Consider the following 72,089-nt stretch of genomic DNA (forward strand, 5'->3'; position numbering starts at 1 on the left):
GATCCTTTGAATGAAATATAAAAATTCAATGAAAGATGTACAAAGGATTTGGTTATGGGATTCACCAAGAGTGACACTTTGTTTGTCATGTAGACCAAGCAACAAGTTGGGTGCACCAACATCACCATTTCTACATTTGGCACTGGGGTCAAACGAGAAGAGTGGACATAGACACGGGTCTAGACAACACTCCCCTTTCCCGTGGTCTCCACCCAAACTAAATGATATACTCTCTGCAATAGCATATATATCATCCAAAGCAAATAAAGAGTAAAGAAAGGTATCACTCAAGTCGACTTCTACTAAGGTGTCCTCGTGTGTGTACTCACTACTAGTTTCCCAATCATCACCATGAGTAATCTTAACAATAAATTCACAAAAAGTAGAAGGAGAAGTAGTTTCCAAGACCACACATTCCTTACCCTTAATAGTACTTTCATCTTCTAAGAAGAGATTTCCATCTTTTGGAGAAATATTATCACGCCATAGTGGGTTAGCATATAGGCTATAGCTTTCAAGGCAAGCTACCATTAGGTTTATTAAGAGTGTTTATATTATTTTCAAACAAGGCATATACCTAAGGAGAGCATGATCTATTTCACGGGCAGATTCAAAACAAACACGTTCATCACTCTCTAAAAGATCAATATCAAGTTTCAAAGAAATTTCAAGTACAAGATTATCCCAAGAATAGCTCTTGGGTTCACTCTTATTTTGTTGACCAATATTTTCAAATACTTCACTCACATGAGTTCTAGTAAGCACATCACACATAACCTCAAATGGCGGGCAAGTTTCACACATAAGTTGATCAACACCAATTACACAGGAAGATGTACTTTCGTTCAACATATTGGCTTCAACACTAGGTGGACATAAATTGCTCTTACAAAAAAAGTCAATTTCGTCATCAATAGGATCAACTAGTGTATCCACACTCACAACATGTACATCATCAACAAGAGGAAAAGAATCATTAGACTCACAAGTAAGTAAGCTACAACTCATACTCAATGGGCTATTAGCCACACAATTATCATTCACACGCACCAAAGTGTAAGAGTTAGCTATTTTACCTTGACGTTCTTGAGTAGACTCTCATTTGCCTTGTTGTGAAGGTCCTCCACAAGCTTGGGCAGCAAATCAGCATCTCTCTCCTTCGTTTTCCATGTCAGTACCTACACAAATGTCCTTAGAAATATAAGGATAAACAATGTTAGCTCAGTTTGGTGGCAATCCCCTCACTTCGCTCCACACAACCTCTCTTTTTCCACTCTCGGATTACCACCTTGCACACCCTTACTCCTCTCAATATTTTTTCTCTCATCATCATTCGGATTGGAGTAGGTGAGAACTTCTCGTTGTGGCTCAGGCAGAATGTACATCACAAGGCGATTTCCCCATCAGTCTCTTACAATATTAGGATAATTTTGCATATTTAAAACTTTATGTTGTGCAAACCAATCGGAACCCAAGCTCACATGACTGTAGGTTAAGGGAAAAACATCGCATCGCACCTCCTCATGGTAATCAAATTGGGAGAAGACAACCCTCACCCTCTCGGTAACCTTAAACTCGTCCAAGAAGTATGGAACAAGTAAAGGCTCTCAAAACAACCCCAAGTAGTCAACCATAAATGGAAGGATGTAGTTTCTATAGTACCTATAATTTAACACAACGAGGCATCCCGGTATCCCACAAATGGTCACCTTTCAGGAATGTACACTCCTCCTCGGATCAACATTGTAAGGCACATAATTACCCGTCGGTTTTAAAGGTGCATATTCTCTTCTTCTCGTGGGACAACCTCTACTATATTTAAGATAACCATTCACACCATGTCGATCTTGATAAGAAGTACTATAAGGTGAAGAAAATGAATTTTCACACTCCTCACGTATACTCCCATCATAGCTCTCATAAGCTTTACGAATGAAAGGGTTATACCTAACACCAAATCTAGGTTCGGAGTAGGAAGTGTAAGACTTCTCACATGCCCAACATCATCATCAGAACCATCATGAGGTCCTACATCATCTCCAAACCATAAGCACTAGGTACTTCATTCCCCTCATTTTTCCCCTAAAACTGTGTCCCTTAAATCTGCCCAAGTTTTGATCATGGCTATTTTCATAGCCTCTGAAATCTCCCTCAACTTCGTAGCCATAAAACTCCTAACTACAATCATAGTCTCTAATGCTGTAGTCACAATAATCCCGGACTATCGAAGACATGTTCCCCTTATATCACCTTTGTACCTACACAATGAACAAATAAGATTAGTAGTAAAAGCTTCTCACCAACACTCGCATACACTCACCTTTGTGATTCTCACAATTGGAGCGGCGAATATTGAAAGTTGTTTATACTCTGGTAGTCAATAGGATGTCAATTCTACTTAGTGGCCGAACTATATCCTTGTTTGATCGACTCAAGATACAAAAATAAAATTTACTTACGCACTTGAAATAAAGAAGTTACTACGAGTTAAAAATGAGAAAAGCACACAATAACTCTAACACAAAGAAACGAACACAAAAACTAACTTACAATCTAGTAGAGGAGTACTAGCTAGTCGATTAGTTATTAGAGTTAACAAACGAAATAGAAATCAACAATAAGAAACTAAGAATATGAAATTTTGAGCCTAAGGTTGTTTTTTGGAGGGTGATGACGTAGCACTTGATAATGTGGCAATTTGGTGATGTGGCAATTTACAATTTGGATTGGTCAAATTTTAACTTGGAATGGTGAAAACCAGCTTTAGGAGGTAAACAACAAGACTTGAAGCCTCTTTTTCAATTTAAAAAAGGTTTGACTTCCTTTCACCTTTTTGGAAAGACACCTTTTTGAAAAATTGTTGGCTCTTTCCTCTTTTGTTAGTCTTGGAATAAGCTCTTACTCTCTTTTGGTAAATAAGACTTTTGAAAGACCTTTTGTCCCCTTTCCTTTTGGATGTCTTGGAATTGTGTCTTTCAAGAAAAACATAAAATTGCACTCCTTTCTTCACCCTTTTAGATCAAACCACCCCATTTTGAATGTTCTTGCTCAACAATACATGAAGAACAACAAGAATAACAAGAACATTTAAGAATGGAAACCAATCCAAGTGAGCTCCAAATTGAATGATTTTTATTTATTTTAGCTCACGTTGAACTCCACAACAACAACAATATGTTTTCAAACCCACATCCTCAACAAAAAACATCAACAACATACTTTCAAGCCATCAATCCTCAAAAACACAGCAACCATCAAAGTTCAAGATCAACTCAAAAATGGCTCAAAATTCAGATCTTGACTCTTTTAGTGTTAGTGAAGAAGGGGCTAGAACTAGAAACAACCAAAACACATAAAAATCTCCTAAATCTAAGATACAAATTTTGACCTAGACACAAAAAATGGAACAGAATATTTCTTTTTGGATTTTTAGTTTTTCAACATATTTTTTTTTGTGATTTTTGAGTTAACAAGCCCAAGATTGATTTTGTTGGAACAAAATCAATCCTTGCTCTAGTACCAAATGATACAAAATAAGACAATGGAGGCACGAAACGCACCAAAATCAGTCCACAAGTTCAAGAACCCGAGGATCTCTTTGGTGACCAACTCTGGGATTCATAATAAGAACAAGAAAAAGATGATAACAAGGTCTTTAACACCTATTTTCCAGCCAATCAAATTAGATTAACAACACATAAAATGAAGAATAAAAAGAACAACAACTTCTGCTACAAGAACACCACAAGGCCGAGAGTAGGGAACAAGAACAACACAACAAGATTACAAGAAAGTAAATGATAGATAGTGAGACCAAGATTATTACAAGATTAAGAGCCAAGTGTATTTCAACACTAACCCCTAATGAATGTAATAATCAAAACCACACTCTTACGGTGACCACCAAGGGGATCAACTCACCTCAAGATCCATCATTTTCAAGCAAAGGTCAATATTAGCTTTTCCAAGCCCTATACTAAGATGGCTTTTCCAAGCCCTATGTAAGAACTATACTAAGGTGTTATACTCTCAAGAGAAAGGATTTGCAATGTTTCATACATTCATCATTCATAAACTAATGAGAAAAGACCTAAAAGAGACTATATATAGTTTATTATAAAAGAAAGACAAAATGACTTCAATGCCCTTAATGAGGTGAGGCGGCCATGGAGTGTCATTTATACAAGTCTAAATGACCAAAATGCCCTCAAGGCTAAGTGACCAAAATGTCCTTAATAAAGGGAACCAAAACCGTGAACCATCAAGTGTGGCCCAAACCCGAGAGTCCTCAAGTCTTTAAGGCTCCAAGCAATCTTTTACACTCAGGTTTGTTTAATGACATCCTCAAGACGACCCCTCCAAGTATGGTCTTGTTCCCTCCATGCGATCAAAGTTTGATTCTTCACGTAGTGACTTTGAATGATGTCATCGAAAGCTAAGGCGGTCATTTGACTTGTATCAGTATTCAAGAAAAATTAAAAACCAAGCTTAACAACTCGATCAATGTATATTTTGATTTGATTCTATGTAAATTTCGGGGAGAAACGAGAATATTTGATGTCATTTTACACTAAATATAATCCCTCTCTCTATACATAAAAGCAAAATTAAAAGCATCAAAAGAAATCAAGTGACAGCATAAGAATAACCTACTTGCCAGTTTTAGAACAAGATTAATAAATATTGTAATAATAGTTTTAAATTAAAAAATTAAAAATATTTGAATTTGAAAATACATTATTCTTTAAAAGAAATCATTAGCTTAAAAATAGAAACATATTGCATAAGAGATCTAAATCAACTCTTACTATTTCATAAACTTATCTCTTTCATATTATAAAATATATTAATAGTTATTTGATTTAATAATTAATGAATGATAAAAATATAATAACAATAACAATAATAATAATAATAATAATAATAATAATAATAATAATAATAATAAATAGTATAGTGATAGCAGGAGCAGTAATAGTATGTAGGAGTATTAGTAGTAATTGATGTCAAAATTTTCTCTAAATTCAAATTTATATATTATAGGATAAATATGAATTGTATTAAAAAAAAATACATTAAGTATATAATATTAAAATATCTAACCGTGTAAATTTTAAATTGTTAGATGAGATTTGAGGGTAGTTATTAATTTTAAAATTTAAAGAAGAAAATGCACTATGTTGTTGTGGAGAATTATTAAGAGTGTTTTAGTTATTAATTTTAATTTAAAAAATAAAATGCATTAGTTAAGATTGTGGAGAATTTTTAGGAACAGTTTAATGCCCCCTTTTTGGATAAGTGTGATGTCTCTAATATATAAATTTACAGTTTTTCATCTTTCTTTGATTATTTTCTCCACTTGCTGATCTTCAGGTTATTTACCTTTCTATTTTATTTTTTTACTTTTTTTAAAAAGAAAAACACTCTTTCAGTTTTGGTCGTTTGTTTGATATATATCTTGTGTTATAACAAACAAACAATGTAAAATATGTTATGGCCTCATTTCTATCATGTGTGTTCCTTATTACTTGATTAGTGTTATTTTACTTTATCGATTATTTTGTGTTAGTTTACTAGACATCAGATTTTGTTAACATGGTGTTGATAATAGGGAAACAATGGATGACTATCAACATAGAAACTAGAATAATTGTGCTATTTTTACTTTGTGTAAACGCATGTGTGTTGCTTAAAAAAATGTGTGCGCGCTGAAACATCATTCAATCTTGCATTTTCTGTCTTCCTCATTTTCCTTCCATTGTCGAGCATGTAGGATAATAATAATAATAGATTTCTATGGCTATCACATGCCATCATATTGTTGTTCCATTTCATAATTGCAGTCTAGAAATATTTCAATCACTTCTTTATTTATTTTTAGTCTATATGAATTTGTATACTAAAAGTTTTTTCAATTTTGTTCTCTGAACTGGCAATAAGAAGATTTTCTCTCATCAAGGTAATTTCAATTATCTTCTTTTCAAATTTACAGGTAAGTTACATGATCATTGGTTTCACTATATCTAGGTTTGCTGAATTTTTATTTTGTGCATGACTAAAATTTGATTAGAGAAAATAATATTTTCTCAGTAATTTTTACAAACTTTGATTTTTGTTTTACAGTGAGAAGCATTTTTTATATATCATGATTCTTAGTGATGACTTCTTCAACATGAATAATTTTAAGAATATCATGTTTTTATAGGAAATATATGTAATCCTAATCTAAGCATTCTATTATTTTTGCACTTTTAATTATAAATACATTTGCTTATACCATTACAATTAATTTGTAGACAATAAAATGATTCATTATTATCCCCATGATTAAATAACTAACTCAAATTTTGTCTAAATATACATTCAAAGTAGATTTAATTTTAAAGATGTTGTCTCAGTCAATGACTTTGGAATGGTGTTATTATATACCATCATCATATGATTATACATAGTATATAATAATAATAATAATAATAATAATAATAATAATAATAATAATAATATATTTGCAGTGTTTGTACATGGTAATAGTAGCAGTAAGTAATATATTATATATGAATACATTTGATTAAATATAAAATTAAATTTAAATAATTTTTTAAAATGGGGTTCTAGCTTCTTTCCCTCTTTATCTAAACAATTAGTATATTACTTAATGCATTGTTTATATTCTTCTTTTATAAAAAAATATTTTTGATTTATCATATTTTTATTTATATGTAGTAACTAGAAAGGATATGATTTTTTTCATCTTTATCTTCCTCTGTTAACGTAAACAAAAAGAAATAAATCTACATCCATTGATGCTATCTCTGTCTACTTTTCATGGCTCTTTGCCTCTCACCACAAATGACAACACCTTTAAGGATAAAAAGAAATTGACAATGGTTGAAATGGCAACTTCATTAACTACTAAAAAATTTATACGTAAATTGATTTTAAATTAAATATCGTTTCCATTATTTAATTTCAAACTATATATTGCTTAAAATTATTGGCTTTGTTCCAAAAACCATAAGGAATTCAGTACTGTAAGGAAATTGTTTCTTGAATATGAATTTAAAAGGAAAAAAAATCATTCTATACAAAAAAATTAACTATGTAATTGATATGCGTTATGTTTGTTATAATCGAAGCTACTAAATGAGATAAAATTGTATTTAATAGAGGTGAAAAGTATTTTAACTTGAATTTTAAATCATAACCATTTCTAGTAGATTAAATTATACTGGAATCTTCTTCTATTCTATATTTCATTTTATTATTTTTGTTATGCATGAAAAAGATTAATCAATTTTATTCATGTTGTAACAAAATTATTAATTATAAAAACAGAAGTAGGCAAATACTCAATCAGTATCTCTATTTATATTTTTTAGTAATACAAAATCACAATTTAATAAATAGTCAGTGCCTTTATTTATATTTATTAGTAATAAGAAATTATAATTTAGAATAAAATATAATAGATAAATCTCAATAATAAAAAATTATGGGCAATGAAATAAAAGTTAGCAAATAAATTAAATTTTGAAAAGTTTTTTCTTTTTAATTATAATAATTAAAATCTAACATTTTGTATATAAAGTAACTAAAAAATCTTGATAAACAACAGCTTAAATGAACACTAAAATATAAAAAGCTAATAAATTCAAATTCAACTTTTTGTATTTTGAAACAAGAGAAAAAAACTCAATAGCTTATGAAGTCTAACACAAAAAAAAATTAATTCAAAGTCATACTAATGAAAAGTAACTCAAATGCAGTAAAAGATATGTACAAATAGAGGATGGGGAAGCATACCGTTTTTGAACTAACTTAAAGAATATGATGAAGTAATTAGATAATAAATATATTATTATCCATAAATTTCAAACTAAAATGATGTGAACTATAAAATAAAAGTTTAAAAATAAAAGATATGCAATTAAATAAAATAAATATATCTATTTTATTTTTATATTAATAACAAGAGCACTTGATAATTTTATTAAGACAGTTGATAAGTAATAAAAGTCAATATTAACAATTTAATAATTTTAGATAGTGAACAATGTAATTTTTTTTAATAAACACACAATTCTTTATCGTTAGCTATATAGATTTGATTTTGTGATCGTTGCAGTGGGTCGGGGGGGTCGGGTGGGGGTGGGCATGGGGGTGGGGGATTTCAAGTAAATTTAATGATTAATTTTCTCATTAATGTGTGTGAAAACCGGCAAGCCCACGGAGCGGTGCGCTAGCTTAAGCAAAGCAGTTCGTTCAGGATGTTAAACTTTGTATTCAATCGGGCAAGCTTTCATATCTGATGATTTTGACTCTCTCTTTTAGCATTCCCACTTCAAAGATGAGGAAGATTACCCTGATTTTTTATTACTATACTTTTCTGAATTATTTATTAAAAAATTATATTTAATATGTCATAATTAATTTAATCAATTATATCAATGTGATACAATAAAAATTGATCAATTTTATTATTTCAATGAAAAAGTTCATATTTTTATTGACTAATGTTTTTAAAACATTCCGCGCATCACGCGGTATCTATACTAGTATAACTTAAACCAAGAACAAACAAAACCAAAAATATAGGAATTATCTTTTTGGGGGGAAATTGTATAATGATGGGTGTAACTAGATGTCATGTGTTGTGCTTAATATTCTTTGAGGATCTTTCCCAACTGTATTTCTTATATTCTAGAATTCTTGAAACAATGAATGCAAACTGATCTACTATATGGTTTTACATTGATTTTCTGGTCATATACTACACAGCCATTCTTGTTTGCAGTTTCTGCTATGATGTGGAACAGAAGGTCAATGAAAGGGAGGAGTGCTCCCGACCAGGATTTTTTTCATTTCCATGGCTCGAAACCAAAACCTCTAAATTAAGGTTAGATCCAATTCATCCACCACAACCTGTGAGTAAGTGGATCTACTGTTTGTTACTCATAGTTGCTTGCAACTCCTTGTTAATTGCACGTAAATTATAGGGAATGAATTTACATAAAAATCATGATCTTATTGTTGAACAAACGAACTAGAACAAATAGCAATAGTCATCACAATTGCAACCATTTGCAATTTGCAAATAACATAAAAAGGTTCATTTGAAACATTTTCATGTGTTTTCAAAATGACATTCAGCAACTTTAGCATGATGCACTAATTTTCAAAAAGGAAAAAGGAAAGAAGTAGAAGCCATAAAGAGTTTTCTTTTTCTTTCTTTTTTTTGGTTAAAAATTACACGCACATGGTGTTTACACCAAATCAATAAATACATGATACCTGTTTACATGTGATTTTTTCTCATTTATCCATGGTTAAGTAAACATGCATTTTCACTTCATTTAGTCACTTAACCATGGTAATCTGATACTCCATATAATTTAGTACAACACCCATGTGGGTGGGTAAACTTAGCAGTCTGATTTTTATCATCTTAACAGTAAAACATCAGCTATTAGACGATGCAAGATCATTAAAGGGCCAGAAGCATGTGTACAACCAAAAAGCTCCTTTATAAAAATATACAGTGATTTAAAATCTCATGTCCGTTACAGCAGGCCTAGCCCCATCAGAGTTCGAAATGGTTACATGAATTCAAATACCTTCATCCATTGATGTACTTTGTTTCGATACGGTACTTACAAGTTCAGTGTGAAATCAGTTGGGTTTTTCTATTCCATGTCTTAGGAGAAAGAATAATATTACAAATGCATCCGCAATGCAAGTTGAGTTGTGTTGCAAATGCAGCAAATCGTATACGAAGGATTGAAAAGAATCACACTTGGCAAAGATCAAACCATAAATTGTTATTGAGGAAGAACTGGAGCTGCAATCATACGGGTGTTGTATGATTCACAGTGTCGGCATTTCTGACCGATAATGTGGAAGAATACTTCAGTCGTATCATTACAGTCATTACACAGAATCCAAACCTGCAAAGTGATCAAGTTAAATGGGTTAAGCAAGTTGATCAAGAAGCAAAGATGTGCTGATTGCCAAGGATGACAAAGATTGAAACCTAAGGTAGTTCAGCATGGACTTTAACTATTTATTGTTGTAAATGAGGAATCAGTAAAAAGTATTCTGTATGGAGGAAAACATTTTCTAAAAAACGTTTTTCAATTTACTTATGTGCGGTTGGTCAAATTTTTGGAAAACGTTGAAAACAAGTTCCTTAAAAATGAGGAAAATGGCTTCCCTAGTAGAAGTAGGGAAAACAAGTTCCACAAGTGACATTCATGATTCCACATTGATTGTGTCCGCTCACCCTCTAACCCACCTCATCTTCCCCCACCCCCATAGCCCCCATCCCCACCACCCCACACCCCTAACCCACCCCCACCTTCCATACTTTATGTGTAGATTATAAATTAATGCCTTTAGGATAATATTTTTCGCTCACGTCCCAAACACAAGGAAATAAGTACGAAACACACTTATTTTCCTAGAAAACATTTTGCAAGAAACATGGTAACTAACAGATCCTTTACATTCATCATCATTTATGCTAAAAAGATTCATTAAGGTACTGCAGAGTGCAGAACCAAACACCCCATACCTGGTAAGCCCTCTGAAATAGACTACCAAAACAATTCAACATTAAAAATATGAGAAGAAAAGTGCAAGTGTACCTTCTTGTCTCTGAAATCTTCAGGCATAATTGTCTCTTCAATCTGAAACAAAAGATTTTGAAGTTGAAGCAGAATATAAGTTCAACTGGGTGTAGAAGATTCTTGAAAACTAGTTAAAAATAAAATTTAAGCAAAAGTCCAGTTAAATTTAGAAGTTTCCAGTTCCCAGTATCCTCGTTTTAAGAGAAACTGCAATGCAATGGAAATAGCATGTCAAGCTTGAGACGAAAATGTTTTAAGCTCAGTTCACAGAGTAAACAAGGTCATTGCCCTGAAGGAAACTTGGCAATAACAATAGCATGAGCAACTAACTTAGCAAGAACATAACTAATTTCAGAGGTAGCCGATCAATTGATAACCAGCACAGAATAACATCAGAAGTAACAGAACAATTGATAACAAACATTCATGAAACTGCAGTTTCACAGCAAGACAAAGAGAAAAGCGGATGTCAACTTAGATGTTCAAAAACGTCGTTCACTACAGGTTGAAAATAAAGGAAAAGATATGGCTCTTCAAGCAGTTATCAGTGTCGTTGTGATTAACCACAACCATTTTACAAGACGATCAAGTAGGTGAGGACTAGCAATCTTTCAGGAACCAAGTCCATTCACAATACTGAATTGCACTACACAATTTTCAAGTTGCATTAGTACTTACTGGAAATGAAATATCCTCTACTGTTGTCATATAGTTATGGGGAACTAGAAATCCACTTAAACACTGTTGTAGTAATATTTTCACGACTTTGACTCTTAATTATAAATGCAGATACCACATGCAAGATACTTTTCTTCTTTTTCCAATAAAGTCAATGAGAACTCCAATATAAGTTTGAGGATCACATTTTCTTCTCTCTCTTTTTTTTGTGTTTGTGGGGGGTCCTTATTCTTCTCCTCTTGGTAAAGAGAGCCTCTATTGTTGACCAATGGGAAAGCATGGGAGGAAAAAAGGAAGAATTTACGCAATTTCTTTTCTAAGAAAGAGATGCAGGGAAAGATGAAATTTAACTACAAGAACACCACATTTATTCAACAGAGACCAACCAAGGTAACTATGGATGTCACAAGACAAAATGACAAGCAAAAAGGATTACATGGAATAGCATCATCCCCATAATCATAAGTTCATCTTCAGAGATAAAAGTAGAATAACAACATTATGTACCAGCCCAAACTTTGTTAACTGAAACTAGAAAACCAAAACGGTTTTGAAGCACTACCAAAAATTTGTAAGCATGCTAAACCTGTTCTAAGGTTTGAGCCCTTTGAAGTAACACAAAATTTTGAAATATATGTAGGAAGAATAATCAAACTTCCTAAGCTTTTAAATATGCAGGAACTTTCTACAATAAGACTGCATCCTCAAGAAATTGGACCCAGATCAACCTCGTACAGTTAAAACTGCAAAAAACTAATGCTCTACGAACTATATAATTTTGATCCCATAAGAAATAACAGCAATTACTTTAGCATGCTTAAAAGGTAATCAACTGTGCACAAGTTTGTTAAGCCTGGAACTTTTACATGATAATATGCATCCTCTGGAAATTGGACTCAACCAACCTCCAAGAGTTTTATTTGCACCAGTTTGAAGAGCCTACCTCCTCATCCATTCTTCTCCAAACTCTTGACATATCTATGATTGATCTGGAACATATGGGACAGCAGCATCTGAATTCCATATAGAATAATAGTCAGAGAACATAAATTTTACCCTTTAATGTAGTGAGAACCAATACACAGCATAAATAGATAAAAGTAAGTGATTACTTGTCGCGCTTTATCATCTCGTGGTAGCACTCAGTGTGCATTGTGTGCCCACATTTCATTACTGTTGTGTCTTTAAGAGAATCAAAGAGATACTGCATGTCGAAAATTATCACAGCAATGAAAAGAATTTGTGGCAGGATCCATACCGAAGGAATAACACACTTAAGAAACAATACCTCATAACAAATGGGACAATGATGCCGCATAGAGTTCTCCACACATGAGTGGTTATTACGTAAACTAACTGAATAGCAAGAACCTGCATAATGAACAGCTTAAGGGGAAGAAACTATAACATTTTCAGCACTGAAATGACAGAGATAGAAGATGCCACAACATAATATGAATGCCTACTGGTGAGAGAATTTATACCAAAAAGAAAAGGAAGAGAAGTAAAATGCTTTAGTTTAGTTGGAATATGTTTGTCAACGAGGACAGTCCGGTCCGGGACGAACCAAGAGAATGGGGACCGTGGGTTTGGGGTGGGGGCTGCAGGGGATAGATAAGGAGAACGGGCAGGGACGGATCTTGGGTCTATGATTCAGGGGAATGGCGAGATTGATGAGGATGTCTCTAATCGTATTGGAGCAGGTTGGATGAAGTGGAGGCTCGCCTCGGGAATGTTGTGTGATAAGAAGATGCCCCTTAAGCTTAAAGGCAAATTCTACAGAGTGGCAGTCCGTCCGGCCATGCTGTATGGAATAGAGTGTTGGCCAGTCAAGAACTCCCACATTCAAAAATTGAAGGTGGCGGAAATGAGAATGTTGCGTTGGATGTGTTGACTTACAAGAGGGGATCGAGTTAGGAATGAGATTATCCGGGAGAAGGTGGGAGTGGCTTCGGTGGAGGATAAGATGCGGGAAGGAAGATTGAGATGGTTTGGGCATGTGATGAGGAGGGGCACGGATGCCCCAATTCGTAGGTGTGAGAGGCTAGCTTTGGATGGCTTCAGGAGGAGTAGAGGTAGGCCGAAGAAATACTGGAGGGAGGTGATTAGACACGACATGGAGTAGCTACAGCTTACTGAGGACATGACCCTAGATAGGAAGGTGTGGAGGTCGCGGATAAGGGTAGAAGGCTAGTGTGTAGTTAGGTGAGATCTTATATAGCCGAGTTAGTAATCTTAGGACTGTGTCCATAGGTAGGAGTCTCTAGCCAAGAGAGTTTGGGTGTGGTGGGTGTCTTTGGTCTGTGAGTGTATGTTCCTACTTGGTGGGTGTCATTTTTCTTAGTCCTTATTTCATTTAGTTCTTATTTCTCTTATTTCATATTTCGCTAATTTCTATTTTTGTTAATTTTATTCCATATTTCTGTTATGTCATCTATCCTGCTTCTTGTTTCATTACAACCTTGTTTACTGTTCTTCATCTTGAGCCGGGGGTCTATCAGAAACAGCCTCTCTACTTCTTCGGAGGTAGCGGTATGGACTGCGTACATTTTACCCTCCCCAGACCCCACTTTGTGGGAATACACTGGGTTTGTTGTTGTTGTTGTTGTTGTTGTTGTGAGACCGGCCCACCCCACGGACCCTTTAAAAAAGTGGGTCAGCTTAGTGGGTCTGGCTTCTTTTTTCAAAAAACTTAATTTAATTCTAACTGTTAAACACAAAAGAGTTGTTAGAATTATTTAAAAAAAAAAAAAACTCAAATATTTAAGCTTTAGATTTTATTAAGTATAACTTTGAACTACTCCCTCAGTTTCAATTTGTTTCTCTTACTTCTTGTTTTAGTCTGTTTCTAAAAGAATGTCTATTTCCTTTTTTGATAACACTTTATTCCAACTTTCCACATAGCATATTTAAGACGACAAGATTAAAAGGTATTTTGAGCTCAAGGATGTGATGCTACCGAACTGCCCAGAGAATTGCCGCCTAAGCAGGACATTGATCGGAGGATCGAACTTGTTCCTGGATCAATGTCACCGGCACGTCCTCCTTATCGCATGTCTTCTTTGGAATTGGCGAAATTAAGGAAGTAACTGTCTAAGTTGCTTGAGTGGTCTGATTCAGCCTTCGAAGGGTCAAATATGGCGCACCCATTCTGTTCCAGAAGAAGCAAGATTGGAACATTGTGAATGTGTGTGGACTATAGGGCACTAAATAAGGTAATTGTGAATAATAAGTACATGGGGGCTGGGGTTGAGGCTGCTGATGAAAGACATGCTGGATAGGCTTTCTAAGTATAGTTTTTTCACTAAGTTAGATTTGAGATCGGGTAATTGGTAGGTTCACATAGCCGAGGGGGATGCCCCTTAAGACCACTTGGGTAACTAGGTATGGTAGATTTCAGCTCCCTGTAATGTCGTTTGGGGCTTTGGGCTAACCAATGCCCCCCAACTACTTTCTGCAAATTAATGAATCATGTTCTTTATGAGCACCCCGATGACTTTGTAGTAGTTTACTTAGATGATATGATCATTTATAATAGAACTCTAGAAGATCATTTGATGCACTTGAAGAAGGTGATGCAATGACAAAGAATTTCAACTCTGTCAAAATGGAGAAATAGAATTTTTTAGACGAGAAATCAAGATTCTGGGTCACTTGGTTAGTTGAAAATAAAGTGAGAATGGATCCAAAGAAGGTGCAAACAATTGTTGATTCACAGGCACCAAGTGGGGTAAAAGAATTAACATCGTTTTTTGGGTTTGGCAAATTACTACCTGAAGTTCATTGCGGGCTATTCAAAAAGGGATGCTCCTTTGACTGGATTGTTGAAAAAGAATGTCAAGTGGGCTTGGTCAGATCCAAGTGACAAGATTTTCAATGCATTGAAGACCATTGAAGTACACATTGATGCATCTGATTATACAGTGAGGGCGTGCTAGTCAGGGAGGATCATCTGGAAGAGTTTGAGAGCAGAAAGTTGAATCCTGCGGAGCAATGATATTCTGCTCAAAGAGAGAAGATGCTTGCAGTACTCCATTATTACCATCAAATTTGGTGAGTATACCTACTTGGAACAAAGTTTATTGTTAGGGCAGACAATGTGGCAATACGTACTTCAAAACTCAACAGAAATTGAGTGCATAGCTAGCATGGTGGCAGGAGTTTCTTGCAGAATATGACTTTGTGTGGGTATACAAACCTAGAAAGCAAAATCAAGTTGTGGATACATTGAGTCATAAAGAGGTATTTGTTGTTGTTTATTCACTTACTAGGAATTTTTAGATACAATTAACTATACGTCGTAAATGATCTATTGTATGTCAAACTGATGGAACAAGTGAAAGAGCGGACAGTTAGACGATATTGGATTGAGAATAATCTGTAAGGGAGGAGAATCGTTGCTACTCAAGGTGTTGGATTGTGTCGAACTCTTCAAAAAAGACACATGATACTACATATGCTGGTCATCCGAGTGTTCAAAGGATGATGGGTGTTATTGTGTCAAAATTATGTTTGACCAAAAATGGAAATGACATTGAGGGTTTAGTGAAGACTTGTCTTATGTGTCAACTTGACAAGACTGAATGGAAGAAAGAAGCTGGATTGCGACAGCTCTAACCAGTTCTGGAGCATCTGTGGACTTCCGTTTCTATGGATTTCATCAATGGGTTTCCATCAATTATGGTTGTGGTAGACAGGTTCTCAAAGTATGAGATTTTATTACTGCTCCTACTATTTGTTCTTTTGAGATAGCTGCTAAATTGTTCTATAGGTATGTAGTAACAAACTTTGAGGAAGTGATGTGAGTTATCGAGATTTGAGATTCACAGGCCAATTTTGGACTGCTTTATTCAAGATGATGGGTACTTATTTGAAGTTCTCAACAGTGAATCGCCCGCAAATGAATGAACAGACCAAAAGGATAAATCATCTACTTGAAGAGTACTTACTTTATTATGTGACTGCTAATCAAGGAAACTGGTTAAGTTACTAGATAGTGCACAGACTTGTTACAATTAGCACAGGTCTTCGGCAACTGAGAAGATCCATTTGAGAAGGTGTTGGAGATGCAGCTCGACACACCACTGGTAGTCACTAAATGTATGCGTGTGACAAGCAAGAATTGTTGGCGAGGGGCAAGACAATTTGAGAAAGGCGTCAAAGCAAATGAAGAAGTTCGCTGACAAACATATGCTTGATTTGGGATTCCAGATTGCAGACAAGGTGTTGTTGAAACTAACTCCACAAATCTGGAAGAAAATTAGTAGCAAGGCAAGACACCGCGGACTGATTCCAAAGTATGACGGGCCTTTTTCAGTTGCAGAAAAGGTGGGCGGAGTAGCATATCGGCTTAATCTACTGGAAAAACTCAAAAGTGCACCCCCACTTTCCATGTAAGTTTTCTGAAACCGTTGATGCTGAGGATCCAGCAAGGGCGGCACCCAGACATGCTCGTCCTATGGTGCGGAAGCAATATGAGGGGACAATTGAGAAAACCTTGGATCACCAGACATTGGGTTATAGCAAGAAGAATAGGCGGACAGAATTTCTGATTCAATGCAAGGACAAGCATGAGCATAATACAACTTGGGAAAAAGGGGTGCAGTTGTGGCAGTTCGAAGACCAAATCAAGGCGTACTTGGATTCTGCCTCGTCGAGAGCAACCAGCTCATCTGGTTGGGGAAGTTTGTTGCCACTCGACTTGACTAATCATACATGGCACGAGCATGACAAGGGATTTACATGATGGACCCTTGGCATGACCCTATAACGGTTGTTGGCATGATGTTGGCATGAGGCAAGACAGCCCGGCAAGGGCATTTGCAGTCAAGGCATGGACTGTGACGCCATGGCATGTGCCTAGGTACCAAGTCATGATAAGACCTTCGCATTGGCGTGGCTAAGGCAAGGCAAGGCAAGGCAGTGTGTGGAAAAAGCATGTAAAGGGTTGGACAAGCTAAGCTAAGACAAGGCAAGATAGATGGACCAGGCAAGGTCAAGGGCATGCGGCGCAGACAGGCTTCCCAAAAATGGCATGAAAGCAGGAAAGGTGTGAAGGACCCAGCGAGACACTGGCCGGTTGGGACCAAAACAAGCTGGCAGTGCCTGGGTGCCTTGCACATTTGTGCAGTTGGGCGGTTCTTGACTTTTAGCCGACATTGACCTAGCTGGCAAAGGCAGTTGCCTTGTAATTCGAATTATTTTGAATCCTTTGGCAGTTTGGGATGTCAACGGCATAGGATAGGATAAGGCTCATGCGCTTGGCATGTCGCAAGGTCAAGTGGCACCATATAGGGGCACTACCAGACTTGTCACAAGGAAAACCTAGCTGGCAAAGGCAGTTGCCTTGTAATTCGAATTATTTTGAATCCTTTGGCAGTTTGGGATGTCAACGGCATAGGATAGGATAAGGCTCATGCGCTTGGCATGTCACAAGGCCAAGTGGCACCATATAGGGGCACTGCCAGACTTGTCACAAGGCAAAATGGTTGTGTTGGCTAAACTTTTGTAAGGCTGAGTTTGTGTTCTTTTTTTTTTTTTTTGTTGATAACCGTGTTGTCCGGGCAAGCTTGCACGCACCTTGACTAAATCCACGGGATACCTGCCACCTCCCACCAGCATCAGGTACCAGATAACTCTGTCCACCGAGGCTAGAACAGATGGGAAGAAAACACCTATTGTTTGTCTCTATTGGGAATTGAACCTAAGACCTCATGATGCTCATCCCAACTTCATTGAACCATTAGGCCACACCCTTGGGTGCAAGTTCGTGTGTTCTTTGTAGCATGAGTTTGAGTGTTCTTTGTAGCATGAGTTTAATACAAAGTAGGGAAGTGATTCTTGTATGTGCCTTGTGTGATATTTTTGTATGCCTTAAATATTCTACCGTGTTCTTTATAGCACGAGTTTAATACAAAGTTGGGAAGAGATTCTTGTATGTGCCGCATCTGATATTTTTGTATGCCTACAATATTCTAAGAGTTAAAGTAGACTTGAGGAAAAAAGAAGAAGACTGAGTCACAGTGCCTGACTATCCTGCGGGGTTAAACCGTAAACGAAGAAAAATTGACCCCGCAACAACTCTGCTTGCATTGACCAACCAACTAATTAACCAGTGACATGAGAAAGCAGGGAATTTCAACCACTCAAAGCACACTTAGATGGAGTTTCACCATGAGAACTCTAGGAAATACTGGGACAATACTCCGATATACCACACTCCGCAAGGGAGAAAAAGACAATAACAACAACAAAGTGTGCATGTATATAAGACTGATACCATGCATGTACAATCGTGTTTACCCAAGTTGCGTGGACTATTCAATTTCGATGCCACACCCGTGTTGGATTCTCCAAAAGTAAACTGCTTTTGGAGAATCCAACACGCAGCCACTGACATTTTTGAAGAGTCCTAGCAACATAGGTGTTTACAACTAGTATAGAGTGAGTAAATAAAATCTTTGTATAGACTTTGATAATTTACAAGTGCATAAACAATAAAGTAAAAAACAAAGATCCATGCTTGTAATTTACGAACATATTTTGTAATCAAAAAACAGGATTGAAGCATCCATACTTGGTATTCTTTAAGATTACAATCTAAGGAAAAAAGAATTTAATTATATACTGCCCATTTAATGTTAGTCGCTAGTAATTCTTTCTTCAGTCCCATAGAAGACAAGTCAATAACAGGAACGATAGGAAATACTGGGACAATACTCCGATATACCACACTCCGCAAGGGAGAAAAAGACAATAACAACAAGTGTGCATGTATATAAGACTGATACCATGCATGTACAATCGTGTTTACCCAAGTTGCGTGGACTATTCAATTTCGATGCCACACCCGTGTTGGATTCTCCAAAAGTAAACTGCTTTCGAAAAATCCAACACGCAGCCACTGACATTTTTGAAGAGTCCTAGCAACATAGGTGTTTACAACTAGTATAGAGTGAGTAAATAAAATCTTTGTATAGACTTTGATAATTTACAAGTGCATAAACAATAAAGTAAAAAACAAAGATCCATGCTTGTAATTTACGAACATATTTTGTAATCAAAAAACAGGATTGAAGCATCCATACTTGGTATTCTTTAAGATTACAATCTAAGGAAAAAAGAATTTAATTCTATACTGCCCATTTAATGTTAGTCGCTAGTAATTCTTTCTTCAGTCCCATAGAAGACAAGTCAAGAACAGGAACGAATAGAAAATATTTTAAAGGATGAGAGACCCAATAGAGTCCCACAGTACAGATTACAGAATCACCAACGCTTTCACAGTTTAGCAAATAAAGAAAAATCAAGTGACATAACAAACTTGAGAAAAAGAAAGCAGTTCCAGTGGAACTCAAAAAATAATAAGAAATTGTAATGCGCACCACACTTCTTGCAGTGAAAAAAGTTCTGACGACCACCAACTCTGCACAAAAGATAATATTCTAATTGGCATACTTCAGAAGCACCAAAATATTCAATATAAAGCTACCAGTGCAACGTGTATACTAACCTGCAGATTCCACAATCATCACAATGAAACTGCCCTTTGTCTATCTGTAACAGTGGAGTAGACAAATAAGTGCATTGATATAGTAGTTGGTAAAAGTGTCTAAACCTTAAAGAATTGCAGAAACTGAGCTCTGAGCAAGTGGTAACGAATAAATCTCATTCAGTCTAAGCACAGGATAATTACATCATCGTCATAGAATTTGCACACTTCACAGAAGTATTCTCCCATATTTACACCACAATTTGTACAAACATGAGCAACCTAAATTGAAAAAGAGAAAGACATAAGAAAATTGATTCATATATCACCAAACGAGAAACACAAATCAAATTCAAAAAAGCTACATTCAAATAAAGGGACACGTACTGGCTGCTCTGTATCGCAAACTGAACAAATGACCTGACATGCCAAAAGAAAACATACTTTGTGTAAGAATTTCCAAACCATAATATCAAAGAAGAATAAACCGCAAAATAATACCTGCTTGACATCATGTCGAACCAGTTCATGCCGATCAAAAATATTGCGCAACAAGCTCTAGTGAAATAAACACAGCGCAAAAATATGACAAACTGTCATCAGATTGTTAATAAAGCAGACAAAAGAGGGGCAGCCCGGTGCACTAAACTCCTGCTGATTCACGGGATCCTGGGAAAGGCCAGACCACAAAGGTCTATAATACGCAGTCTTACCCTGCATTTCTACAAGAGACTGAGGAGCAAAAGATTGTTTCCACAGCTCGAACCCAACAACTTTACCAGTTACACCAAGGCTCCCCCCTCAAATTCAAGATAAAAGGGATTGTCCGATTACCATTGCTTCATTGTGACAATGGCGACAATCAAAGACTTCATTGCAACAAGGTGCCCTGATCCTGCATCTTCTCCTATAGTGCACGCATCTATCACATCCCCATAAATCAATCATCTAATCATAATAAACTTAAACAACAATCTAGAGGAAAATCTATTAAATCCCAATCAGACACTAACAATGTTTCAATCTTGAAACTTACAACAGACAATCCCACGTAAACTTGAAGTTTACCCGCACCCAAGGGTGTGGCTAGTGGTCAATGAAGTGGGTAGAGAACATGAGATCTCGGGTTCAAATCCTAGTAGAGACAAAAACATACTACGCGATTCCTCCCATCTATCCTCCAGGCCACAAGCCACAGAGTTATGCTGCTGGTGGGAAGCAGCAGGTATGAATTAAATCGAGCTACGCGAAAGCTGACCCAAACACCATGGTTACCAAAAAAAAAAACATGGAAGTTCACCCACAAGCTAAATAAAGGCATTGCATAATTTACTTCACTAATCAAACAGTCAAAGAGGCACATTTACACACATTACAGCCTAAATCTGAAGGATAACATACATAATATATACATTAAAAATGCATAAATGTACATTATTTTTTCGTACCCATAACCCATTTTGCCAAAATCAAGGCGTTCATTGGAGGAGCCTTCCATTTTTTTGCAGCAAAACTAAGTAGACCCACCACCCCCCGCTAACAAAGAAAATGGTAATTAGCCGAGGGAGGAGGGCAGAGGAGACAAAGAGGGATGGGCTGAAAACCCAAAATTCAATCAAAGTGAAAATGACATCACGTAAAGTGACAAGGACCTTTATATATGCTGCCATTTAATTATTCAGACTACCCTCTTTAAGATATTGCAACAATTTACAATTTTAACCAAACAAAAAAATACTACCTCCGTCCCATTTTATGTGTTATCATTTAATTAAGCATAAAATTTAAGAAATAAGTGATAATTTTATAAAATTTTCAAAATTACCCTCTTAGTGTTTACTTTTTAGTTGACTTTTCTTAATAAGTAGAACCCACTAAAAATAAATGAGAATAATGTTATTATATAATTTTGAGACGATTAAAAAGGAAATGACACACATAAAATAAAACGGAGGGAGTATATATATACAATAGTATTAAATATTCCATATTTGGAAATAAAGAAATACTCTATCTATCGCCCTCAAATTATCTATCATGATTTATAAAAAATAATTATTTAAATTATTTATCACTTTAATAATTCAAGATAAAAATAATTACATGTTCACATTTTATTTTGTTATAACAGTAATTTTTAAAAATTACAAATATCTCAATTAATATATCGACACATAGACAAAGTAAATATATAATAAAAATAGATTACACTTTAAAATATAAATAAGAATAAAACAATTTCAATTTCTTTTGATATAGCTTAAGATTTGTGTATAAAAGTAACATGATAAATAATTTAAAATGAAAATACAACAAGACTAAAGGTGACGAATGAAGTAAATTCTATGGCTAAATTCTTACCGCAAAATGTACTGATTGAGGAACGAAGAATGAATCTCACGATTGTTGAAATACTTGTAAACCAAAAAAAAAAAAAAGAACAAGACTAAAGGTGGCGTGGGGTGGAGGAAGAGGATAAGATAGTTGGCTTGTGACCTGTGGAGCATGGGAGACAAAAAGGATAAGCGCCGTTAATTGGCGAATAGTGAAGGGTTATAACTTATAACCTTGTTATGGGCATCTACACAAAACAGTTTTGATATGCGAAGCCATTGGGCATTGACCACCAAAGGTACTTGGTTGACAGTTGACATTGGGTCAGTAAAAAATGATTTAACTTTAAAAATTAATTTCTCTTTAGATGTCTCGTATTGGGATTAAATCAAATTCAAAAGTTTTATAGTGGGGTTAAAGGAGTAAAATGTTTTTATTTAACGAAGGTGAATTCACGTTAGGAAAACTCAGATCTAAAATTTCTAGTTAATTACTCTACCATAACTTTTGTTAAAAGGGTTCATATAGGTTGATTCACCTCCGAAGTATGATCCTTCTTTGTTAAAATATACTTTCCTCTATTGGACAAGTTCGAAAAATAATAAATAAATTAAACTAACAATTATATAATTTTTTAATATAAAAGAGAATTGTAGTATTTTCTTACAGATAAATTTATAGATTTTAAATTTCATATTATCAAATTAATTGCTGAAAGAACAAGGTACAACAATTAAGGGGCGATTGGAGCAGTGGCATGGCTATTTTGGAGGGAATTGAACATAAATTCTCAATGCGAGACCTCTAGGGGTGATCAAATTGGTTAGGCAGGAAATTTTCTTAAGCGATATTTCTTGGTCGAGCTTATTGCGCGGACGTACCTGATGCGACTTACTTTTACTGTATGATTTGTGGGATTTTATCATGTGCGCATCTAAAGAATAGCGACTATTACTTTTATCATCCAAAATTTAATCTCAATTTGAGACCTTTTTGTGTAAACACCTTAACAGTCTAGTGGTGCTAACAAAATATTGGCCTAGTGATTAACAAATTAAGGTGGAAGCGCGGTAATCAAATGGTTTCCTAATAAGATGTGATTTTTTTGGTCAACCGTGTTAGATGCTATCAGTTAATATTAGTTGATGTGGCATAAATGTATATCTATAATTTATAACATATTAAAAGTGTGAATACTGTTAGAAAAATGATTTGAACTTTTTGCCCTTCATTAAAAGTCTTCGCCATAAGTAAAATCGTCTTTTCACATCATTAATTTATTATATAATTATATTTATAATATTAATTCCTAAAATATATAAAACTAAGGATTCCTAAAATATATTAAAATATAATATAATATATTATAAAATAATATAATATATGGCAATCCCCCCTTTTCACGTTATGATCCTAAAATGAAAAAAAAAGCTACCCTAAGTAATTTATTTAGTTAAAAACATAATATAGTACCTTAAATAATTTAATAACATAATTGATTGTTACTTTTCCAAAAGAAAAAATATTTTTTTTCCTTATTTAAAGAATCTTTTTCTTAGAAGAAAAGAATTTGAACTTCTATAAATTGATTATTATTTCTTTCACATCAACGTAGAAATATTATTCTCCTAATATTACAGTTTTCTTTATATCAGTTATATGTAGATTTAATTTATTACAAATTATGTTTTTATAATTTCTCTTTGTTATCGTTGTTTAAGATTTCTTTGTTTCTTGATGATATAAAGAAAATTAAATAATAAATATTTGTATTATTCTTCATCTTTCTCTATTTTCTTTTTCCTATTTTGTGTTGTAGGAATATGAATTTCAACAGTTTATAATCAGGTGTTTCATTTATATTTTCTATAAATTTTGCACTGTTAGGCTATCACTTTATGATTTTTTACGATTTATGATTAAAGAATTCTAAATCTTGATTTTGTCGTTGAAGATTTTTTTTGTTTCTTGATGATGTAAATAAAAATTAAAAAATAAATATGTGTATTATTCTTCATCTTTCTCAATTTTTCTATTGATAATAAATGTCTTTCTTTCTTTTTTTTTTTTCTATTTGTGTTGCAGGAATATGTAGCTTCTCAAAGGTTTATATTCAAATATTTTTTTCATGTATATTTTCTATAAATTTTGTATTGTTATACTATGACTTTATAATTTTCTCTATAATTAATAATTAAAGAATCCTAAAATATATGATAGTAGGAAAATAATTACTTTAGCTCAAAAAAATAAAATTATTATTTTAATAATTTATTTGTGCACAGAAAAGGGGTATTCTAATTCCATAATACGTATTGTAAAATTAATTATAGTAGAACACACAATTTTTTTTTTTAAAAAAAGTAACATAGAGAAAGTCTTAAATAGTAAAGATGACAAAAAATAAAATGGAATGAACTAAAGTTGTATTATAATTACTTTAAAATATTTAGTCGCATCAATAGTTTAGAATTAAATGTTTAGGTTTATTTGAAATAATATGTTAAATAATTTATGAAAGAAAACTAATTTTTTTTCATAGTTTGGTGTCTTTCTTTGAAGGAAAAGTTTTTGAATTTGAATTTTTATAAATTGAGAATTATTCCTTTTTGTGACAATATGATACGAAACAAAAATAGGTTAAAGTGATTTTTGAGGAAAAATGTGGTGACGAGTTATCATATTTTTCTTTAAGTATAATTTTTATCTTAAAAGTTTTATGTTATTTTTTAAAAAAGTTGTTTACTTAACTCCAACATACATACAATAATTTATTTTTTATAAAAATTTATTATTAATTAACACGAGACACACGTGCAAAACATGTATATTTGACTAGTATTTAAATATATCGCTACAATAAAAAATAAATAAATAAAGAGAATCAAATTATGGAACACAAACTCCATGCAGGAAGAATTGCACTTTTAATCCTTCATTATTGATGGTCTTTCATTTTAACTATCATATAAACCAAGCTTTACGTATATTACTAAAAACATTTTAATTATTTAAAGTGTGTATTTTTAGTCCCTTGCTTGACAAATATGTTATATAAAGATTATTTTAAGAACTATATTATCCTCAATTTAGTGCACTGTGGTGGGACCCTTCTCCAAAACATGTACATAGCAAGATCTTAGTGCATCAGGCTCTCTTTGTTATCATCCTCAAAATAAGAAGTAAAATAACCAATACAGGGTAAAATATGGATGGTTACAGTAGGAAATGTCGGGTCATACCAGATGATGATGCATCTATTTTAGTAGTAATATTTAAGAGTACTTTCACTTGTCACTTCTGTTCAGAGTAGAACAGTCACACTACTCTCTTTGAGTTCAATTGATTACAATAGTAAAATTTTATTTACATTAAGATGATATGTACACAAGAAAAAAGAAGTAATAAATATATGATCCCCACAATGAATCACCAAATTGCACAATTGAATGGGATACAGATTAAAATTAAGCCATTCCAGGGACCTATATTCACCTCCCCACAGCCAAGAAAATAATCCCAGAGAACCTCTACATCAATCGACCATCCTCGTTAGGTTCAACATTCATCCTCAAAACAGAAGCAGGAATATCTCGGGATAGAATGACATTTCCATCAACATCAACTGTACCATATGCAGCAAGATCACGTTCCACAATTCTGCAGAATCCTGGATTTTCGCCTCCTAATCTTACACCATAATACCACAGATGATTCTTAATACTGTAACCAGTCACTGACCTGGAGTATTTCGGAGAATTAGCAAACAGGCCAACAACTCTAGCAAAATTCAGCAAGTTTTCCACCAAACAAAAGACCATCACAAAAGGACTCCGGCCAGGCCGGTCTCTTCTTGGAAACTCAACATTCTTTCTTGCAGAATTATACTGTCTGGCTACGAGATATTCATATTACTGATTTTTTTTTTTTTTGTTTCCCATCCGGTGTCCAGTGCCCGCATTGGAGCCCCGACTAATCCGGATCGCGCGTTGCAGGGCCCATTAAGGTGGAGCTCCCAACAAAGTTTTCTCCGTACCCAGGGTCGAACCCTCGACCTCTAGTTAAGGGTCATATTACTGATTTAATAACCCTTTGGTAAGAGGAGAGTGAACTGAAAAATATTAACTTCTCTCTAAGCTACTACGATCTAACTGATTTGTATGACCTACTTCAGTTCAAATGGGTTGAATTGATTAATCTTCAGTTTTATGATTGGGGATTGGTAGATTATTTCAAACTGTAAAGGTAATAGGTTTATAAACAAGACCAAACACCAATAATTGAATCAAAGAATGATAAGAGTAATTAAAAAGATCATGGTGAAAGAAGAATGCTATCTACTAGATATATAGCAATTAGGTCGAACAAACTAAGAATGAGGTAATTTCTTTCTAGAATTAGCTCGTAAACCATTTGACAGTGACAGGCGTAAAAGAATTGTACTCAGAAACACCAATGAAGCTCTTACAAATGTGATTGTTCAAAAGAGAAACAACAACATTCAGTCTTATTTCGTAATTTAGTCGAATCTTTTCTATTACTACTTTGTTTCCATTTTATCACATTTGTCCAATTTATTCATTCAAGGTGAACTTTTTGTGCGTAGTGTTCCACAGAGATTGTTAAGAGTTTTATTCTTCACAATTTGTAAAATGAACCAACCCTCTGACTGAAGAATGAGAAACCTTATCGGCGTAATGACAATGATGCAGTGTATCCTGTACTAATACTAATTTGCTACTCGTATAATAATTTCTCCTCTGTTTTTTATCTGACCAGCATGAACTATGTTTAATACATACACCAATTTGCAGTTCTCTTGTAAACTGATTACAGATAAGTCCATGACAGAGAGGAGTTACCTGCTACAAGAAGGATCTTCCCCAGAATTATCACAAACCTTTTCAACTGCGTAGACAAGAAGTCCAAAACCGAGGTTATGGAGCCACACCTGCAATATCGGAAATTTCAATTACAAGAGTAAAACCAAGGATTAACCTATGACAACAACAATTGAATTGATACAACAACAACAACAAACCCAGTGTATTCCCACATAGTGGGGTCTGGGGAGGGTAAAATGTACGCAGTCCATACCACTACCTCCGAAGAAGTAGAGAGGTCATTTTCCGATAGACCACCGACTCAGGAGCCATTGAATTGATGAACGTGCAAAATAAATGATAGCTTACATTCAATTTATTCAAGCAGAAAATGAGTTTGCGAGCAACATACAACAATGTATAAAATTATATAAATAATCATTAAACGGATAGCAGGAGTTCAGGCACAAATCAACATTCTTCTGCTTGTTACACTGCTTTCTTGAATAAATACAAATGCAACTTTTGAATAGCTAAATCACTGTGCTCAAGACATTCATTACACAAAAGGTTGCTATTTTTCACAGCTACATTGCAAGCAGTTTAAAATTAGGCACAAATATTTGAGTTGTGCTTGTAGAACAGTTACCTCCGTAGGAAAATGATGATAAGTTTTTTGAGGGAAATAGTGATAGTATGGGGGCAGATGAGGAACAATATCATGTTCATGTGTGACCCGAATTGTATTTGGTACCCATTTGCTATAGTAGGACGCAAAAGCAGCATTCCCGATTCGAGGTTGTCCAAATGTCATAACTGAAACATTCCGTGAGCCATAATTTACCTGGTAAGAATATATATTAAAGTCAATAGAACCACTAGCTCTTCTTTCTGGGGGCGAAGAGGGGGAAGAGGGGGTTCCTTTTATAACTATAAGTAGAACATCTACAACTGGATCAATAGAAAATACTCCCTCCATTCAGTTTTACTCGTTACAAATAAAGATGACACACCTATTAAGAAAAACAATTAATAACATGGTCATTAAACCATAGTACCTCTATTAAATGGTGTTTACATTGTGTCTTGAAATTAATGCGGAGAAAAAACAATTAAAGGGTAAAATAGGAAAAAAGTTGTCTTTTCTAGATATGTCAAAAATGACAAGTAAAAGTAGAAATTCAATTAGAAAATTAGTGACAAGTAAAAGTGAACGGAGGGAGTATTAGTAAAAGAGAGCGAAAACACATTCTTATTAAATCATAAATTCATAATTAATGAAGCAATGTGGGAAATTGAGTCATGTAACTATTCGTCAGGTAGTGCAAAGGCAATAATGCTTACAAGGGTATTCTATAACCTGAACTATCTTATTGGAAAAGCAAGTCAAAGTATATAGATGATGGGAACTCATACAAAACAGCAGCAATATACATACTGTGAGATCCAATCCACAAAAAGCAGCCATGGCCCCTCCCATTGAATGTCCTGTCACCATAATGGGAATGTGTCCATACAGCTCTTTTGCTCTTTTAACAGCACTTAGCACTCCAGGGCGTAATGTTGTGTTGTGGTAAGCCGAATAAAATCCATGATGCACCTGTAAATAACTGACTTTAATCTTCCGGCAGAAAAGATGATTAATACACAAATCAGAAGCCTAATAGCTTTAAGTGTTGTACACTCACCATTGCATTTTCCATTCCAGGATATTCTATATCAAGTTGCTTCCAGAATAGATCAGCAATCCAATTCTGTATGCTGCATCAAAAAAGCACATGAACTTATAATCATCAATATGTTGGAGATGCATAAAACACAATGCAACTTTCCACGTGAAGCACAATCACACAGCAAAATCAAAAAGAATCTCTGAGCTACATTTCTGATTTCACAACTTATAGCCTGTCTGGCCAAGCTTCCCAAATCTGCTTATTCTGAAGAGGTGCTTCTGTCAGGAATGCTTCTCAAAAAAGTATGTTTGGAGATTAGCAGTTTCTGATTGGCTAATCAATTTGAAAAGCACTTTTTCCAATATTAGAAACTTCTGCTGCTACTCAAAAATACTTGGTTTTTCATAAAAGCATGGCCAAACACCTAAACTCTCTAAAATAAGCACTTGCCCTTTCCAGAAGCTTGGCTAAACAAGCAAATAGACATGAAAGGTCTGGTCAACTTCCCAGTCCCTCCACCTTCATTTTATTCTCCTCCATTAAAGAAAGAAAGCTGAATTACTTGAACTTCTCCTCCTCTACCTTGAACAATGACAAGACCTCTCTTCCCTATCATCTGAAGTTAATGGCATTAACTTTAAATGCCCGTCTAACCAAAAGAAAACTTCTTTTTATGTGTGCCCTTATTCTTTAGCTGGGTTCGACTGGGAAGCGGAAAGCGGTAGGGGTAGAGCTAGAAGCTGGCATACAAATTCGCCCGAACTCAGTAGCTTTAATTCATACCATGTATTTGTATTAAGAAACTTGCTAAATATGCGTGTGGGGGGGGAATGTAACAGCTCGGTGCACTAAGATTATACTTAGAACCCAGTAACTAATACCTAATGTTATCCACAATGAGAATCTTATGATCCAACATTAACTCCTGGTAATGGCTTTGAAGATCAAGAGGGAGAGGAAGAAGAGGATTGTGGATGATCGGCCAAGGATCAAATGGGTAGCTTGACTATGGCCAGTGCCTTGGAGCTGGGGGAGAAGTTGATAGTATGGGGCTTAGAGGAGTAGTGGGGATGCGGACGGTATGTAGAATAGGACTACTAGTTGCATTAGGAAAGCGGCTAAAGAGGTGTTGGGATCTTGAGAGGCCGTTTTGGTGGGCATCGAGGTGACTGATGGTGGAATGGAGAATTTCAAGGGAAGGTGGAGGCAAAGAAGGTGGCATATGCAAAGTTGGTGGAAAGTAAGGACAATGAAGAGAAACAGATGAATAGGGAAAGGTATAGGATGGCGAGGAAGGAGTCTAAGTAATCAATTACGGGATCAAAAATGGCATCTTTGAACACTTGTATGCATTGTTATCAAAGGCGCGCTTAAGCCCTAAAGTGAGGCTCAAAACGTGTTGAGCGCTTCGCCTCGCTTTATGTGCGCTTCACTGTCATCATCAAGTTTCGAAGGCATACTTTTCCTTGCCAATGAGTCTCTTCTGAAGAGAGACACTAAACAATTGATATTTCAATTTATCGTAATTGTTATTCAATTTCTTTGTTCACATATTTGTCGTTCATGCTTATAATTATTAGTCTTGGACTAAACATAAATATTTGTACTTATTCTCCCTTTGCGCCTTTTTTCATTAAAGCATATACTTTTATTGCGCTTTGCACTTAAGCCCCGACAAGCCTTAGAGCTTTCTTGCGCTTTTCGCTTTTGATAGCACTGCTTGTATGCAAAATTAGAGGACAAGGGCAGGAATAAGAAGTTGAACAAGCTAGCCAAGGCCAGAGAGAGGAGGGCTTATGAATGGACCCAGTGAAGTGCATCAAGGATGAGGACGACAAAATACTGAGGCACCCATTAAACAGAGATGGCAACCATACTTTGATAAACTCCTGAACGAAGAAAAAGGCACAGTGCTGAGGAGTTGGAACATTCAAAGAGATGTCACAACTCACAATTGTGGGTATTGTAAGCGCATAAGGGTTGACGAGGTTAAGGGTGTTGCTCTTAGGATGCATAGGGATAAAGCAATCTGTCCAGATGAGATCCCAACAGAATTTTGGAAGAGAGCATAAAGGACATGTATGGAGTGGCTGACTGAGTTATTTAATGTCGTTTTCAAAACAAAGAAGGATTTTGTTTTTAAAGGATAGTTGATTAAGTACAATGATGTTGTACTGTACAAGGATAAGGGTGACATTTAGAATTCCAACAATTATACTGATATAAAGCTCCTAAGCCAAGCTATGAGGTTTGGGAGAGAGTAATAAAGATGAGGGTGAAGAAGGAAGTAACAATTTCCAAAAATCAGTTCGGATTCATGTCGGGGCGATCAACTACAAAAGTCATTCATCTTGTACCAAAATTGGTGGAGCAATATATGGAGAGGAAGGACTAACACATGGTATTTACCCACCTAGAAAAGGCTTACGACAAAATCCCAAGGGAGGTTCTTTGGAGTTGTTTATAGGTTGTACCTGTGGCATTGTGACACAAGTATAGGGCAATCAAGGATATGTATGATAGAGTCAAGACTCGGGTAAGGACTGTAGGACGAAACTCGTAGCACTGTGCATTTTTTATGGGGTTACACTAATGATCAAATCTTAGCCCGTTTTTATTTGCTTTGGTGATGGATATATTGACAAGACAAATTCAAGGTGCCATGGTGTATGCTATCTACAGATGATATAGTTTTGGTTGACGAGGCTCGCGTCTACATTAATGATAAGATGAAGGTTTAGAGACGAACCTTAGAGTCTAAAGGTTCAGGTTGAGTAGGACCAAGACAAAATACTTCGAGTACAAATTCAGTGACGTAATGCATGAGGTTGACATGGAAATGAAGCTTGATACGTAGGTCATCCAAAAGAGAGGAAGTTTCAAGTATGTTGGTTCTATTATCCATGGGAATAAGGAGATTGAAGAGGATATCTCTCATCGTATTGGTCCAGGGTGAATAAATAGAGGCTCGCAAGTCCCATCTGGAGTCTTATGTGACAAGAATGTGCCATCAAAACTTAAGGGCAAGTTCTACAAAGTGGAGGTTAGACCAACTTTGTTGTATGGACGCTAGTCATGAACTCTCACATTCAGAAAAATGAAAGTTGCGGCAATGAGAATGTTGTGATCGATGTATGGGCATAGTAGGAGAGACGGAATTAGAATGAGGATATCTGGGACAAGGTGGGAGTGGTTTTGGATGATAAGATGCGAGAAGTGAAGTTGAGATGGTTCGGGCATGTGAAAGAAATGCACGGATGCCTCAATGGGGAGGTGTGAGAGGTTGGTTAGCTATGGATGGTTTCGGGAGAGGTAGAGGTAGACCGAAAAAGTATATAAGAGAGGTGATTAGACAAGACATAGCGCAATTTCAGCTCACCGAGGACATAATTTAGATAAGAGAGTGTGAAGGACGAACTGGGATAGTTAGTAAGCAGGAGTGTGTTGTCTTGCTATCCGTTCTTATTAGTACTTGTATTATTGCTCATGTAATTTCTTATCTTTCGATTTCTGTTACTATCTATTGTTTCTTATACCTCGATTATTGTATTGTTCTGCTGTAGTTTCCATTCTGTTACAATCTGTTAGTTTTGTTATTATCTGTTGTTTCTTGTATTTCCATTACTTTTATTTCGAAATTGCTTTCGATTGCTTTTTCTTGAGTCGAGGGTTTATCAAAAACATCCTTTCTACCTCTGAGGTAGGAGTAAGATTTGCATACACTCTACCTTCTCAAGACCCCACTTTGTGGGACTATACTGGGTATGTTGTTACTGTGTTCTAAAGTTCAAATCCTAACTCTGCCTCTCGAAGGTGGCAGTGGCAACCGATAAGAGAAAGGGTGTTGTTGGTGATAGAAGAAGCGTATTTTATTTTATTTTATTGCAAAAAGGAATAATTGAAAGCATTAAAGAATCTATAGCATGAAAATTGAAGAAGTGCTCAAGGGTACTAATGGTCATTTAAGAGCATATTTGGCATACCTTATCAGTTTCAATGGCCTTGTTAACTAACTTAAAAAGTAGGAAGATCCCTGTAACATGTGAAGCTAGAGGGATGGCTCGTATTATTTCTCAAACTAGCGAGATTCAATTTACTTTAATCACCGAGATTCTTTAAGCCTGATAAAACAATAGATAAGGTCCACATAATTCACCCAGAACATCAAAAGAAGCCCAGAGTTTTATGAATGTCCAAATAGCTCCATCAGGTGAGAATCCACATAACATATCCAGCAGTCCTAACTTATAAAGGTCCAGAGCTTTCTGTTCCCCCAGACAAAAGTAAAGTACCAAATAATATCCACTTATTCTAATCACTAACAGCTGCGAACCTACAAAACTTTAGCAATGATAAAATTCTCGTTCAACCGTTTATTATTTTTGTTAAGACCAATGTTTAAAAGACAAAAGATCTGCAGTGAGGCCATCCACTTGCAACGAGGCAATGGATATACCCTGAAGAATGCTATACTGATTTTTATTTATTTATATATTTTGTTGGGGGGGGGGGGGGGTAGGTAATGCTATTACAGCTATTAATTTCTAAATTAGACTACCTTGAAAATAGAATCAAATTAAAAAAGGAACTTACCGATTAAAAAAGATGCAAACTAAAAAGAGATCCAAAATGAGACCTAGAAATATGGGAAACTTTACGTTGTTACCTTCATATCTCATCTATTCTGTAAAAATTTTACACAAGATCCATACCTACTGACTAAATTAACCCTTTTAAGTATTTTGTTTTGAATTTGCATTGGATAAAACAACAAAAAGACCTCCAAGTATAGCTTGGTGCAGTAAAAGGTGTAATATTGTCCCTAAGAGCGTCTTGCATTGTCTGTCCAAAGTAGAAGCCGCTAATCAGAAAATTCCATTTCACACCACGAGTATCAGTCAAATGTTTTAACTTGCACAACTTAAAATACTTGAATAAACGGATAATTCTAGCAGTATCTCTGTCCGTCATCTAATTCAACAAACTCTGCTAGACCAACACGAGTTTGCTATATTATCATATCGGCTTACAAGCCCATAATAAAGTAAAAGATTGTATACATGCGGTTCATATTTTCCAAATTATTACTTTGCTAAGGATCTAACTTGCATGCAAACAGTTAAAAGATAAAAATATAATAATAACTCTTTGCTGCATGGTTTTATTAGATTGGTTATCAAAGCTCTTATGTCCACTGATTTATCATACAGGCGTTAAAACTTAAAAGTAGATAGCAGATTTTCCTTTCAAGAAAAATGGTTTTCAGCTGGACTTTCTTGCAAATGTAACGAAAATTTATTAAAGAATATAGCACCCAAAGAGTGCTATGGATAAGTAGTACAACCCCAACAATATGCATGTTAATTCCCTAGCTACATGTGAAAAAAACTAAATTAACCATCTATTTACTTCATGTACATATTCATTTTTACAGCAAAAGACTAAGAGAGCTAACGATCTATGCTTTTTGAGCTGAACTTATGTATGACAGTATGATATAAACTAGTCAGAATTATTATCTGCAGAATAAGACATTTTTTAACATTTTTTAATCACCATACAGTCAGATTAAACATGGGACCACATGGATGATGAGAACAGATCGGAGTAGAATGAAACCTGGTTGCCTGAGTGCCTCGGAAAGCTATTACAATGGCATTAAGATCTGGAGCCACCCCCACATATGCCTGCAATTGATATCAATAGTTAGAACCAAACTAGCGCCTCAGAATGAGAGCACAACATGCTTTTGCACTATTCGATATTCACCTGTAGACATAGCTTCACATCAACAATGAGATCTAAAATTTGAAACCCCTGCACAAGATGAAGCTTCGACAAATTAATCATATAAGAAAAGTACGGATGAAATTTGCATAAAGCTTCTCCTCAACCTGAAGAATCTATATATAACAATCTGAACAAAATACCTTCGTCAAATCATTACATCTGGGGCATGTCCAAGTAAACAGTTCTGTCAAATCTGACACATAGACCTACAAATACAGAGGTCATTTTTGTTATACTCTAGGTGATGAAAGTCCTCTCAACAAGAAAGTCACAAGTATGGACGTAATTGGTCCCCAATAAAACAGCCTGAACTAATGAAGTATGGATTATATTAACCACAAATCAAATGCAGAAAAATGAGTAAGAAGAGTTCAAGGAATATAAAAATTAAAACTACACAAAGAAACTGGAAATTTGGATTTCAGTCCATCGTTTATGGGTAAAGTCCAATTTTGGTCATCATGATATCCAGCCAAGCACATCAACCATTTATCAAAAAAAAAGTAAGCGATTAACCATCAATTAAAATATTTCTGACCTCTAACGTATTCGCTTATTTAAAATGTGAGAAAAACTCACCGTTGCGGCATATTCCACCAATATGGTGGCAAGAGTGTGATTGTAGATTGACCCTTGATCCTTCGCTTTAAGTTCTACAGCCAAAAAAAAATTAACTATAAGTAGTTATCTATAAATCTGTTGTCATTTATCACTTTGAAAATATGAAGTGTCTATGGAGAACTTATGTTTGCACCCAAAAGTGCATAACAAAGCAGACAATGCCTGTACAAGGATCTAGGTTGCTTTACTTGAAGCTTTAATTACCATTTGCACATAAGCATAGTTCAAAGTATCCATTGATACCACTACCTATCTCTTTATACATAGTGGGAATTACCTTGTCCAACTCGGTAACTCAACACAACAATAAGCTTGCAAAATATTTGAGACATGCCCAGTGTCTCAGCTGAACTATCCATATATGGATGTTTAAAATGCTATCTCAACTGAAAATATCAGTCTTGGTTCATAAATTTCATTAGATTTTTGTCTTCCTCTCATATCCTAAACCATTCCTAGCCCATTCTTTTCCCAGACATGAATGACGTCATCTTGGTTAAAAATGCATTACCAACGCCAAGAAGAGAAAAAACTCAATCAATTAACAGGCTAGGCAGTCCAGGTATGAGCAATGAAGGGCAGTATTAAACTTGGGTCTAATAGCAACTGTTTGAGAGGGTCTGGATTAGAGTTTATATATTAATCCAGATTATCTATTGCTTCATTGGTTATGTTTATCTTGCTATTTTGTTGTCTTTATTTTCCTTTCTATCATGATTTATCCACACTTGCCGTGAGCTAGATGTCTATTAGAATCAGCCTCTCTACCTCGCAAATATATGGGTAAGGTCCGCATACATCTTGTCCTCCCCAGACACCACGTGTGGATTATACTGGGTATGTAATTATTGTCTATTAATCCAGAAACAATCAAGAAAGAGAGAGAGTTGCTTAACAATTTATGTAGCAACTATTCAGCTTGACTAATTATACTGATAAAGTTTTTCGATATATTCTAATTATACATAATCTCATAGTAAATACAGTCGGATAAAAATGTACTGCACCCATAACTATAGCAAATTCAAAATTCAAATCAAAGTATGTGATTAGTATAAAGCAGTTTATAATTACCTCTAGCAGTTGAAGAGGCAATTAAGCACACAAATATAAGGCCTTTTAACATAATTATTCCATCCATAGCCTGTAGATTGAAGCGGAGAAGGAAGAACAAGGAACAAGGGGTCAACTAACTATTGGGCCTGGAATTATTACGCCAGTAGGCGATAGGTGCGTTTCGTGCCCCCGTCGATTCCCCCACTTTATATACTCCTAATACGTAATCTGTGGGACCCTGTCGCGTTCGGCCAACGCCCGTGATGCGGTGGTAAATAGAGCCACAGATGTTTTCTAGTTTACCGTTGGGTAATTTTGAGTATAATATATTTTTATTTTTAGTTGTTACATTTCTTTTCTTTTTTACTCTTTTAAGTATATTTTATTATTATTATTATTATTAACCATATATACAAGCCAATAATCAGAGGACGAACACTGCACCAACTAATTGTACGAAAAGGAACAAAAGTTGTACATTTAATGGGCATTGAAAAACTGTAAACGTTACTAAGTCCAACACGTGTACTGAAATATTTTCACTTTCTCTCTCCAGAGCATTACCTAAATCTTTTCCCTTCTCCTCTATTTCTTCTCTCACTCTTTCCCACCCAATGGAGCAAATGAATCTTATTCTCTACTTTTCAATTTGTCTAGATATGTACTGTATTTTTTAGTTCAGGTAAGTTTTCATTTATATTTCTTCGTCTAATTCACCAATTTTGCTGATAATGGGGCTTCAATAGCATCTGTGATTGTTGGTTCTTGAAGTTTTTGCACAGATATTTGTTAGTCGCATCGTCTACTTCAATCAGTGACCACAATTTAACCAGATTTCACAGTCGATGGTTAGAGAATTTGGTTAGTTTTTACTAGGAGTATACAGACTAAACCGTCAAGTTAAACCGAACCGACGAACCAAATCAAATCGAGAAAAAAATTCGACTTATGATTTGGTTTGATTGATTTGGCATTAGACAAAAAAAACCAACCATTCTTGGTTTAGTTTGGTGTTAACAAAAAAAAAGTTAAACCGAACCCAAATCAAACCGACATAAAAAATTAATTATAATCTACTTTTTCAACTAGTTTTAGTAATTGTCAATAATTTGAAAGTAGGTGTAGATATATATTTAGAGCTGAGTCTTTAAGTTGTAATATTTGTCCATTAATTGCTAATTAAATGATCAAAAATCCAATATAAACTTAAAACCTAAATTTTTCACTCTTCATCTCACTTTTTAGTTTCAAGAGAGTTTTCCACTTCTCATTTTTTCATAATTATGATTTTTCATTAGAACATGAGTGAAAACATATTTAATCTAGTTTTCGATCATAATATAATTATAAAAACTAAAGATTACAAAAAAGAAATCGAAAAAACCGAAAGAATCGAAAATCCAAAAAAAACGACTAAAACCTAAACCGAAAAAATAAATTTTTTGTTGGTTTGATTTGGTTTATAGTTTTAATAAACAAACATGATTGGTTTGATTTTATTTTAGTAAAAATTGAACCAACCCGACCCATGTACACCCCTAGTTTTTACAGTTATTAAAAAGGTAAAATACGCATGCAATTCATTTACAAATTTTGATTCCTTGAAATTTCTGGAAATATTTATTTTGAACTATAGTTTTCGTATTGTATATTCAATATGCATGCTATGTTGGTATATGATTTTCACATTGATGCACATGTGGTGTTTGATAATATGTCTGAAACATTAATTTCTTAGTAGTTTTTTCAATGTCCTAGCAAAAAATTGATTCCAAAATTGATGAAATGAGAAAAAAAGAATGGCAAAAGAACAAAGAGAACAGGCGATACATAGCAAAATCGACTTCAAATTGAAAAAATGAGAAGAAGAAAAATGACAAAAGAACAAAGAGGCTATCCTACTGTTGATATAGTAGAAGTATTGAGGTGTTGGACGCATGCCCTACAACGTGTTCATAAGCAATCCCTTCAATTGGTATGCTGATTCTATAAGTCCTGTTAAAACTCTATTTTTTCTCTCCGTAAAAGGCATGACAGAGCACACTGACCAACTCTTTTAAGGAAAATTCATTCAACATATCTTCTACAAAAAAAAAAGTGAGTTCAATTTAATTACTGCAATACATTATTGAATGCGTGGACAGAATAATAATATAATGTACAAGTGAAAAAATTAACAAGTTATAATTGAATTTAAGTTCTTTTTGTATTCAAATACCGCTTAATCACTTGCTTGAGGTAAAAGACAAGTATCACCTGAATTATACTCGAAATTGTTATGACATATCTAAATTTTACGGCGGTTCTATTATTGCTTAATTTCATTTTTTTGTATTTTATACTTTTTTTTGATAACGTGACTGCTAAATAACAGAATATTTATGTACTCCTTTTGTGCTGACTTAACAACCATATTTGCTTAAAAGTTAGCACACAAATACAGAAAGCATAAGTTTAGGGGTAAGAAACTTATAGCTGAAACTCTACTGTACTAACTTCATCTAGCTTATGTTTGGTTTTCTAATAAAGTTTAAATAGACTACGAATTCAGGTTGCATGAAAACATATACATATATATCGGCAAAAGCTAATAATGGAGAGGGTGGCTTTTTAAGAGTTCACATGATGGTGGTACTAGTGGTCATGCAGAGTCCTTGACCGCAACCCTTGTCGAACATAAACAACTCCTTACAAGTATACAGGTCTGATTGAACATCAATCTAATTTGTTTAAAGGAACAACATGCCTGCGACACTTTTTCTGAACTAGATCTGAACTTGATAAGGACAATATGGTAGTATCATTGTCCCAATTGATGTTTTGATACGTTTAGATATATGCTAAGTTAAGAATGTTATACTATCAAATGTTGAATCACTTTCATTTATTTAACCTGTAGATGTTTTCGTTGATTCTGGATATTGTCAATAGGTTTTGTGTTATTTGAAGTCTGCTTTATATCTTCTTAATAGAAAAATTAGAAGCAGATTTACATTTGATTCATGTTTATTAACAGAAATAAAGATGAGAACTGTGAAGAGTTAATACTTAATAACAAATCTAAAGAGATTGGGGAAATACTGAAAGTTTACTTTTTATGTAGGAACTTATTTGGTCTCAGAACTTAATCCACTAATTTAAGTAATAAAAATAGTAAGAAAAAAAGAAGGCAAGAAAGAGAATTTAATAGTTGAGTGACCATATCAGAAATTAACCCGACAAGTGCAATATAATAGAAAATTGTGCAGTTTTGATAGGGTGCTCCAAAATTACCAAAACATTTGTTTCATCCAAAGAATTCATTAACGTGATTTCAGGTACATTTACTGTCACCTGATTCAAAGTAATTTCTTATTCTTTCACAGTGCTCTGATTTGATTTTTGAACGTGTTATAAGATCCAACTTCATTGATTCTAGCTCCCCTGAGTTAAGTCAAATACTCTGTCTTAAAAAAGAATATCTTGATTATTCAATTTAATCACCAATAACTCAAAAGTTTAACATTGTTATTTTCAGACTACAATTCTTCTTATTTCTTAGATATACAAGTTTCATTGATACAACAAGTGCTTTGATTAACATGCACTTTTATTTCTCAGTGGTTGGACGCAATGTCGAAACTTTATTAAATATCTCTTCTGCTTTTTGTCTAAGTAATGTGCTGAAATTTAAACTGAACATATCATGTTGTGTAGTAAATAATGTTTACCTGTCCTTTGATGATGATAGTAGAATCTATTAACTGTCTTCCCTTTTTCATTTGTTTGTGAAAATTTAAGCATGTCCGAGTATTCTTATTATATGTTTTTCTAATTTTATTAGAGAGGTTTGAATTAACTCCTCCCTATTGTATTTCTTCGGAGATAAAGAGAGTTCGAAGATTAATATTCTTCTTTACCTTTTCCTTTAGCTGATAAATGTTAGTACTTAAAATTAATTAGGACTAATTTTAAAGAGGTAATTAGTTTCCAAATGCTGATGAATTCAATATTTAGGCTAGCAGACTTTTAAAGAATCCTTACTGTTTTTATAGTTTCTCTAATGATTTTGATTTCTTATGTAGTTTTGTTTTTTTCCTCTTGACCCATTAATTAATTGGCATGCAGAGTACAAAGATGAAGTTGTGAGATGTTTAAAGATAACAAGCAAATATGTGACATGAGTGATTATGGTTTAAACAATGCCACCGATTTTGAAGAAAGCTGAAATTGAAATAGCAATTGCAGATTATATAATGTCGCCTGTAGTGCTTCTGATATAGTCCTAATTTGAACTGTCATAGAGTCCAATAGATGGATTAGCGATGTCTTAAAATTTGAGAATTAGCTTAGCAATTTTTTTCATCAATATTAATTGTAAATATGCATATTTGTGGTAATGCATCTTCATTATGTTATCTTTTATGCTTTTACTTTGTTACTTTTTTAAAATACGTTTGTAAAGAGATATGTAAGCTTTATATTTGTTTCTCAATTGATTACTTTTTCATTACCGAATGACTATACAAAGCATTCATGAATCAACCAGTTTGTAAATTAATATGGTGGGCCCGTGCTGAGTACGGACCTTGCCCATCTAGTTTTATATAGAGGAAAGGACAGAAATGATACTTCAAATTAAACTATTTCCATGAAAATGGCTATGGAATTTAAATTTCACTTTCTAGCCATTTCAAATTACTGGCTTGTTTTATACTATTTCTACACATCTTCTATACAGTTTCTATACAAATCTTATACATGTAAATATTCTATATGAAAATTATACAATTTTGATACACAATTTATACAATAACTGTACCTTGTTTTCTTACATGTTCTATACAACAATTATATAATTTTCATACACTTTCTATATATTTTTTTATATATATTTTATACATATACATATTTGATAGAAGTATACAATTTCTATACATATATCTTATATGAGAAAATGGTCTATTACCCCCCCCCCTCCAACCTTTAGTCGAAATTCCAACTACACACTTATATTTTGCAGGGGTCATATGACCCTCTGAACTATTTTAAAGTGAAATTATTACCCCCTGAACGCTGGACATGAGAGTGTGTTTCACTCTCTTTAAAGAGAGTGAGAATGTGTTTCTTTTATTAAAAAATTATTTTTAATATTTTTTTATTTTCTTTATTCATTTTTAATTATTCTTTTTCTTTTCATTTTCTTTCTTTCTTCTTCTTCTTCTTCTTCTTCTTCTTCTTCTTCTTCTTCTTCTTCTTACAAACAATGGCACCCAAGAATTCATCAATGGCATCGAAAATTAATTTATTATTTTTCTCATCTCCAAGCACAAAATCGATTGATTTCGACTTCAAATTCGTTGAAAATTTCAAAATGGATATTGTTCATTGTTTTCAACTTCAAGATTGTCGAAAATTTTAAAATCGATATTGTCCATTATTTACAACTTTAAAGTCGTCGTAAACTTTAAAATGGGTATTGTCCATTATTTTCGACTTGAAGGTCGCTGAAAATTTTAAAATTCTCTATTTTTTTCGACTTAAGGTTATTGAAAATTTTAAATTCGGTATTGTTCATTGTTTTCGGCTTCAAGGTCGTTGAAAATTTTAAAATTGATATTCTTCGTTGTTTTTGGATTTAAGATCGCCATAAATTTAAAATTGATATTCTTCATTGTTTCCCACTTCAAGGTTGTCGAAAATTTTAAATTCGATGTTGTTTATTATTTCTGACTTCAAGATCATCAAAAATTTCAAAATCGATATTGTCCATTATTTCCGACTTCAAGGTTGTCGTAAATTTTAAAATGGGTATTGTCCATTATTTCCGACTTCAAGATCGTCGAAAATTTTAAAATTCTGTATTATTTTCGACTTTAAGGTCATCGAAAATTTTAAATTCAGTAGTTTTTATTGTTTCCGGCTTCAAGGTCGTTGAAAATTTTGAAATTGATATTATTTGTTGTTTTCGGATTTAAGATCGTCTTGTTTTCCTCTTCAAGATTGTCGAAAATTTTTAAATTCAATGTTGTTTATTATTTTTGACTTCATCACACATTTCATAACCAAAAAATAGACAACAAACCAACATGAGCAATTATTCACCGACAACAAAGATCAAACAACACACAAACATTCAATCTCAATATTGCACATCACTCCTCATTTTTCCATTGACAGAAAACACACATAAACACACTTTACTGGAATTGAAAAACAACAACCCATACACACGCAGCTCACATTTCTTGAATTTCAAGAAATTAAAAAATCAACACCAAATCAGGTGGGTATTCACAAGTAGTAAAAATTTTTACTAACCACAACAAGATATGACAAATGTGTAAATGAGCAGTAGATTATCATGATTTGGTGATTGATAAAACGCCAAATCCATCAATAAAAATAAGAAAACAACCAAGAAAGTGAAAAGTTTCTCAACTTGGAAAAGTTACTGCTTTTGGAAAATGAGTCATTGAAGCTCCTAGCCTACTCATTATAATGGAGTAGCTCCACTTTCTTGAACTACAACCCAACATTCCTCCCTAACAACTGTCAAGATTACCTTTCTTTTTCCTTTTCTTCACTTTTGTTCTGATATACCTAACCCAATTGATTTTTAGTGCCATTACACTTCAAGATCCGAGTTTCTAAGCAAAAAGAAATTAAAAATGAATTGAGATTGAAGAAAAAAAGATGAAGAGAAAGGGAAAAAATGGATTGAGATTAAAATAATGAAAGTAAAATAATTAAAGTAAAATAATTAATTTTTTATATAATTTTTTTTAAATGACGTAGCATGACGTGACAGCGAGTGCAGCTCACTGCCTGAAACAATATCTAGGCATGAGCTTTTAGAGGTGTAAATATTTCACTTTAAAATAGTTCAGGAGGGTCATAGGACCCCTGCAAAGTATAAGTGTATAGTTGGAATTTAGGGTAAAGGTTGGGGGGGCTTTTGGCCATTTTCCCTATCTTATATAGTTACATATTCTATTTAACAATTATATCATTTTTATATAATTTAATTATTATTTCAAATAATAAAAAAAATAAAATATTTGATCAGTTAAAAAATTTATAGCAAAAATAAATAAATATTTTTAAAAGGGCCGAATTGTCCAAGTTGAATACTATATCAATATTGTATATAGACTGTATCAGTATTGTATATGGACTACGTAGGCCAAAATGTCCCAAACTAGGAAATGACTATAAAGCAAAAATAGTATATCCAACTGAACACTTTTTGAAAAGTTTTCAAATTTGAACTATTTGTTTTAAAAAGTGTTATAAAGTGTCCTTTTCCTTTTATATAAGCCAACAATTCTAGGACTATCACAGTATTCCACTATTGTACCAAGAGCAATCAAACATATACCATGAGATATATAATTTTTGTCCTTTTGGCTCAATTTGATTGACCACAAAACACCTGAAAAGACTCATCATCTCCGCGTGTGAGCAGAAGAAATTACTTTTACTTCAAAAAAATCGATATCAATTTCTCTAGAATTTACATATTTCAGTTTACTCTCTTTCTAGATCTAAATTGGTGAGTTTTTTTGCCGCACTAACAAATTTGTGATTAAGATTAATGTTTGTGTTAGTGATTAAATTTTTACTTTTCATCTTCAATGACTATATGTTATTTTATTATTTTCACTTTTTTTTTTTTTTGAATTTTTGTCTCTTTTAGATGTATATTTATTAGAAGATCTCAAATCTTGGTGATTTTTTGATTTTTCAATTAATCTATCAGTGAAATTCTTAACATGCACGTTCTTAATTGAGTTTAAAATACTTCTAAACTAACTAAAATTCAATTCTGAATTCGAATATTGACAAAGAACTCTATTAATTTAGTTTGAATCATGATTCTAAGTTTCGAAATAGAGCATGCATATTCAGATTTTTAAAATTTATTGTAGAACTAACAAATTAAATTATTGTTTCTACTATACACAAGGTTTAGTCTGCGCTTTGAAAGGGAACAGACATGTTGAATATTAAGATTATCTTTTTCTTAATCTATTTGATGAAATTTGTCTATTCACTATCCATATTTTTTTTACAGACTTCCTTTGACTAAAACCAGCTAATGATTATTAAGAGAGGTATACACATGTCAATTTTTGAACTTTCATCTATATACTAGCGACAAAATAATATTTTAGAAGAACTTCATTTTTTATTTTTGATTGTCACCATTCATGTGGATACGTTTTTACCAAGTTAGGAGTATGAGTAACTTTGCCATGAATTGGACATTAGAGTCCTTTGATTCTACATGCATTCTTCCACCATTCTCTTACGTCGCTTTTAATATTGAGAGCAATGACACCTTAAGTATATACTTTTTTCAGTTATATATATGTTTATACTTAAGTTTGTTGTATACTCCTAATTCAACTATTTAATTGTTATATACGATCTTCCATAATAGGATCTTTTGGGGCCGTAGAAACACGAGGGTAAAATGATCACTAACAACTAACTATTTAACTCTTCTATTAGCAAACATCATTGGCTCAATTGGGAATTGCTGTCAAATCAATATTTTTACTGCGTACAAATGTAGGATGCTAGCTGTAAGGTTAATACTCCTTATTTGTTTTTCTTTAATAATGATGTTTCTTGTGACTATGTCAAATTATGTTATTTGTTAGAAGTAGTTAAATTCATTCATATTAGCATCTTTGTAGCTATATGTGCTGAAAAGTCGAGCTTTTGGCGTAGTGTATATGTCATTGAGGCTACTAACTTTTGGTGTGTTGTCTATGACATTGAGGCTATTAATATATGTATGCTTTGAGTTTTATTCTAATTTGAATTCTTCAAATTAGACCTTAGATTGTTCCCATTAGAAATAAGTAGTTTTGTCGATAATCGTTTGAGTTCGAAAGCTATTCTATTTTATTGGTTGATGCTCAGCTGAAAACAATGTAAATTTGCATTTTCTTCTTTTACTCAATGAATAAAAAAGGATGTTCTCTTTGATTTTGATCCACACTTTTCTCTACTATTTTTCAACTGCTTTACGTATTGTTTCTTATGTACCAAAGGATTTTCTGAAAACAGTGTATTATAGTTGCTTACTATTTGTATTTAGGTATTCTAGACACTAATATTGCACTGGTGGGAAGTAGCAGGTACACCGTTGATTTAATCGAGGACGCACAAGCCGGCTGCACACCACAGTTCTAAAATATTCACTTAATGGTACAGGATTACTGATTCATTTGTACCTTAATGTCTTCATACTTCACTCTGCGGGGTATTATACATATCCAAAACTTTAAACCATCATTCTTTATTTCAGGCATATATGACAATGAATGCTATAAATGCAGTTGCTGAAAGTTTTAAGAAGGCCCTGCAGTTACAACCAAACAATGGTTAGTGACCTATAATTTCATCTGTTGACATTTTAAGTGAAGAACCTTTTGCAAATTTTGAAGTATAAAGAGTATATTTTGTTGCATTGATTAATGCATATGCTGCCTTTCCTTTTTTACTTTCTTTTGTATTATTTTCTGGCTACTTGTGTACTCTAAGTTGTATTAGATTATTCTCTTGGAGCCAAATAAGATTGCAGTCTTTAGCTGTGAATCTCAGGCTTAGTAATTTGCATATAAAAGTCCTTTACATGCGACAATGAAACTCTTAATCCATAAAAGGAAAAGTAGCAGTTGAAAAAGTGTGTTCATTATGTTTTGCCTAATTTGATTATACAAAATCCTGAGAGATACTCATAGAGTTTCCATTGAAATTTTTGATCTTCTACATAAAGTGTCGTACACTGCACACCAACTCAAACTCCCTATCCTATTATGACGAAGGAAATATTTTTGAAGCATTTTCAATTTGGTATGAATATTGCTAAGGCGAAAAAAAATAGCTTTGATATATCGAACTTTCATAGTCCTTATTTGATAATGTCGTATTGTATATACATTACAGTTCAAATTGTGCACCGATATTTATTTAGAATTTAACTACGAAAGTTATTCTAGAAAAGCTCTAATGTCATATACACAACTCTATCAATACTGTCCTATATCGAAAGATGGAGTTATCTTTTCACCAAGTGTTAATAAGATAATTATCAAAAAAAATGTTAAGATTCTAACTATAAATGAGATAGAAATGGCAGCATAAATATCTGAATCTTCAAATTTAGGACCAAAAAGAAATCACCCACACCAGCAAAAAGACTTTAAAGAGTCAACCTTCTTAAGTACCTACAATTGAGCTTTGTCAAGACTTGTAAGTTGACACGACTGAGATAATATATAACTTATATTCTCTTCTCATACGTGTCTCACTTTCTTTGTGTCATTTACTTTCAGGAAGTATTCTTATCTTTTTTATTTTTGTGATTTGGGTGACTGAAATAAAAAAATTTGAGATTATCAGCTGATACAACAACTTTGCTCATTAGGGAGGCTCATTATAAAGAACTAGAGCGGATCATGACACAAATATAGTATTCAAATTTTTTAATTTTTTTGCTGCATCATACAGCCATACTTACAGGTAAGTGATCTACCACTTTCTATTAAAACTCTTTATGTCAAAATGCCAAGTCAGAAAAAAAAGCTAAAAGATTGTATGAGCTGGTAATTATAGCTGATCTACCTATGCATTATCTCTTTATTGAACTTGTGTCTTTGTTATGAACTAATTAGTGCTAAATTACTGAGAAATTTAAGGTAGCAAAATTGACTAAAATTTTGAAGTGGACTATGCACTCAGATATCTTATTATGTGTCCATGTCTTTAGTACTTTTTTCTTTGACCAACCTAAGTGCTCATTTCGATTCTTTAATAGAGTAATAAATTTAGGGCAAGCATACCAACTTGTGCAGATACATTGATTGGTGTGATTTAATTTTAAATAATTAGGATGAACTTTCACTTTACTTGCTATTATAAGCACTGGCATGAAAGAAAATTACCAGAGACTTTTAACATATACTATTTCAAAATCATTAGCTAATGTGATGCCACAAGTCTCTTAATATAGTGAAAAAATAATTTTTAAGTACGGTAAATAGTCCAATTAGTGAGAAAAGTATTTCATTGCTTTCAGCTTCTGTATCAGCAAGCTTCAACACTTTCAATTTTAAAAGGCCAGAAAATATCGACATAAATCTACAAGATAAAAATATTTCTCTTTTCATTATACGAATTTTAACCAAATTATATGATGTCAATTTGGAGCTTCAGAAGTGCTCGTGAACAATCTTCAACCAAATCTAACAAGTTCAATTCTGTGTGAACTTCACATAATATGCCTGTATATGACAATATCCTGGATATTTGATCTTTAGGTTCAAGTCCAAATATTCATTCCTTCAGGTATTAAAACTTCACTAAGGTTCTTAATGACACATTATTGAACCAAGTCAAAGAAAATATTTCACCGACACACAATATAGAGAAAGGTCTTCAGGTCTTTTATTGAGTTGTGAAATGCTCAGCTGCTCCAGCTATTTGTAAACTCTAAAATTTATCTAATTTTCATATTTGTTTGCTTATTTGTTCTTCTGTGTCTCCACAAAGTTTCAAGAAAATATGAAACTTCTATTGTTTGAAATTAGCTAATAACATTATAGTTTGTAGTATGGGAGCTTTCTCCATTAAAAATTGCTTATCTTTTAGCTGATGTACTAAGCCTTGGGCTTGTGTACGAAAACTAGAGTTGATATTATATTGTTGGATTCCCTATTTATTTGTGGCACCTCTCTTGGTTTGAAGACTATTTTAAGAATATCATGTATTATCATATTTGTATAATTAGTTTATTTAGATGTTTACTTTTTTGCCAATCTGATTGTTTTAAAGTTTTATATTTGTTTCATATTGTTGACTTTGCTATCTTTAAATCGTCTTGAGTCAGGGGTCTATCATAAACAGCCTATCAATCCTACCTCTAAGGTAAAGGTATGATCTGCGTACACTATCCTCCCCACATTTCACTTTGTTGGATAACACTAAGTTTGTTGTTCTTGTTACTATTTTTAGATCTTTTGATTTTTTATAATATTTGAAGCTTTAAATACATGTGTCAGCACATAATTGGTACTCCCGTGTTGATTACTAGTGCAATATTTGATGAAAAAACAAAGTGAGAAAAAGCACAAATCTTTCCTGTTGAATGAGGTCATCTCTTCTATGCTCCTTTTCAGCAATGCATCATTGTCGCATTGCTTGATAAAACTATTATTTTCTTATAAAATGTATGCACTTTGCTTAGTTTCAGCTTACGTGGTTGATTGATACATATTTTTTCAAGGTACCTCCGTGTCTTCCTATGATTAAAGTTTTTAAAATGCAGAAGAATGACTACTGAGCATGAGACTTTACCTCCAGTACTCCTCACCTATCAAATTAGGATATGCTCATTGATGCATTTGAAAATTTGAACAGTTGCTATATTTATGTGATATAATGTCTATTTAAAACAATGTGTGTTGATGGTTTAACTGGTTATCATACATCTGTTGTACTTATCGTTTTTATACATAAGATTATGTTCTAAAGCTTATATTGCCATAGTTGTGCATTGAGCTCAATTATTTTAGATACTCAACGTTGCCATTTGAGAATTGATGTGTACTCATTCAAATGGTCCTTGTAAATATGCCCTTACATAATTGATGTACTAAATTTTGTTCTTTTGCAATGGGCAGAACTAACTTTTCATTTGATGGAACGACAATGAATTATTTCTATTCTGACGCACTTTTATTGACGTAAAAAAAAATACTTGAGTTTTTCACAAGAAAGGTGCTTTTTGGTGTAAACTTAACTATTTGTTCAACATAATTTTGCATCAAGATAATTGCAAATGTTTATAATTGTGTATCTTCATGCTTATATCATTTAATATGTAAATGCATGGGCCATGCCCTTCTGGTCTTTCTATATATTAGAAAAGAAGGTTTTGACATGTTAGTTTATAGGTATTAAAATAAAATTTTAGGGTATTAAGGTCTATTAAATGTTTTGCAAAATTACTTTGTTTTGATAATTGTGTTTTTTTGTTGATGTTTGGACTTTATCAATAACTATAAAAAAAAGTCCATCCATTTCTAATTAATTACAAATTATACCCTTCATTGAAATATCTTGACTGTGATGGGTGAGCCCATTCAACTTATTCATTTTCCACATATACAATAACATAAGAAGTAGGTCCCTCCGTCTATTCTTCCATACCTTCCCATTTGAGTATGATCAAATTTAAACATTTTTACACTATAATTCTCATTTGAATCTGAATAGATAAATATTTACTATCTTTACCTAGCTTTATATCTAATTATTTAAATTTAATAAATTAAAGTGATTTAGTATGATGATAATTTATATTAATTAATAAATGTCATTTTTTAATTTGGTATTTACACTAAAAATATTTTTTAAATTTAATAAAATTAATTTAGTAAAATAAATTTTTAATAAATATTTTCTTAAGAGTTATGTTAAGACAATATGTATCAAGAAAAAGAAAATCAGAGAAAAACACCTAATAATATTTTATTATGTGAGGAAAACATAATTCACTATAACTAACGTGAAATAATTCGTTATTTTTGTATACACGAAAAACATTCCATACAATATTTGATTAAATAGTACACTACACCTTTAAGTAATTGATTATTAGTACTAGAGATGTTAGAACTGGTTTAATTTTAATAGAAGTAATAATATGTTGTAGAATAGAAATTTTGAATGTTAGTTATCCATTGGCTTATACTCATTCTCATTGTCCAAGGCTCAAAACGAAATCGTCTAAATATTAAAAAATTACTAATATTTAATGAAATAAATAAATAGACACAAAAGGATAAATTAACTCTTAATATTTTAAATTAACTTGACGTCTTATGACATATGACATGTTTGCTTCAGCTGCTTCAATCGTAGTTTTATTAAATATCAACCCTAATTAATTATTATAAGTCATCTAAGTATTAAAAAATTAATAATATTTTAATTTAAAAAAGGGTAAAATAGATATATAATGATAAATTAACTCTTGATGTTTTAAATAAACTTGATGTCTCATATGAAGTCACTTAAATTTTTTCACAAGTACTTTTTATAGTAATTTTGTTATATCACTTCTAATTAGTTGTTGTAAGCCATTTAAGACATGTCCGTTTCGCTGCTTCAATCGTGATTTTACTACATTACCCCTAATTAATTATTATGGCCATCTAAGTATTGTGTCACTTAATTGAAATGGAAGAAAAAATATCATTAATCACAATAATTAAAATTTTAAATTATTTAATAAATATAATTAGCTTTCAGTGCCACAAAAGTTTGGACAAGAAGAGTAATATATATTATTTGAAAAATACATAAAAAGTATTATAAATTACAATAGTTAAAAAACTTAAAATATCTAAAAAAAAATTAATATGTTACAAATTTCAAAAAAATACGTAAGAAAAACTATAAATCAAAATAATTAACAAATTAAAAATTTTAAAAGTCAACTTTCCTGCTTTGGCACAACTTCGTTGGTCCTTTCCTTGCCTTCATTTTTCCCTTCATTTTAGTTTGTTTGTTTTATTTTTTTAATCTGTTATATATTTTTTTATAAAAAACATAAAAATTCCTATAAATTACAATAATTAACAACTTAAAAAATTTAAAAGATATAAAATATTTGATTGACGCTCAAAACTATATCAGTGTCACTTAAATTGAAATAGAAGAGAAAGTATTATAAATCACAATAATTAAGAACATAAATTATTTTTAAAATATAATTAACTATCAATGCCACAAAAGTTTGAGAAAGGAGAGTAACGTATATTATTTGAAAATTACATAAAAAGTATTATAAATTAAAATAGTTAACAACTAAAAATATTTTAAAAAATAATTTGTTATATATCTTTCAAAAAATACACAAAAATACTATAAATCACAATAATTAACAACTTAAAAATTTAAAAGATATACAATATTTGGTTGACTCTTGAAATTATATCAGTGTCACTTAAATTAAAATAGAAGAAAAATATTATAAATCAAAATAATTAAAATTTAAATTATTTTAAAAATATAATTGACTATCAATGCCACAAAAGTTGGATAAGGGGAGTAACGTATATAATTTGAAAATTATATAAAAATATTATAAATTACAATAATTAACTATTTAAAATGTTTCCCAAGTTATCATACATTCTTACAATTTAGCATTTGATTGGTATTAAATTTCAAATATTTAATTTTAAATTTTAAAATGCTTTAAATATAATCGATGTTGGGCCCATGCTACTCCCCACCCCCAGTATTATATAGAAGTAGTGGTGTTTTCCTTCTCCGTGATTTTACTATATCATCCCTAATTAATTATTATAAGTTATTTATATATTAAAAATTAATAATATTTAATTAAAAAATAAAATAGACATTTATGATATGTTTGCTCAGCTGCTTCAATCGTACTTTTACTATGTCACCCCTAATTAATTTTTATAAGTCATTTATGTATTGAAAAATTAATAATATAATTCATTTATGTATCAAAGTTTTAATAATAGTTAATTAAAAAAAGTAAAATAGATATTTATGACATGTCTACTTCAGCTGCTTCAACATAGTTTTACTAAATATCACCCCTAATTAATTATTATAAGTCATTTAAGTACTAAAAAATTAATAATATTTAATAAAAAGTATAAAATAGATATAAAAATGATAAATTAACTTTGATATTTTAAATTAACTTGACGTCTTATATGAGGTCCACTTAGATTTTTATCACAAGTATTTTTTATAGTATTTTTATTATGTCACTTTTAATTAGTTGATGTAAGTCGTTTAAGACATTTATGCTTTGCTGCTTCAATCGTGATTTTACTATATCACTCCTAATTAATTATTATGTTATGTCCATCTAAGCATTGTCCCAGTTAAATTGGAATGAAAAAAAATACTATCACAATAATTAAAAATTAAATTATTTAAAAAATATAATTGGCTACCGACGACACAAAATTCTGGACAAGGAGAGTAACATATATTTTTCAAAAATTACATAAAATGTATTATAAATTACAATAGTTAACAATTTAAAATATCTAGAAACAATTTAATTTGTTATATATTTCAAAAAATACATAAACAATACTGTAATCACAATAATTAAAAACTTAAAAAATTTAAAAGATAAAAAATATTTGATTGACTCTCAAAATTATATTGGTGTCACTTAAATTAGAATAGAAGAAAAATATTATAAATCACAATAATTAAAAACTTAAATTATTTTAAAAATATAATTGACTATCAATGCCACAAAAGTTTGGACAAAAAAAGTAATGTATATTATTTGAAAATTCCATTAAAAAAAATTAAATTACAATAGTTAACGGCTTAAATTATCTAAATACATATTAAGAGTATGATTGATTATCTAAACTCCATTTGTGTCACATAAATTGAGACAAAAAAAATATATATTGAGTCCATGCTAGATTTCGGATGAATCTTAGAATGTATATGGAATCTTTTTTTAGAAACTTTTGTTTAAATATACTAAGATTGAAAAGACAAGTTCTAATACAACATACCAAACAATATATAAGAAACAATGTTAGCACAAGTAATACCAGTATTACTAATACAAACATTATTAATGCAAACATTTCTAATACAAGCTATTCAAAATTATTTGAGTTAATACATAAAAATGATCCTAAACTTGACACCAAATTATAACTTTGACTTTAAACTTTGACAGTGCACAAATATGACCTTTAACTATTCAAAACTGCACAAATATGACCTCTAATCCTACGTGGCAAAACGCGTGTTCAACACGCAAAACTGAGCGCGTCCAGTGTAAAATCTAACGGCATAATACATAAATAGGACCTTAAACTTTGACAGTGCACAAATATGACCTTTAACTATTCAAAATTGCACAAATATGACCTTTAAATGACTTTTCACTATTATTTTTTTTATTATTTTTGGCTCAAAGATGAAAATGACATCTAACTTTTTTTGTCATTGCGGAAAAAAAGCAATATTGAAGATTTATTAATTAGGTGGGTCAGCCTCATACGAAAAAATCGTGCGGGTATGTATATATATTATAAAGTAGAGGGCGAATTTAAGTTATATAATATATTTAAATATAATTTATTTAAATATTAAATTAAAGATGAAACTATACTAATAATAAAAAAATTATAGTTTTAATAAAACATTATTAAATTAACGTTATTAAGGATAGTAGTAGTAGTAGTATATTAAATTAACGTTATCAAATTAACGTTATTACAATGTTATTAAATTAACATGATTAAAATATTATTAAATTAATGTAGAGGCAGACCTACGTGGTTTCCATGGGGTTCACCCGAACCCCCTCGGTAAAAAAATTACGTTATATATATAAAGTAGAAAATCTATATTTATGTACATATATTAATATTGAACCACATGAATATTAATATTGAACCACATGAAACAAGACACTTAGCTAGCCCAGTGGTGTTATTTGCTCTTCTTGGGCGCTTCCTTCAGCCTACTGCACGGGTTCGATTTTTTAATTTAAAAAAAAGCTAGGTGTTGCAGCTATATAAATAATAATAATAATAATAGTAATAATAAAAAATGATGCCTTTTTAACACAAAAAATAAAACTTTGACAGTGCAAAAATATGACCTTTAACTATTCAAAACTGCACAAATATGACCTCCCTCCAAGTTAGCCCTTTTAACGATGTAGCACCGTGTGATTGGATTACCTTTCCACGTAGGGGCGAGTGAAACTCACGCATGAGGTGGCAAAATCAAAGGTCATATTTGTTTAGGTTTTGAATAGTTAAAGGTCCTATTTGTGCACTATCAAAGTTTAAGGTCAAAGTTATAATTTGGTGTCAAGATTAGGGTCATTTTTATGTATTAACTTATACACTCTAACAAACGACTCCTACATTTCAATGGAAGGAACATATATAAAAGCAAAAGTTCGATAAAAATCTATACAAAATATGTTTTATCATGTTCTCAAAATCAATTAACTTAAATTAATATATCAGATGGTAACTTGTAGCATTTTTTTTATATAATTTTTGAAACACTTAAAATTTAAATTTAAAATAATAATTTAGTTTAACTTAAACGGACAAGTTGACAAATAAAAGAGAAGGAGAAATGAAAACAAAGGATATTTATGTCAGCTTAGTATGGGAATACAATGCAATTTTGAGTTACTAATTGCAACACACATGTGATGTTATATGCTATAACTAGATAACCTTTTTTCTTTTTCAACAATTATTCTCTATTTTATACAACAGGTGTTAGGTCTTATATATTAATTTTAATCTCGTATTTTATACTTAATGTAGCAAATCTCAGTCATAAGATTAAGGATCTAAACTTCAAATTGCATCGAATTTTGTTATTTATATGAGTAAAAAGTTATATATAATAATCTTGTGAGATAATTTGGCTCTTTGAAAAATACTATCAAGTAGTTAATATATTTTGTGTATTCATGTTTTATAATTCATAATTCGAATTGACATTAATCTAACTTATCGTACATAATCAAAATATATTAATGTTAGGCCCGTGCTGACACGGGCCATGCTCCTCTGGTTTTATATATAAAAACATAATTTCATTTTTTTATGTTTTATTATTATTATTGGTTACTTATTATTTAAATTATATTTCAAGACCTAACACTAAACATCAATTAATAGGAATAGTATGATAAAATAATCATATTGATTATTATTTTCTTAATGAACATATCAAGTACAAATATGACAAATAAAAAAATGAATCACGGGAGTATTTTCAAAATAAATAAATATATAAATATCACTCAATTATCATTATTTCCTTAAAAATATACTTAACTCATAAAAACTTTCTTTTCTCCTAACTGAACTAGTTACGAGAAGTCCGTGCAAAGCACGGGACCAACATCTATCCTAAATTAATATTATGACAATTATTATATCAATTAAAGTGACATCTTTTGAATTTTGAAATCTAAATAAATTTATTTTTCAAAATAATTTTTGCATATATTCTCAAAATATTTTAAATTATTAATTATTGTGATTTAATATTTAAATTAATAGTTGTATTTCAAAAATTTAATTCATGATCACAATTAAACTCTCTAAATGTATAAATTAATAAAGAGTGTGCAAAGCAAAATTCGATGGGCCTATATTATTGTTTTTTTAGATAACACGGGCTTGGTATATGCTATTTTTTTATCTCAATTTATGCGACACAAATAAAATTTAGATAATCAATCATATTTTTATAGGTTTTCAGATATTTTAAGTTATTAAATATTGTAATTTATAATATTTTTTATGCAGTTTTGAAATAACATACGTCACTCTCCCTATCCAAACTTTTGTGGTGTTGATAGTCAGTTATATTTTTAAAATAATTTAATTTTTTAATTATTGTGATTATAATACTTTTCTTCTATTTCAATTTAAGTGACATTGATATAATTTTGAGAGTCAACCAAATATTTTATATCGTTTAAATTTTTTAAGTTATTAATTATTGTGATTTATAGTATCTTTTACATATATTTTTTTTAAATATATAACAGATTATTTTTTTTTGATAAATTAAGTTGTTAACTATTGTAATTTATAATACATTTATATATTACCCTCCTTGTCCAAACTTTTGTAGCATTGATAGTCAACTACATTTGTTAAATAATTTAGGTTTTTAATTATTGTGATTTATAATACTTACTTTTTTTCTATTCCAATTTAAGTGGCATAATGCTTAGATGATCATAATAATTAACTAGGGGTGATATAGTAAAATCACGATTGAAGCAGCGAAGCAGACATTTCTTAAATGACTCACAACGACTAATTATATGTGATATAACAAAATTACTATAAAAAATATTTATGAAAAAAATTAAGTGGGTCTCATATAAGACGTCAAGTTAATTTAACATTAAATATTATTAATTTTTTAATATTTAAATAATTTTATAATAATTTTTTAATATTTGAATGACTTATAATAATTAATTACAGGTGATATAGTAAAATTATGGCTGAAGTGGTTGAAACAGACATATCATGAATATTTGCTTTACTTTTTTTAATGAAATATTATCAATTTTCTAATACATAAATAATATATAATAATTAATTAAGAATGATATAGTAAAATCACGAAGTAAGCAGCTGAACGGGTCAGCTAGCAGACACATTGGTAGCCTCTGCTTGATTTCCCTCTTATTAGATAGTAATAAAATGTTACATCACATTAATTCTTTTATATTCTTTTATACGTTATTATTAACTCATAATGATAAGCAAATCAACAAACTTAATTCAAAACGAAAGTAATTATGAACGTGGCCTGATACAAGGATGACCAAGAACACAATAAAACATACACCAAAACAGTCCACAAGTTGCAAAAACTTGAGACTATTTTGGTGACCACTCTCGTATTCGCTACTTATATTATAACAAGAATAGAGAGAACAACGAGTGTTAACACCTCAAAACAGCCAACCAACAAGTTATATTAGCAAAATACAATGAAGAACAACAAGGCTACAACTAGAACCTACGGGTTTTACAACAATACAAGGGAAACCCAAAACTAGAACAAGAAACAAAGATAAATAGTTAGACACAATGAAGTTGTAATCTTAAGAACCCAAGAATGGTAACTCTTGGATCCTTAACACCACACTCAATACGTACCTAACTTTTACAATGACACAAGAGGGCGTCCACCTCTCAAGCACCAAGGTATCAAGCTTTGCAACACATAAGAGAATCCACCCTTATGCTAAGCACTAATTTCGGTTTTGGAGCTCTCTCTCAAAAGATGAGTGTTCTTATAATCTGAAACATAAACTAAGTAAATAAAACCTACATTGTTCTATTTATACAATATTACAAACAAATAGAGAAATGACAAAAGAGCCCTCCCATAAATGGGCTCCAAAAACCCCTTAAGTGTACCAAAATGATGGCTTTAGGCCTCCTTTACACTTGGGCTTGTGCACTCCTTTAAGTGGTTTTAAAAAATGCTCAAAAAGTGTCCAGGGTCATGATCATACTTGTATCATCCTCTCCATATTGAGAGGAATTTGCCCACAAATTTACAACCTCACCTCTTTAGAGAGGTATTTCACACGGCCCCTCACACTGCCACACATCTTCTACTTCCTCCTCAACTTGAATCCCAACTTATTTGTGCTCTCAATATTGAGGCTTTCCATCAACCTTAGCCTATTTAATCACTACTTCCTCTCCTAGGTAGTATAAATTCCCCTCCCTTAGGATCACATTCCTCCGATTTGGACACTCACTAGCCTTGTGCCCCTTCCCTTGACACTTGAAGCATTGAAACCCCTTGGGATTGGAAGTTGAATTCAATTTACCTTCATACCTTGGTGGGTGTTTTTTGATAGCCGTGGGGATCTCAAGTTGGGCAGTCACGAAAGAGTTCTCTTTGAGCTCCCTCTCCACCTCTAAAGCCGCTTGGAAGATGACCTCTATGGTTTTGAATTTGTGAAACGTCATGCGAGTGAAAATGTCTTTGTTTAACCCAACCTTGAAGTGAACAATTTCATAAATTACTTGCTCTCCCCGGTGGTCAAGTTTAAACATCAATTGTTGAGATTCATCGTAGTAAGCCATGACACTCTTGCTCCCTTGCCTCAAATTGTACAATTTGGCAAGGAGCTCATTCCTATAAGTTTTGGGCAAGTACCTTTGCCGCATAAGGTTCTTCAACTGAAACCAAGGAGGAGGTTATCCTCCGATCACCTCATTTACGAACCGCTTAACATACTCCCACCATGTATTAGCATACTCCTCAAAATGAGCAATCGCATAGCAACACTTCTTTTTCTCAGTGAGGTCATTGAGTTGGAATATCTTGTCACATGAATACTTCCAAGCAAGATAAGCTTCGGGATCACTCTCACCCTTGAAGATTGGGAGACTAACTTTGATGGAGTTTATGTCCAAGTCTCGATTTCGGTGGCCTTCCCTCACCTCTCAGCCTAGCTCCCCATGTCTACCTGTCACGACCCAAACTGGGGCCTGGCCATAACAGAAATTCCAAACCATGAAGGCCCGATACTCCCTTCTCTATCTGGTAATCATACACAACATTCTTATAATAAAAGAAAATACGGAAATATAATCAAATACGAAACAATGGTCATACTCTGAATTTAATTTAACAATAAAGGATAAAACCCCAATATCAACAAAACAACATTTGAACCAGTCTGCAAAATCTCTACTACATCTGAAAATGACAACTGTCTGAGACTGGGACAAGGCCCCCAGTGGACCTAAACCAAAATAAATAACATAATCTGAAAGACATAGGCCTTCTGGAATAAAGAAGGCTCACCAACTACACACATCACTGCTATCTGAAAACTCTTCGGCCTAGCAGGACCTCTAAACTGAGTTTTAGACCCTGGGAGGAAGGAGGGTCAATACAAATGTACTGGTATGCAGGGCAATCCAAAATAAAGCTTTTCATATAAATACAATAGTGGAGAGCTAATCATAAAACATCATATAGGATATAAATTCCAAAACACATGGGCATTTTTGATAATCATAAAACCTTTCTGTCAATGCAATTTCTGATCTTTGTATTACTTCTGAGTTAGGTGGCACTCCCCTACAAGTATGATATTTCACGGGCTATATGAAATCCGCTATTGACTCAGCGGGAAAGCCCCCAACCCAAGTGCGCCGCAAGGGTTGAAGTTTCTGAGTCTGATACGCCACAGGGCACTAGGCCAGTGTATAATAATAAACTCGAATTGGTAAATCATGGTTTTAGGCAATGAGTTGTCTGAACTCGTGCCTTCTTCGGGAACAACCTAAGCTCTCTTTATGCCTAATTTTAGTCTGTTCTGAAACATACATCATTTTAGTTTCAAAATCTAAAAATTTGATTTCAAACATGCATTCTATTCTGTTCTGAATTAACATGGCATTATCTGAGTTGGTGTCGTCACACCAAGACTTGTAAGTCCTATTTCCGAGCCATAATGCATCATGCAAGATTCTTTCATCAAAAACTCAATTCAGACCACCCAAACATCCAGATAGTATAAGAGATTTCATGTTCTAAAAACTATGCAAAAAGTCTCATTCTTTCAATAAATATGTGGTGGTCATGTAATCTTTGACAAACCATGCAACTCTTCTCATTATATATTTATATTCATCATTGGTCAACATAAACATCCCTCTCTTTTGAAATTAAAACCATAATTCAATCATAGCATTAATCAAGACATTTTATATCATGCTTTTTAAGATGCATTCAAAACAGTCCATAGCATATGAAAAGTAAAGAAAAATTATAACAAGAGAGTGATTCTTTAGGATTCATGCTCTTAATTGTATATTCATCCTTAAACACATACATACATATATATAGAGTTTCAAATCAATTTGGGGGAAGGCCTAAAGACCAAAACAATACTGATCAAGGCTTCTAAAACATGCTAGTAATCATATATTCAAAACCCCTTTCTTAAAAATCATGATTTCTAAACTGTTAGCATGAATTAAAGATGGTTTCTTTGCCCATGAAATTTTATAAAAATCTCACGTACCTCAAATTAATTATTTTAAAGAGAAGAACTCGAATCTCGATTCATTCCTTGGAAATCTTGAACTTAAGGCTTGATTTTCTTGAATTTCTTGTTCTTGGAGAAAACCCTAGTTTGATCGTATTTTGAGAGTGAAGAGGAAGTTTTTGATGTTTTAAAATTTATAGTGATTGATTAATAATGCTTAAGGGGTGATTTAATTCGTGTGAAAGGTTTTTGGAGTGAGGAAAAGACCAAAATACCCCTAAGAAACCCCAAAAAAATTGCATAATTACATCAGTTAACGACCAAGGTTGATGGACCGTCACTCAGGTGATAAGTCGTCACCCAGGTCATCACTTTTGGGCTGGTTTACACCATTCACTACCTTAGGCTGACGACCAGGTCTGACGGGCCATCACACAGCTGATAAGTCATTAGCCTTATCATCACATTTTGGCAGATAGACACTTTGAACTAAAATAAGCATAACTTTCTACTTTGATACCGAATTAAAGCAAAACTAGTGGTGTTGGAAAGAGGAATCAAAGAACTTTTATATAGTGGGCCACCCAGTTCATCATGTACAAGGAGTTTGGTCGATTGAAGTTGATACAAGTTTTGAAGCTCACTAAAACTTGAACGATAGAAAAACTTTCAACTAGTCCTTGAGTTAAGGGACCTCAATGATCTCAATTCATGCTCAAATAGGTTCCCAAACTACATAATAGATTAACATGCCAAATTTGCATAGGATTTAAGGCTTTTGGATCATTTACGCATAGAAATGATGATTTTCGTTCTAGCCCGAAATGCGGGGTGTTACACTACCCCTCATTCTTTCTTTCCTCAAGTAAGAATTACCATAAACTCCATAACCTCCATGTCGTTCTTCTCTACCATATCCTTTCATACAGTTTGGTTGGTTCAGGTAAGGTGGGTTTGGATTAGGTGGAAAATAAGTTCTTTGGTCAAATAGAGCTTGAATTGGAATGTGAGGCCTTTGGTTAAGTGGAAGGCTCAGGTTTGGTATTGGTATTTGGGTTCCAAATGCTTATTTTTGGACTTGGTGAAGCGGAGGGTAGGTTGGTCTATCAAACTCTCGGCTTTGGGAAGTATTTGGTAGTTGTCTCGGTGGATTGATCATTTGGTGTAATATTTTGGGAAAGATGGTAGGAAAACTATTTTGATCATGTCCACTCAAGGACATATGATAGTATTGAGGAGTAGAGGGGCGGTTCCTTTGTCTTTCCACTCGTTCCAATCTTCCACTAATAGTAGATACATCCCCTTTCAACAATGTTACATCCGTTTCTAACTTCCCAAGACTCACTTGTATTCTTTCCAAAGTGCGGTTGAGGCCTTCAATAGAAGCCATTAGGATATTGGTATCATTGTTGCCCATGGTTTGGGAGGTCGTTCCCTCCATTGCAATGTACCTAAGAAAACACCTAAAAAACAATAAACGAGTAAGTTGTAAAATAAAGGTTCTCACACTCTCTCGTTAGTTTTTTTCTAGGTTTCTTCACTCAATCACATAAGTATGGCAAGCTTAATTGTATTCCGTGCTTGAGAGGTGAACCAAACCTCTACAATGACTCAAGGAAACAATAACAAAAGGACACGCGAAGGATAGTAAACACGAAGAATGGCTACAAAACTAACTTACAATCTAGTACTAGCTTGTAAGTTAGTAATAGAATCAACAAAAGAAACAACAAAAATGAAACTAGAAGATCAGATTTTGAGCTTAAAATGGTCGTATGAACAGTGATTTAACAACGTGGTAGTACACTATTGGCCTGGGGTTTGTCAAAAATTTACTTGCCAATTTCAAGTCTTGACCATTTCACAATTTGGACTTGGTGGATTTGGTTAATAGAGGAAATTGTAGTCTTGGAGCTTCTTTTTCAAATTCAAAATGAGACTTGGACTTTCTTGTATTCCTCTTTATAACATGGGTCCTTGAATCATGGAAAGTTGTTGGTAAATGGTTTTTAAAATCATTGAAGTGATATGAACAAGACTTTTACCAACAAGTACTACAAATTTGTCTTTCACCTTTTTAGATCTATTTTGCAATTTAAAGCTTAACAAGATGATGAATGTGGTGAAGAACTTCAAGAACACAACAACAACATCAAGAAAATTCAACAAAAATTCTCCAAGAACTCAACTAGTCCACAACAACAAGGCCAAGGCTAGAACAACAACACCAACCACGACCACCCCTTGTTCACATCAACAACTTCAACAAATTCAACTTCAAGCTTAGATTTGGACACTTTTAGTGTTGGTGAGAAAGAAACCAAAACTTGAAACACTCTAAAAAAACAAATTACTACCAATATATGGTCACACAAACACAAATCTCAGCCAAGAACAAGATGGACAGATTTCAACTTTTCTGGATTTTTTTTCAGTTTTTACACTTTTTTATTTTCTAAGTAACAAACTGAAGATTAACTTCGTAGGAATGAAATTAAACTCGGCTTTGATACCAAATTATACAAGGATGACCAAGAACACAATAAAACATACACCAAAACAGTCCACAAGTTGCAAAAACTTGAGACTATTTTGGTGACCACTCTCGGATTCGCTACTTACAACAAGAATAGAGAGAAAAACGAGTGTTAACACCTCAAAACAGCCAACCAACAAGTTATATTTGCATAATACAATGAAGAAAAACAAGTCTACAACAACTAGAACCTACGGGTTTTACAACAATACAAGGGAAACCCAAAACTAGAACAAGAAACAAAGATAGATAGTTAGACACAATGAAGTTGTAATCTTAAGAACCCAAGAATGGTAACTCTTGGAACCTTAACACCACACTCAACACGTACCTAACTCTTACAATGATACAAGAGGGAATCTACCTCTCAAGTACCATGGTATCAAGCTTTGCAATACACAAGAGAATCCACCCTTATGCTATGCCCTAATTTCGATTTTGGAGCTCTCTCTCACAAGAGGAGTGTTCTTACAATCTCAAACATAAACTAAGCAAATAAAACCTACATTGTTCTATTCATACAACATTACAAATAAATAGAGAAATGACAAAAGAGCCCTCCCAAAAATGGGCTTCAAAACCCCCCTTAAGTGTACCAAAAAGATGGCTTTGGGCCTCCTTTACACTTGGGTTTGTGCACTCCTTTAAGTGGTCTTCAAAAATGCTCAAAAGTGTCCATGGTCATGATCATACTTGTATCATGGCCTTAACCCCGGATAGGAGTTTTAGCCTTTAATGGAAATATTCATCATCCAATCCCTTAGATTGATGATACAAACTATGAAACAAACTAAATTAAAGAGATATTAACCCTAAAAAGAATTTGTGGTCGCATACTCAATCTTCCATGATGTCCAAAAGTGTGTAAAAACGTGATACAACATATATTTATAGCATAAGGGTAAGCCAAATCCCAATAGAAGTTGAATTAGCTTGAAAACACCCAGGTGTGGAGTGGAGCATGCGTCGCATGCTCCATTTCTATGGAATAAAGCGTGCGTCACGTGCTAATTTCATGAACTCTCTGGAATTTGTTATTTAGAATTTTTCTAAGGCACAAGAGCACTAAAATGAGCATGCGTCGCGGGCTAATAGCCTTTAGGACCACCACGTGCATGTTGGTTGATATTTTGGGAATCTTCTGAATCTATTGCTATTTTGCATGAGTAAATTGGCCACTCCTACAGTCCATATACGCCCAATACATTCCAGGGGTCTAAAAGTGCGTCAATCTGTGTATTGTGCCTTCGTTGAGCCATTCAGAGCCTTTTTGAGTTGTTCCTACTTGATTTGAAGCTTTCATATCCTTCATATATCATCATAATCCATTAATCAAGAATCCTATAATATTAAGCACAATAATTTAAATCTCAAAAAAACACAACACCCAACATAGTGAACTAGAAACACGAGCTAAGCATAGGCTAATTTCACTTTGATCTGTAACTCATTGTTTTGACCCTTGGCTTGATCCAATTGACCCTTGAGCATTATAAACAAGTTGTTTAACATATAAATACACATAAAAACCATTTTGAACACTTTAACATAATAGAATCCACCGGAATCAACTAGACAAGAACCTAGCTCAAGCTAGTAGCACTAGTTTTTCGGGTTGAACTCTAAATGAATCTTTTAGCTACAAACTTGTTTGAAACTCACTCTTAACATCATAAATACATTATTTAATACTTTTATACATATTGATATCATTATCCACCATTATAGCATAGAATCACCCTCAAAACAAGGCTTAAAAGGCTAGAATAGGGACACTAGAATGCATAAATTCACCCAACATCAGATGTTGTAAAACGTTAACAAGAATTAATATTTCTGCTACTGCTCATTATATATTGTTTAACACTTGCATTAAGCTTGACATTCTGGGCAATTCATAATTTACCCTTATGATTGACTATAGTTATTTTTCAATGTATTTTTCTCCTTTGTCAATTTCCTTGTATATTGTTATCCAAATTATTAACTTATGAAATTTGAATGAGTTGAAGTCATAATGAAATTTAACTTTTTTGTTACGCATTTGAAAAATTATTTGTATTTTTTTATGGGTGAAAGTAAATTGCATATTTTATATCTTTATTGGTAGTATGATCCACTTCATTAATTTGTTGTTGTTGTTTTGTATTGATAGGATGATCCTACCTATTGTACAAGTACACTATTTAAGATTTCAAAAGATAAAGAATGTCGTAGCTAAAGTATGATTATCACCAACTTCACTTCTTCTGGCAGAGAGTCTTTGAGAAAGCGCACTGATTAGTTTTGATGGCTGACTTGAATGTGGTAACAATTCTATTTTTATTATATAAAATAGAGCTTATTGTAGATCTTTACATTGCCCTATAATTTTTTTTATATTTACATGATTTGTTAGTTTCCTTCCGTAGACATTATCTACATATTTAAAGATTTGGGATCTAGAAATCAAGGAAGCAAAAATTGATTATTTCTTCATTCTTGAGTTACTACATATTTAAAGATTTGGAATCTAGAAATTAAGGATGCAAAAGTTAATTATTTCTTCATTCTTGAGGTAGTAGATGGAAGAGTGCATTAATACACGAATTGGAGCAAAATTTGTGAGGTGAAAAATTGAACTCAGTAAAGCGAGGTACATGCGCGAGGTGCGTACAACTAAACTAGTCAATATATATATATATATATATATATATATATATATATATATTAAAAGTGTGAAGATCCTTAGAAAAGTGATTTGAAATTTTTACCCTTCATTAAAAGACTCTTCTTTAGACAAAACTTTGTTTTCACTATTTTTTTAATTCATAGTATTTAGTTATTTTTTATTATATTAGCTAGACTTTCTAAAATATATGGGACTCCTAAAATATATGGTAGGAGAATTAATTAATATTTTTCTTTCTACTGTTCAATTAGAAAAATACTCCTAAAATAGGACTCTATAGAAAAAATAATTATATAAATATTGAGATATACGTTAAACTAGAAAACAAACCAGTTTGCCTATTGAGAGAATATGATTGATGTTCATCTAACTTGATTCGATTGCATGTCTAGATTGGTGGATGCTTGATTTTTTAACCCTCAATTTCTTCACTATTTTTGCCAGCATAATAGAATTCAACATGTGTGTGTATATATATCTTCTTTGTTTTTATTCAAAATCATTCTTTAGGGTCAAAATTTCCGTTCAGACAAGAATTAGTTGGATCAAAATCAAAGCTTTGTGATCACTATTATATTTTTTTATAGTTTACAGGTCGTAGATGAATGTCGGTTGACTTTGAAGAATTTCTTGTGTAAAGGTTAGGTTTAATTATTTCGTTTTGATATCTTTATTCTCTTATTGTTTTATTTTAATTTACAGATGCTAGATGAATGTGGGTCAGCTTTAAAATTTTTTTATAGGTAAAGGTTAGGTTTAATTGTATTATCGTAATATTTCTATAAGTTTGTTATTTTGTGGTAGTTTACAGTTCGTAGATGAATCTAGATCGGCTTTGAGAATTTTTTGTGTGTAAAATTTATGTTCAATTGTATTGTTTTGATATCACTTTTATCATATTATTTTGTTGCAGTTTACTGGTGATAGATACATGTTGGTCGCCTTTGAGGAACTTTTTTATGTAAAGGTTAGGTTTAGTTGTATTATTTTGATATCTCCATTATCGTATTATTTTGTTATTATTTACAGGTGGTAGATGAGTGCCGGATGACTTTGAAAAAATATTTGTGTGTAAAAATTAGATTTAATTGTATTATTTTGATATCTCTCTCATTGTATGGTTTTGTTGCAATTTATAGATGGTAGATGAACGTCGATCGAGTTTTAAAAATATTTTTGATAAAGATTAGGTTTTAATAAATAAATTCTTTATTTTTTAATTATTATATTCATCTTTATTATTTAAACAAATATTCTATTTAATGAAATGTTTGAACTCATTAAGGTGAGGTATACGCGCAACGAGCGTACACCTAAACTAGTATATACACACACACACACACACACACATATATATAAAGGAGAGTCATAGATAAGGTGACGTGACACTTCTCTATGACCTCCATTCATATTTATCCTTTTTCTCCTTTTTTGAATTTTTTTCTTCATTATTTTCATTAATCAATTTATTTATTAATTAAAAAAATTATATCACATTTATTATACCTAATTATATCTCATGAGTTATAAGAAAATCTTCATCTATTTGTATTCTTTACTTCATTACTTGGCTTCTTAATTTCCTTCTACATACTCTTATGGCTTGATCAATCTATAAATAATACTAATCTATAGAATTGTTGGATGCTCGTTTCATTTTTCCTTTTTCTTTTTTATTAGTATATATCTTTTCTGCTTTTCTAACTTTTTTCTATTATTTTCATCAATCATGTGTTCAATATTGAAAAAGGGGACATTGAAAATATAATTTGGCAATATAGCTACTATGATGAAGATCATAGATATATTATTCAAAATTTCTTTTTTGTGTCATAAGAACCAAACACAAGTTCATCAAAATGAAGAAGGAAGTTTGATGGAGGTATAAGATTCCTCAAAAAAAAAAATGATCAAATGAATTTCGTATTAAGTTCATCGCCAAGACAAAGAAGAATGTATAAATGCATCAAGGAATTATGCAACAATTATTTTTGATGTTTTACGTGATAGTCATATACCGAATATTAATGTATCTATTTTCTGTTTGAATTCTGTGTAATTAATTAATCAAGAGATTCCACTTTACCGTGTGTTAAATTTTTTTTTTTTGGGAGGGGGGGGGGGGGGAATTTAAAATTTCAAGGAATCAATAATAATATGGCCACATGCATAATGCCTTGGAATTATGTTTCTCAAGAAATAGTTTGTCACAATAGATTTGATTCAAATTATGCTAAACCAATAACCAAGCCAATAAGATTTTTTTATCAGTTTTTGGTTTATTGGTTTTTAGTCCTTAATGGTTCAGTTTTTGGTTTAACTGATAAGAAAATACTTATAAAATAGAAATAGTAGTAACTAACATGAAAAAAAATCTAATCTTAGTTGCAAACAAAAATTCTATATAATGTGTTTTAATTTACAAGAATCTTCAAGTTTGAACTAAATGTTGTTAGGAGAAATTAAGAGTTTGTATAATTGAAATAATAGGTTTGTTAATTTGTAGAGAATAAAGAGAAATTAAGAGAAATATGTAACAAGTCATATATATATATATATATATATATTCTTATTGGGTTATCGGTTTACTCAATAACCCAATAAGAAAATACTCATAAAATAGAAATAGTAGTAACTAACATGAAAAAAAATTGAATCTTAGTTGCAAACAAAAATTCTATATAATATGTTTTAATTTACAAAAATCTTCAAGTTTGAACTAAATGTTGATATGACAAATTAAGAGTTTGTATAATTGAAATATTAGGTTTGTTAATTCGTAGAGATTAAAGAGAAATATTTAATGTCATATATATATATATATATATATATATATAATTCTTATTGGGTTATCGGTTTACCCAATAACCCAATACGGAAAAATCAAATCGAATCAATAACCCAATAACTTTTTTTTTTTTTTTATAAAACCATTAAAAAATCGTTAACCCAATAAGAATAAACCAATAATATTTTTATTAGTTCAGTTTATCGGTCAGTTCGTTTTTTGCACACTCCTATTATCAAGTGATAAAGTTTCATTAGATCACTTTTCCTGTTCATATAAGATTAGTTCTTTGTATATTTACATATAATTGTGGTCTATTATAAGATGGTGTGTGTATCATCAAAAATTTATATTTTTTTGGCTTTTTCCTCCTTTTCTTTTTTTTTTTTTAATTTTTCATCTTGTGAAATTTTGTTCTATTTCTTTTGTGCTTCATTATAAATTTCAAAAATTATTTCTTTAATCCTCTTAATTTTTTTTGGTCAAACAAACAAATTATTATTAAATAAAACCCCATTACATCAAGTACCGGATATGCTTGCTACAGTATGCCTCAGTAACAAAATGAGAAAAAGAAAAAGCTCTGCATCCTTAATCTATTAACCCACCTTCTGTACAACTTTCTCAACCCAACTTCTATCTTTTCTATCATATCTTCTATGTATCTTATCAACTAATTTCAACTTGCATTCTAATTGTATCTTTCTGCATGTAATTATGGGGATGTGGTACTTTGTAATTCCACACTGCTTCATTGCTTGCAGATCAAATATGGTAGATTAATCCTGCTGTTATTGCCCAAATCAGTGCTCGACTCATTTTACCTGAAACTTTTCTTGCACGTTAATCCTCTTAATTACACTTCATCTTTTCCCCTTCCCTTTATTAATCTCTTTAACAATAATTTTCCATGGTAATCATAATAATTATCGAAATAGTCTGTCACAATAGATTAAATTTAAATTATCAAGTGATAAAGTTTCATTAGATCACTTTTTTCGTCCATATAAGATCAGTTCTTTGTATATTTTTATAGTTAATATCTCCCAACAGATGTTCCACCTGTTGCAACAAATGGACCACCAACACCAATGCCACCACCACCACCAGCAACACTAAACCACCACCACCACCACTAGCACCACCACCGCCACCACCACCAATGCCACTAATACAAACACTACCACCAACACCACCACCAATGACACCAATACCACCACCACCACCATCACCAATACCATCAGTAACACCACCAATACCAACATCACTACCAATGCCTCCAATACCAACACTACACTACCACTAAAACCACCACCACCACCAAATACCACCACCGCCACCACCACCACCATCCAACAATACCACGACAGTCAACAGAACATTGCGATAAAAACTAGGGTTTTGTCGGGTTCTTCCTATATTTTAGCATTCAAACTCAAAATTGTTAACCCATTCTCGAAGATAATATAACTAAAAGTGTTCTTTTTTATCATTAACTAAAAAATCCTAATTTTTATAAAAAAGAACAAATATAGAAATCTTCTCAAACTTTGTTACCTGGGAAGATAGAGAAAATGACGGATACAAGCAAGTATGAAGTCAAAAATAAGAACTACGTAGTGGTAAATGGGAAGAAAATTGATCTGTTGTAAAGGGTTGAGCAATATGTTGAGTAGTTATTGTTTGTATTATTGAGAGAGAAAGAAAAGAGCGAGAACTCGAGATTTTAAATGATGAAACATTTTTTCCGCAAATGGATGATTTGTATTTTGGAAAAAAAATGACAAGTTTTGAAAATATTAATTTGAACCGAGTTGATCTTAGTTAATTTTTTAAACGAGATAAACTTTAACTGTTTCATCATAATAAATTATATTAAGTTCGATTGGAACATTAATGAATTGAATAATATTTCAAATAATAATTTAATATGAATTATTTCAACTCAAATTGTCCAGTCGATGGATTAGGTCAGGACGAACGCAATACCTACAACATGCAATTGTAATGACTCAATTAAAATTGTAGTTGATCCTATCAACCCATCCCTAATTATATATAAATCAATTTAGATGTTTCAAATAATGACTTGATATGAATCGTTTCAACTCAAATTGATCAGTCGACGACTCAGGTTAGGACGAGCGTAATACCAACAATATGCAATTGCAATGACTCAATTAAAATTATAGTTGACCCTATCAACCTGACCCTAATTCTAGCTAAATCAATTTAGATATTTCAAATAATAATAATTTTATATGAATTATTTCAACTCAAATTGATTAGTCGACGACTCAGGTCAGATGAAGGCAATACCAACAACATGCAATTGCAATGACTCAATTGAAATTATAGTTGACCCTATCAGCCCATCCCTAATTCTAGCTAAATCAATTTAGATATTTCAAATAATAATTTAATATGAATCGTTCAACTCAAATTGATCAGTCGACAAATCAGGTCAGGACGAACACTATACCAATAATATGCAATTGCAATGACTCAACTGAAATTGTAGTTAACCCTATCAACCCATCCCTAGTTATAGCTAAATCAATTTAGATATTTCAAATAATAATTTAATATGAATCGTTTCAATTCAAATTGATCAGTCGATGACTCAGGTCAGGACGAACGCAATACCAACAACATGTAATTACAATGACTCAATAGAAATTGTAGTTGACCCTATCAACCCATCCCTAATTCTATCTAAATCAATTTAGATATTTCAATGCAGTTTTCTATTTTAAGATCTTTTGTTAATATTAAAGCCATTTTGACCAAAATAAATAAAAAAATACTAAGGCGGTAAAAAGTTTTGTTCGATAACTCAAAAATCACCTCATTGAGTTGTCTTATCTTGTCTTTTCAATGTCATCGTTATTGTCTCCTCGTTCTCCTCAAATAATTTCACCGCCATAAATTATTAATAAATATTTAAGCCCATCTGATCTTCTTCAACCACATATTAACTAATTTATCTCTCTTCTTTCTCTTTCTCTCCTCTTTAGGGTAATACCAAACGTCTCTTATTTTTTCTCTATGTTCTTTTTTTTCTATCCTTGTTCACCTGAGGATCCTTTTGGATCTCAACCAATCTATGTTTTTTCTCGACTGAAATTGGTGTTTTGATTCCTTTGTTTTTGACATCCAGGTATGGTTCACTATTAGATCTGCGCTCTCTGCTATTATTCTTACCTTCTCATCTTCTTCTTTGAATGTTTCATCAAATTTATCATGTTTTCTATGATGAAAATTGAAATTGTAAATATCATATTTTTACATTGATTGTTTAAATTAGTTATTTGCATCTATTCTTTTTATTTATTTGCACGTTAATTACCTATATCCTATTTATTGAGAAAATTAAAGGAAAGGTGTCTTTTGAGTCTTGAGTGAGCGAACTGTTAATTTCATTAAAATATGTGAAAAAAGTTATCTGATGGGAGAACTTAAAAAGTCTTGTTGGTTAGTTCTTATTTGTTTCTTTATTGTTGATGTTGTTGGTGTTGCAACTGTTGTAACTAATGAATCAGTATCGGTCTTTCAACTGATTTTTCATCTATTGTAACTGATGAATCAACAGTTGGAATACCCTTTTGTTGCAATAGACAGAGCATATATTGGAAGGAATCAAACTAGTAGCAAGGCTTATTTGATTTCTGACAATAGATGACCCATCTATTTCAACAGATGAGTCACTTATTACAACAAATGGGTCACCTATTTTAAAAGATGGGTTTTTATGTTACCCCTTTATTGTATTTTGTGTTACCCCTTTTCTTAAACTCTGCAGGCATCAATTATAATGTAATTTTTGTTTTTTTTCTTGTTTGTAGATAAAATATTCTCCCAAAAGAAAAGTAAGTGAAAGTGGATTAACTTTTGCTCGACCAACATAAAAGGCTAGAGTAAAGATGGGTTTGGAGGAATAAGCTGCTTGTAGATGGAACCACTTCATATGTAGGAGGTATGTATTACTAATTATATTATTGTGATTATATTATCGTGAAAATATACAGAGTACACTAATTTTGTGAATAAATTTTTTTACCGATTATGCATTAATCATTCAAACAAGATATTGCATTTTACAATTAAGATTGATAGGTTAGAACTGATAAGGTCGAGGGACTAAGTAGGTAGTATCGATACCCTATTAGATTTAATGATGGGTTTGATAATGTTTATGTGTTAAGTTAGGAGAAGGGACTAAGTTTTTGGTGGCAGTGTAAGGATTCAATAATGATTGGACTAATTTTAAGGGTTTAATGGACTTTTAAAAGGCCTCCGAAGTCTTACACTGCTGCAACCAAGTATGAAAATCAATATATTTATTGCGCTGGTCCAAATTTATTTGGATTGGTTGCTCGGGGTAAC

At 32.4% G+C, this 72,089-nt stretch overlaps 2 protein-coding genes and 1 long non-coding RNA gene across 15 annotated transcripts; 1 reads left to right on the forward strand and 2 right to left on the reverse strand.

The window, feature by feature from the left end:
* Positions 1–9,503: 9,503 nt before the first annotated feature.
* Positions 9,504–22,664, reverse strand: LOC107873058 (E3 ubiquitin-protein ligase MIEL1). 11 transcript variants are annotated; one of them, XM_016719764.2, is made up of 12 exons: positions 22,156–22,664; positions 20,629–20,716; positions 20,296–20,352; positions 20,182–20,214; positions 19,999–20,076; positions 19,816–19,859; positions 19,688–19,728; positions 12,592–12,674; positions 12,416–12,507; positions 12,247–12,316; positions 10,644–10,685; positions 9,504–9,944 (listed from the first exon to the last, which is right to left on the reverse strand). In XM_016719764.2, the coding sequence occupies exons 1-12, from the start codon at positions 22,299–22,301 to the stop codon at positions 9,819–9,821; spliced, it is 900 nt and encodes a 299-aa protein (XP_016575250.2). In that variant the 5' UTR covers positions 22,302–22,664; the 3' UTR covers positions 9,504–9,818. The 11 variants fall into 11 exon arrangements, 10 of the variants coding, with proteins under 10 accessions (XP_016575250.2, XP_016575251.2, XP_016575253.1 ...); XM_016719765.2 differs by having other exon boundaries at positions 20,629–20,701; positions 22,156–22,384; XM_016719767.2 differs by lacking the exon at positions 22,156–22,664 and adding an exon at positions 21,243–21,469.
* A 2,680-nt stretch (positions 22,665–25,344) lies between these two features.
* On the reverse strand, positions 25,345–36,465 carry LOC107873056 (lipase). Of its 2 annotated transcripts, XM_016719761.2 has the most exons (10): positions 36,110–36,465; positions 34,994–35,067; positions 34,555–34,620; positions 34,394–34,441; positions 34,244–34,311; positions 28,640–28,712; positions 28,390–28,551; positions 27,601–27,795; positions 26,991–27,079; positions 25,345–25,869 (listed from the first exon to the last, which is right to left on the reverse strand). In XM_016719761.2, exons 1-10 carry the CDS (start codon positions 36,174–36,176, stop codon positions 25,659–25,661), a joined length of 1,053 nt encoding a protein of 350 aa, XP_016575247.1. In that variant the 5' UTR covers positions 36,177–36,465; the 3' UTR covers positions 25,345–25,658. The 2 variants fall into 2 exon arrangements, with proteins under 2 accessions (XP_016575247.1, XP_016575248.1); XM_016719762.2 differs by lacking the exon at positions 25,345–25,869 and having other exon boundaries at positions 26,987–27,079.
* A 58-nt stretch (positions 36,466–36,523) lies between these two features.
* LOC124899729 lies at positions 36,524–40,488 on the forward strand. Of its 2 annotated transcripts, none has more exons than XR_007057245.1 (2): positions 36,524–36,773; positions 40,199–40,488. It is a non-coding gene; the product is annotated as an uncharacterized LOC124899729 (long non-coding RNA). The 2 variants fall into 2 exon arrangements; XR_007057246.1 differs by lacking the exon at positions 36,524–36,773 and adding an exon at positions 37,495–38,066.
* Positions 40,489–72,089: the final 31,601 nt, after the last annotated feature.

This window comes from Capsicum annuum, chromosome 6 (assembly GCF_002878395.1).
Source record: "Capsicum annuum cultivar UCD-10X-F1 chromosome 6, UCD10Xv1.1, whole genome shotgun sequence".
Classification (NCBI taxonomy): domain Eukaryota; kingdom Viridiplantae; phylum Streptophyta; class Magnoliopsida; order Solanales; family Solanaceae; genus Capsicum; species Capsicum annuum.

Coding starts and splice junctions, on each gene's coding strand:
- LOC107873056 (XM_016719761.2), bottom strand. CDS start 36,176: ATGGATGGAATAATTATGTTAAAAGGCCTTATATTTGTGTGCTTAATT. Junction 34,621..34,993: donor TGGTGGAATATGCCGCAACG/GTGAGTTTTTCT, acceptor CTGTATTTGTAG/GTCTATGTGTCAGATTTGAC. Junction 28,552..28,639: donor CTGGAATGGAAAATGCAATG/GTGAGTGTACAA, acceptor AGTTATTTACAG/GTGCATCATGGATTTTATTC.
- LOC107873058 (XM_016719764.2), bottom strand. CDS start 22,301: ATGCTCCACAGGTCACAAGCCAACTATCTTATCCTCTTCCTCCACCCC. Junction 20,077..20,181: donor TTTGCGATACAGAGCAGCCA/GTACGTGTCCCT, acceptor TTTTCAATTTAG/GTTGCTCATGTTTGTACAAA. Junction 12,508..12,591: donor ATTGTCCCATTTGTTATGAG/GTATTGTTTCTT, acceptor TTCGACATGCAG/TATCTCTTTGATTCTCTTAA.